This window comes from Triticum aestivum, chromosome 3B, assembly GCF_018294505.1.
Source record: "Triticum aestivum cultivar Chinese Spring chromosome 3B, IWGSC CS RefSeq v2.1, whole genome shotgun sequence".
Classification (NCBI taxonomy): domain Eukaryota; kingdom Viridiplantae; phylum Streptophyta; class Magnoliopsida; order Poales; family Poaceae; genus Triticum; species Triticum aestivum.
Window position 1 is genome coordinate 653,994,812 of NC_057801.1, and position 72,089 is coordinate 654,066,900.

Genomic DNA, 72,089 nt, shown 5'->3' on the forward strand with positions numbered 1-72,089 from the left:
GCTTACCATCATTTGCCAATTGCTTACAACAACCTAATTGGCAAGTAACACCCCGTTGTCGTATTTTTTTACAGCTGGTGGAGAAGATGATTGAACAGTACGTCCAAGGAGAACGTCAACGCCAAGAAGGATGGCGCCCTGTCGTGGCGCTGCGACAACTGCATCTGGTGAATGGTGACCTGCGATTCAGCTTCCATAGTCATGTTGGTAGGAGGATGAGCAAGACTTGCATTCTGGCCTTTTTGTGTGTTTGATGCAGCTACAACGACATTTGCGGTGTCGATAGTATAGTTATTTATTCTTTTCGGAGCGGGGTGGTATAGTAATTTACTATAGTAGTATCTAAAACCCATAAGGACCCAAATGTCAGAAAGTGAACTTGTGTTGTTGTTACATTTTATAGGTGATGATGGGTTTGTTAAAAACTTCAGTCAAACGAAAAAACAAAATCAGCAATATGTTGATATGTACTAATGCTTTAATATGATGGGATGCTACGTGTGTGTTCCATTTTGGATGTGTGTGTGGGACTCTTCACCTTTACTCTCTTCTGAAGAAGTGGAGATGACACACGAATTGAGTTAGTCACATAGGCGCACTGATACGTCTCTGTCGTATCTATAATTTTTGATTGTTCCATGCCAATATTCTTCAATTTTCATATACTTTTGGCAAATTTTTGTACTATTTTGGGAACTAACATATTGATCCAGTGCCCAGTGCCAGTTCCTGTTTGTTGCATGTTTTATGTTTCGCAGAAATCCAATATTGAACGGAGTCCAAAGGGGATAAAAACGGACGGAGAATTATTTTGGAATATTTGTGATTTTTGGGAAGTAAAATCAACGCGAGACGGTGCCCGAGGGGGCCAGGAGATAGGGGGGCGCCCTAGGGAGGCAGGCGCGCCCTGGAATCTACTGGGCCCCCTGTAAGGCGGTTGACGCTCTTCTTTTGCCGCAAGAAAGCTAATTTTATGAGAAAAATCTGGGCGAAAGATTCACCCCCATCGGAGTTACGGATCTCCGGATATAAAAGAAACGGTGAAGGGGAAGGATCTGGGAACGCAGAAACAAAGAGAGACAGAGAGATAGATCCAATCTCGGAGGGGCTCTCGCCCCTCCCAAGCCATGGGAGCCAAGGACCAGAGGGGAAACCCTTCTCCCATCGAGGGAGAAGGTCAAGGAAGAAGAAGAAGAAGGTGGGGGGGGGGGTCTCTCTCCCCCTTGCTTCCGGTGGCGCCGAAACACTCCCGGAGGCCATCATCATCACCGCGATCTACACCAACACCGTCATCATCTTCACCAACGTCTCCATCACCTTCCCCCATCTATATTCAGCGGTCCACTCTCCCCAACCCGCTGTACCCTCTACTTGAACATGGTGCTTTATGCTTCATATTATTATCCAATTATGTGTTGCCATCCTATGATGTCTGAGTAGATTTTCGTTGTCCTACCGGTGATGGATGAATTGCTATTATTGGTTTGAATTGCATGTTTTATTATTGGTGCTGTCCTATTGTGCCCTCCGTGTCGCGCAAGCGTGAGGGATTCCCGCTATAGGGTTTGCAATATGTTCATGATTTGCTTATGGTGGGTGGCGTGAGTGACAGAAGCACAGACCCGAGTAAGTAGGTTGTTTGCGTATGGGATAAAGGGGACTTGATACTTTAATGCTATGGTTGGGTTTTACCTTAATGATCTTTAGTAGTTGCGGATGCTTGCTAGAGTTCCAACCATAAGTGCATATGATCCAAGAAGAGAAAGTATGTTAGCTTATGCCTCTCCCTCAAATAGAATTGCAATAGTGATTACCGGTCTAGTAATGTACTCAATTGCTCAGGGACAATTTCACAACTCCTACCATCACTTTTCCACACTCACTATATTTAATTTATTGCATCTTTATCTAAACAACCCCTACTTTTTATTTACGTGCTCTTTATTATCTTGCAAACCTATCCTATCACACTTACAAAGTACTTCTAGTTTCATACTTGTTCTAGGTAAAGTGAACACTAAGCATGCGTAGAGTCGTATCAGTGGCAGATAGGGCTTGAGAGAATATTTGTTCTACCTTTAGCTCCTCGTTGGGTTCGACACTCTTACTTATCGAAAGAGGCTACAACTATCCCGTATACTTGCGGGTTATCAAGACCATTTTCTGGCGCCATTGCCGGGGGGTCATAGCGTGGGGTGAATATTCTCGTGTGTGCTTGTTTGCTTTATCACTAAGTAATTTTTATTTGTTGTTCTTAGTTGTTCTCTATCTTTAGTTATGGGTAGGAAACGCAAAATACCAAAAAAATTAGTTGTACCTACTGAACCAATGGTTGAAGAACCACTCAAAATCTATCACACTCCTGAAGCTTTTTACTTGGATCATCTTCGATCCCTTTCTGCTCGTGCTGAAACCCCAACTAGCTTAGTTGAGGGCAAATCTTTAGATGAGCACGCTTGTTATGCGTGACACCGTATATCTGAAAAAGGGAAACTTTTACTGGATCAAATTCATCATTTGCAATGCTATGCTTGGACTTTATGTGAATTATATGATGTTACTTGTTGTGCTTAAAACCCTAAGAAACACCTTCCCTACCAATGTGAGGTTACTGATAATGGAATCGTATCTTCGTATGCTAAGGGTGTTTATAATTGCTGTGATGTTCAACAAATTGAAGAATTTGTTGCTTTTAAGGGTGCTTATGAAATTGCTTCTTTGATTGAAAAGTATGATGCTACTCTCTACAAATCTGAAAATTTTGCCATACTTGAATATTGTTATGATAATTATGCTTCTAATGCCTATGTTAAACCATATATTGAGAAATTCTCTGTTGTCCAAGAAGAGACTAATATTTTGCAGGAAGCTATGGAAGAAGAAATTGATGAAACTGTGAGCTCATTGGATGAAAAATATGATGAGGAGAGCAAAGAAGAAAAGGAGGAAGAGCAGATTAGCTACCCATGCCCACCTTCTAATGAGAGTAACTCTTCAACTCATACCTTGTTTAATTCCCCTTCATGCTTACCGAAGGATGATTGCTATGATGATTGTTATGATCCCGTGGGTTCTCTTGAAATACCCCTTTTTGATGATGCTTGGTATGCTTGTGGCCAAGATGCCAATATGAATGATGCTTATGGAGATGAACTTGCTATAGTTCCTTATGTTAAACATTAAATTTTTTCTATTGCACCCACGTATGATAGTCCTATTATCTTTGTGAATCCTCCAAACTACACTATATCAGAGAAGTTTGTGCTTATTAAGGATTATATTGATGGGTTGCCTTTTACCATTGCACATGATGATTTTGATGAATGTAATATGCATGTTCTTGCTGCTCCTACTTGCAACTATTATTAGAGAGGGATTATATCTCCACTCTCTATGTTTTCAATATATTAAATTGCAAGAAACTGTTTATACTATGCATTGGCCTTTACTATGTGTGCATGAATTGTTCTTTTATGACATGCCGATGCATAGGAAGAGAGTTACACTTTGTTGTTGCATGATATATGTTACTTTGTGCTCACTACTAAATTACAAATCATTGTTAATTAAAATTGGCTTTGATATACCTTGGGATCCGGGTGGATTCATTACCTGAGCACTATATGCCTAGCTTAATGGCTATAAAGAAAGCGCTGCCAGGGAGATAACCCCGAAGTTTTAGAGAGTCATTTATTTATATTGAGTGCTTTTAAATAGTTTAAAAACACAAAAATAAAGAGGGGAACCCAAAACTTTTCAAAAAGGAAAGTGAAAGTGAGAAAGACAAGCATTGTCGAAGTGGGAGCTAGCCTTGAACTTTGTTCATGCTCACGGAAACTTTGTGAATCCTGATTACAGAAAATTTTCATCAAAAATAATTATCCCCTTGTACAATTCCATTGTATTATAAAAATAATGTGCCAAGGTTTGCCTTTAGGATGTTTACAATGCTTGTTGGTTCGCATGGTGCAGTACAGAAACTTTGGCTGTAGTGCGTGATTTTACATTTTTTACTGGAACGCCAAATGGTTCTGATTCTTTTTGCACAGTCTTTCTCTACAACCTGTTTATTTGTCCTAATTTTGGTAGAATTTGTGGGGTACCATAAGTTTGGGGAATGTTCAGATTGCTACAGACTGTTCTGTTTTTGACAGATTCTGTTTTTGATGCATAGTTTGCTTGTTTTGATGAATCTATCAATTTATACAAGTGGATTAGGCCATGAAAAAGTTATGTTACAGTAGAAAAAAATGCAAAAACAAAATATGAATTGGTTTGCTACAGTACTTAGAGTGGTGATTTGCTCTATTATACTAACGGATCTTACCAAGTTTTCTGTTGAAATTTTGTGTGGATGAAGTGTTTGATTGAGGAGGTCTCGATATGAGGAAAAGGAAGAGAGGCAAGAGCTCATGTTTGGGGATGCCCGAGGCACCCCAAGTAAATATTCAAGGAGACTCAAGCGTCTAAGCTTGGGGATGCCCCGGAAGGCAACCCCTCTTTCTTCAACAAGTATCGGTATTTTTTCGTATTCGTTTCGTTTATGCGATATGTGCAAGTCTTGGAGCGTAATTTCCATTTAGTTTTCACTTTTATTTTATGCACCATGCTGGTATCAGATAGTCCTTGGTTGATTTATAGAATACTCATTGCACTTCACTTAAATCTTTTGAGTATGGCTTTATAGAATGCTTCATGTGTTTCACTTATATCATTTGAAGTTTGGATTGCCTGTTTCTCTTCACATAGAAACCCGCCATTTGTAGAATACTCTTTTGCTTCACTTATATTTGTTAGAGCGTGGGAATATCTTTTGTAGAAAGAATTAAATTCTCTTGCTTCACTTATATCTATTTAGAGAGATGACATGAATTGGTCATTCACATGGTTAGTCATAAAATCCCACATAAAACTTGTAGATCACTGAATATGATATGTTTGATTCCTTGTAATAGTTTTGCGATATAAAGGTAGTGATATTAGAGTCGTGCTAGTTGAGTAATTGTGAAATTGAGAAATACTTTTGTTGAGGTTTGCAAGTCCCGTAGCATGCACGTATGGTGAATCGTTATGTAACGAAGTTGGAGCATGAGGTGTTCTTTGATTGCTTTCCTTAGGAGTGGAGGTCGGGATCGCGCGATGGTTAACTCCTACCAACCCTTCCCCTAGGAGCATGCGTAGTAGTACTTTGCTTCAAGGGCAAGTAGACTTTTGCAATAAGTATATGAGTTCTTTATGACTAATGTGAGTCCATGGATATACGCACACTCACCCTTCCACTGTGCTAGCCTCTATTGTGCCGCGCAACTTTCGCCGGTTTCATGAACCCATTATTTACCTTCCTCAAAAAGCCACCATACCTACCTATTATGGCATTTCCAAAGCCATTCTGAGATATATTGCCATGCAACTTTCCACTGTTCCATTATTATGACACGCTCCATCATTGTCATATTGCTCTTTGCATGATCATGTAGTTGACTTTATATTTGTGGCAAGGCCACCCTCATAATTTTCGTACATGTCACTCTTGATTCATTGCATATCCCGTACACTGCCGGAGGCATTCATATAAAGTCATATCTTTGTTCTAGATATCGAGTTGTAATATTGAGTTGTAAGTAAATAAAAGTGTGATGATCATCATTATTAGAGCATTGCCCCAGTGAGGAAAGGATGATGGAGACTATGATTCCCCCACAAGTCGGGATGAGACTCCGGACTTAATGAAAAAAAAGAAAGGCCAAAGAAGCCAAATAAAAAAAGGGGAGCCAAAGAAGCCCAAACAAAAAAAAAAGAGAAAATAAAAAAAATGAGAGAAAAAGAGAGAAGGGGCAATGTTACTATCCTTTTAACACACTTGTGCTTCAGAGTAGCACCATGTTCTTCATAGAGAGAGTCTCCTATGCTTTCACTTTCATATACTAGTGGGAATTTTCATTATAGAACTTCGCTTGTATATTCCGATGATGGGCTTCCTGAAATGCCCTAGGTCTTCGTGAGCAAGCAAGTTGGATGCAGACCCACTTAGTTTCTTTTGTTGAGCTTTCATATATTTATAGCTCTAGTGCATATGTTGCATGGCAATCCCTACTCACTCACATTGATATCTATTGATGGGCATCTCCATAGCCCGTTGATACGCCTAGTTGATGTGAGACTATCTTCTCCCTTTTTGTCCTCACAACCACCACCATATACCACCATAGTTCTATGTCCATGGCTTGCACTCATGTATTGCGTAAGAGTTGAAAAAGTTGAAGCACGTTAAAAAGTATGAACCAATTGCTTGGATGAAACCGGGGTTGTGCATGATGGGAGTATTTTGTGTAATGAAGATGGAGCATAGCCAGACTATATGATTTTGTAGGGATGAGCTTTCTTTGGCTATGTTATTTTGATAAGACATAATTGCTTGGTTGGTATGCTTGAAGTATTATTGTTTTTATGTCAAATGATAGACCATTACCTTGAATCACTCGTGTCTTAATATTCATGCCATGATTAGATACATGATCAAGATTATGCTAGGTAGCATTCCACATCAAAAATTATCTTTTTATCATTTACCTACTTGAGGACGATCAGGAATTAAGCTTGGGGATGCTGATACGTCTCCATCATATCTATAATTTTTGATTGTTCCATGCCAATATTCTTCAACTTTCATATACTTTTGGCAACTTTTTATACTATTTTTGGGACTAACATATTGATCCAGTGCTGTGACAGTCTGGTTTTTGCCCTCTCTTCTTTTGCCTGGTTTTCAACTGATTTGGATTTGAGTTTGGAGTTTTTGAATCTTTTCATTTGGACTTAACCACTTGGGTACCCCTTGACTTTCACCCAAGTGCTTCTACTCCTTCTCAAACCACCACTTCACCTCCGGAACATCTCAAAATATCACTTGGAATTTTTTCTTAAATGAAAAATATTCATTTTTGCCCTCCAAAACCCTAGCTAGCCCTTCATGCTCCAAAGCAACCCTAATTTTTCTTGCCCCTAAAATCCTGAGAAAAATCCCAATTATTCTTTGAACCCTAGGGCACCTTTCTAAGAAAAAATATTTCATCACTCTTTGGAATATTTTGGCTATAGAAAATAATTTCATTTCTGGACAGAAATGGTAGTTTCTACACCAACTACCATTTTACTAGCACCATTGTAGCTGGTTTTTCTTGTGCCTATTTACCTTAGTAAGTGTTGGCTGGCCTCCAAAGCCCAGCCCTCAACTCCCAGTGGTTTGACCATAGTAAACCTCCAAAGTTACTGTCCAGAAACTTACTTGGAGTCCAAATCCATTTATACCGCACTTGGAACCAAGCCCAACCGTGGTAACACTCCAAACTACCAAGGACTACACGCCAGACATCAAGTTAGCGCTTAGAGTGGCCTGATGTCACAGTTCACGCGGTGACCGCGTTCGTCCGGGCGTGCTGGCATGCAAAACACGCGCTCTGAGTGCCGCTTAGCGCTCTGTTGCGTGCGTGCTCGCTGCCCGGCCTGCCCGAGCATGCCAAACCGCGCCACCATCCCCGTTTCCACTCCCTTAACTCCTCCCTGTCACTCGCCAACGTCGGAGCTCGCCGCAGTGGGCACAGGCACGGTCATTCCAATGACATAGTGCATGGCGCACTGTGCTCGTCGTCTTCCCCCTCGCCCTTGTGCTCGTCCGCGCTCGCCAATAGTTTCCGCATGATCTCCGTCCTCTTCCCCCTCGCTCACTGGCACCATGGACAGGTGTCCTCTGGCGGAGCCCGAACTCCCCTCGTTGCTCGCCTATAAATGCCGCCACCCCCAGCTTCCTCGAGCACCCGCAGCCACTCCCACACTCACCACAAGCTAGTAGAAGCTGCAGTCCGGCCGGGCAGGCCGCGGGCTGTCGTCCCCGAGCCCGAGCTCGCCGGCGATCCCCTTCGGATCGCCCCCGAAGCTCCAACCCCTCCCAGGCCAGGGCAACCCTGCTAGAGCCTCCGCCACTCTTTGGTGAAGCCGTTCCACCCTGTTGGAGCCCCTGGAGTCGCCCCTAGCTGCCATCGTCTTCGTCTCCGGCGACCGCTGCCCTCTGCCTCCGCTGGAGAGGTCGTTTCTAACGCCGTCCGACCACCTCTAGCCATGCTACGGGTATGGGCAGGTGCGCCATCTTCTTCTCCTTTGATTCCCCCTTCTCGTTTGGTCCCAAGAGCCCTCGCCGCCGGCGTGCGCTCCGGCGAAGTTCCACCACTCTTTGTTTCCCTCTCCCCCCTCCTTCTCACCTGACTAGCGGGGCCCGCTAGTCAGCCACTCTGTACGCGCGCGAAGCGGTACGAGTGGTGGCGCCCTGGGCTTTTACGCCTTCGACGTCACCCCCCAGTCTGTTTTAATTTTAATTCAAATTCATTTAAATCCAGAAAACTTCAAACAACCATAACTTTTTATCAGTAAGTCCAAATGCATTAATTCTTTTTTGCATTGTGTTCTTTGTCCAAAAATCTAGCAGCACCCAAAAGATGGGATTTTTCTTTGCTGTATAGATTTTCTGGTAATTTTCAGAAGGTTTCTTGATGTTTTCTTTTTATGATTTTATTTATTTTCAGAAGAGCAGGCTTGTCTTGAGGATCACCAGGAGGCTTGTGAACCTCATCTGCACTAAGGCAAGCCACATCAACATTTTCGTAGTGCCACTCCAATATTTGTGATTTTCCTACCTGAACTTATGATTATTCATGCATTTAAATTATTATTATTATGATAATTATATTCTGTTAGATGCTTGTCATGTTAAATATGCTTGATTTACATAAAGTTTGAAGTGAATCTTGTTGATAAGCCAACAAGAATTTAGTTATGAGTAATGATAAAATGATATGGTCATGGAGATAAATAATCAGTAAAATCATTTTTGGCATGATGAATGATGATAAGATTGTTAGAAAGGATTCTGGTTTAAGTGAGGTTTGATCTTAACCAAAGGGGTATCATGAGTTGTTGATGGCTCCGTGGGAGCCTAGTTGACTTAGTTATTTTTCATTGATATGTGATGCATATGTTGGTGATGCATGTCATGGCATTATGACACCGGTTACTTCCACTTTATGTTGAACCTGATAAATAACTCAACTTGAATATGTTGTTGACCGGGTCATGGTGCCGCTGAAACGAGTTTTTCCTAGTGCAACCACATTTGCCAGTATGGGACGGCCTTAATGCGTTTCATTGCCGTGCCTCTGGTCGGTATCTCCATCTAGGGAAGGTTATGGGCGTGTTGTACCCTGTCCCGGTAAGCAGGCATAACCTTGTGAGCCCGTTGTTAAAGTTTTTGGTACCGGGTCCCAGAGTGGATCGTGGCCACGACGGTGGCCGATGTGTCTTGAGGTAGACACGGGGCCACCCAGGACTAGCCCGATGGGGATTGAGTCGGAGTGGCCGGGAGAGTGTCATGACAATGAAGTGGTTTCATCGGAATGTCATTGGTCCACCCGAATGGGAGTGCGAGGCCATGGGTTCCGTAGTGTGGGTCCAGTGCGCTACCTCTGCAGAGTGTATTAATCTATCGATAGCCGAGTCCACAGTTACAGACACGCTCGAAAGTAGGGTACACCATGGGTCAACACTTAATAAATTTGCACACTAAGTTTGCACTGAGGTGATGGCAGTAAGGCCATCGTGTTGAGTTGGACCAGGTGTGGTCGGGTTGTGATCGTCGTAAGGATCATGGGCCATTTATTGGTCCGATTGTGATCGCCGTAAGGATCACGGGCCATTTATTGGTCGGGTTGTGATCGCCGTAAGGGTCACGAGCCATTTATTGGTTGGGTTGTGATCGCCGTAAGGATAACGAGTTTGTCTCTGTGTTTCATCACGTTTGTGGTCTGATCACGTCCGGTAAGCCAGTCCATGGGACGATACCATTTGAGCATAGTCACAGCATGTTGGATATATTGTTGCATTGTTATTAATTGGTTAAATATCATGATATTGTTTGTCATTATGTTTATGCTGGTTGTGAGCTTGCAAGTACATTCAATGTACTGACCTAGTGTGTCATGCCAGATTTCAGGAAAAGTCTCGTTGGAAAGAAGAGCTGTCCGAGTCTAGATCGTGTCCACATCGGTGTCCCAGTGCTATGGAGTCCCGCTACGACGTTGTTCCGCTGCCGCGTAGTTGTCATGATCGAGGCCCTTTATGTTCACTAAATAATGTACATATTGTTCAGCCGCACCGTGTGCGCCGCTTGGCCTCGCTAACTATTGTAATATAAACTCTTATCCGCTTGCATCAATAAAGTGGTTGTCTTTATGTACCAAGTTGCTGTGTGGTGCCAGAAGATAAGGTCTCTGGGCTGGCAATCCATGGTAATCCAGTCGCTCTGAGCCGGGGTGCCACAACGCTTGGTATCAGAGTCGCGCTAACTGTAGGCCACGCTAGACTACGCTGAGTTAACTGAATGTTAGATACGAGTTGTAGTTGAGTGCCGGTAGCTTTTGTAGCTGGTTGTTGCATTGCATGCACTGATTCTTATTTTTATGCTAACATGCTAATGGTTGTGAGTGTAGATGGCTCCGGTGCTGTATCCGTGCCTGTTGCAGCTGATGCCGTACACGTCGCCGCATCTCCTTCGTAACGTGTGCCGTCGGCTGTACCCCCACGGTGACGTTCCAGTCTATCATGTGTACCGGGAGCGTCTAGCTGACTCAGTGTATGAGTATCACGCCGTGGTTACTCTATGCACCAGTTCCAATTCCAGCACTTACACTCGTACCTCTCGAAGCGGCTATGCTTCTACCGCTTCTCAGGCTATCCAGTTTGCTGCATTCGAGGTACTTGTTGAGCTCCGCTACAACGATGTTCGGATGCAGAACCACCCAGGTTTCCACTACTATCCTTCTCTCCACAATAATGGTCGTGTCCGTTTCCCTGTCATTGATCCGGAGTTTGATAGCGTAGCTAGCCACCTTTCTCTCTATATCACTGCTAGCTATCTTCTGATCTATGAGCTGGCTCGCGAGCTGAGTCGTGCACGTAATACTTTAGCCTCTGCTAGCTCAGTCACTACTCCAGCATCGGTAGGATTTACTCCCTATATTCCTGCCAGTTCTAGATCCCATGTTTCCTCGGTTACTCCTCCGAGTAGCTCAGGCACCGTGACAGTGAGTCTAGTTAGTGCTCCTGCTGAGTGGGTGTCACTTCTCGCCACTCCTGTAGCCCCTATGATTCACCCTCCACCTGCCCCATAGGGAGAGCCCTCGAGGCAGCATCGTCGTGTCACCCTTAACCCGGAGGTCTCAGTTAACCTCGTTAGTTGAGGATCCGAGTCCGCTTCAGGAGAGGACCCCGCAGCACCTGCAGAGCAGTAGAGTTTCCGAGTATTCACAGTCGTCAGGATGGAGTACGGATGTAGACGTACGAGTCATGATGTTTCGTTTCATGTATGAGGGTAGTTGGACCTGGCATGTTGTTATCTTTCATGTATGAGTCTATGTATAATTATGTTGGAACTTTATTTTATTCGCCGTATTTTGTTGCCATTTCGGTTTTTCTCGGGCTTTTGTTGCTGGCTTATCCCCAGTTTATTTTGAATGCTTCTCATCTCGGTTGCATTGCGTTGGGAAAATCATATTAGGATGACGCGGGGAGGCTGCAGTAGCAACGTTCGCGAGGGTTCTCCTGTTCGTCGTTCTGCACGACAGGCAGGACAATCACCCGGGCCGTACGTTCCACCACCGCCTCCACCGCCAAATCCGCCCTCTACCGAGCAAATTCTGCGTATGTTTGAGGAAAGACGAAATAATGATCTGATGGAAATACTAAGAACTATTCAAGCTGTGGTTGGACATAATGGAAATCATCCCGGTCATCACTCCAAGCTATCAGATTTTCAAAGGACTAAGCCTCCCAGTTTCAGTCAGGCCATTGATCCCTTGGATGCAGATGATTGGTTGAGAACTATGGAAAAGAAGCTTGAGGTTGCTCAAACTTATGAAGGGGATAAGGTTCCATTTGTAACAAATTATCTTGAAGTCGCTGCTACCATATGGTGGGAAAATGAAAAAGCCATGTGGTTTGCTGATGAAGAAATTACCTGGTTAAGATTCAAGGAACGATTCCGGAAATATCACATCCTTGAGGGAATTATGAAGACTAAGCAGCATGAATTTCTCGCGCTCCTCCAAGGAAGTCAGTGTGTGGGAGAATATTTGCAGAAATTCAATCATCTGTCACGTTACTCTCAATATGACGTGGCTACTGAGGAAAGAAAGATTGGCAGGTTTCTTGGTGGATTAAACCCGCAACTCCTGTGTACTCTCAGTATGTTCGATTTCCCAGACTTCCAAACCCTGGTGAACAAGGCTTTCATTGCTAAGAGGGAACACAAGCTTGTATCGGATAATAAATCTGCCAACAACGATCACAAGCGCAAGTTTGAGCCAAGAAAGAAAATGCAACCAGTGTAGAAGGCTCGTACCTGGCAGCTGACTTAGGTAGCATACAAGCCCAATTGGCAACAAAATTTTAACAAGGCCACCACACAAGTCAAGAATGACGTGCTCAACCCAATTCTAGAGAATCATCTGCGCAGCAATTCTTGTTACAGTTGTGGGCAAACCGGACATTATGCCAAACAGTGTCCCAAGAACAACCGGACAGATGCTACATTCAAGCCATAAGTCCATTATATGGAAGCATGCCTGAATCAACACGACATCACGGGATACGTTCATCACATATCCGCCGATGAAGCCCAAGAGAACCCCGAAGTCGTCATTGGTATGTTCTCTGTTAATAACATACCTGCAGTAATTTTATTTGACTCTGGGGCTTCCCACTCTTTTATTTCTCGGAGTTTTGTTGCCGAAAAAAAATTTCCTTGTTTGCTTTTGGGCAAGAATATGCTGGTACAAACCCCGGGGTCTCTAATCAGAAGCAATCTAGTCCGCCGCAATAAGGAAGTCAATATCAACGGAGTCTGTTCTCCAACTTCTTTGATACTTATTGAGTCTGATAAGTTGGATGTCATCTTGGGTATGAATTGGCTTACCCAGTATCAAGTGTGCATAAATTGTGCGACCCGATAAGTCAACTTGACCAGCCAAAAGGGACAGACTACAAATTTTTATGCTCATAGAAGCATACCCTCAAAGGAAATGGTCTTCACAACAATGGCTGAATTGGAATTAATTCCGGTGGTCAGCGAGTTTCCTGATGTATTTCCAGAAGAACTACCAGGCATGCCGCCTGATCGAGAGCTTGAGTTTGCAATAGATCTTGTGCCCGGAACCACACCAATACACAAGAAGTACTACCGAATGCCGTCATCAGAATTAGTGGAGCTAAAGAAACAACTTGATGAAATGCTCCAGAAAGGATATATCCGTCCCAGCTCTTCACCATGGGGATCACCTGCTATATTCATGGACAAGAAAGATGGCAGTCTCCGCATGTGTGTGGATTACCATTAGCTGAATGATGTCACAATCAAAAACAAGTACCCTCTTCCAAGAATTGATGATTTGTTTGATTAGCTCAGTGGGGCCAAGGTATTTTCCAAGATTGATTTACGGACTGGATACTATCAGCTCAAAATTAAAAAGGAGGATATTCCCAAGACCGCATTGACCACTCGCTATGGTCCTTATGAATATATAGTTATGTCTTTTGGGCTCACCAACGCCCCTTCTTTCTTCATGCACATGATGAATAAAGTATTCATGGACTTCCTCGATAACTTCGTGGTAGTCTTCATCGATAATATACTCATTTACTCAAGAAATGAAGAAGAGCATAAGGAAAACCTCCGAGCAGTGTTACAACGACTCCGTGAGCATCAGTTATACGTAAATCTGAGAATGGTTTCATACCTAAACCATACTTGAACCATACCCGTGCATGTATCTCTTAAAACCATACTTGAACCATACCCGTTCAATGCCATTTTCAGCCCAACCAAAACTAAACCCTCTATTTTTTCCACCCAAACTAATTTAAACCCAATACATAACCGTGGGTTTGAACCCAATACGTAACTATGGGTTTGCTTCAATGTATATATGATTGCACAAATCGACATGTCAAGAAGCAAATGGCATAGAAAAGACATAAGTGCATCTACAATAGTTTGGGAACAAAGTTATCGTTGAGATATGATCAACACACAACAAGTGTCAAAAAGACAACGCCCACGACTGAAAAGCTCACTAACAAGTGCATTAAAACCAATTGCTTAGCTAAAGCACAAGCAGACACATTCAATTTGCATGTGTTGTTTCCCCATAATACAGAATTACAATAGTGCATCGCATCATGTACGCGGATCAAAGATACTTGTTGACGATGCGTCGTTGCTTATTGCACATAACCAATGCCCTAAAACCGGTTTGGACCCATAGTTTCATCCGTTAATAACCAAACTGTTTAAGCCCATAACCAACTATACCCAAATTGGTTTCTTCACATACCCAAACCAAAACCAAACTAGAAAAGATTCAGCCCAATAAAACCTGAACCAATCAAACCCAAAGTAAGAACCGAACCGTTTCACCCAGTTTTTTAATAACCATTCCCAGGTTTAGTCTTATACGCCAAATTCAGTAAATGTGAGTTCTGGCTCTAGCAAGTTGGATTCCTTGGTCATGTGCTATCCACCGAAGGTATAGCCGTGGACCCGAGCAAAGTAAAGGATGTACTCGATTGGTTGCCACCCGCAACCGTATCTCAGATCCAGAGTTTTCTTGGATTAGCTGGCTATTACCACCGTTTCATTGAAGGGTTTTCCAAGATTGCTAAACCCATGACAGAGCTGCTCAAAAAGGATAAGAAGTTTGAATGGACTGAGGACTATGAGAAAATTTTCACTGAGTTAAAGAAATGACTGACAACTGCACCGGTATTAACACTTCCAGATATCTACCGCAGCTTTGATGTGTATTGCGACGCTTCCAGGCAAGGACTGGGATGCGTACTTATGCAAGATGGCAAGGTAGTGGCTTACGCCTCATGATAGCTACGACCCCACAAAGGGAATTACCCCACTCATGATTTGGAATTGTCCGCGGTAGTTCATGCTTTAAAATTTTGGAGACACTACCTCATCGGAAAAAGGTGCCAAATTTTTATCGATCACAGAAGCCTCAAATATATATTTACTCAGCCAGATTTAAATATTCGTCAACGAAGATGGCTTGAGTTGGTCAAGGATTATGACCTTGGAATAAATTACCATCCGGGTAAGGCCAACATGGTTTCCGATGCGCTCAGTCAAAATCCCGTCAGTTTAAATGTCATATTGGAATCCTTGCCACATGAACTTAAAGAAGAGATTGCTCAGCTCAACCTGGTCATAGTTGAGGCTGGCCTTGCTAATATTCTGGAAGTTACCCCTACTCTTGAGGAAGAAATCGGCAAGGCCTAGCTAGGCGACGCCAATCTGCAGAAACGTGTCAGGCACTCCGATTTCTCGAAGGATCAGTTCGGTATCCTCCGATTCAGGGGAAGGATTTGTGTGCCTAATCAAGCAGATTTAAAGCAGAAGATCCCGTCAGAAGCCCATGAATCCTTGTATTCAATTCACCCTGGAGGTACAAAAATTTACGAAGACCTTCGACAAATATTTTGGTGGGATGGAATGAAGAAAGACATTGCTTATTTCATGGCCTATTGCGATATATGCAACAAAGTAAAGGCAGAACATCAGAAGCTAGCCGAACTTCTCCAACCACTGCTGGTGTCACAGGGGAAATGGGATGATGTCTGTATGGATTTCATCACAGGACTACCTAAGGCCCGATGGGGCAATGATGCAATCTGGGTCATAGTGGATACATTAACCAAGGTAGCCCACTTCCTCCCGATCAGAACCTCATATCGAGCAGATGAGCTTGCACAACTGTATGTATCCAGAATAGTCAGTCTACATGGAGTTCCCCGAACCATCACTTCTGACCGAGGTTCACTTTTTACCTCCGCTTTTTGGTCCCGTCTCCATCAAGCCTTAGGGACGGAATTAAAATACAGTACCGCTTATCATCCTCAGACTGATGGACAGACATAACGGGTAAACCAAATACTCGAAGATATGCTGCGAGTCTGTGCTTTGGCCCAAGGCCCAAAATGGGAAGATTGTTTTCCGTACGCCGAGTTCTCGTATAACAATAGCTTCCAAACTAGTCTAAAGATGTCACCGTATGAGGCGTTGTATGGCTGTAAGTGCCGCACTCTACTGAATTGGTCTCAAACCAGAGATAGCCATATTTTTGGAACGGATCTCATGATGGAAGCCGAGAAGCAAGTCAAGGAAATCAGATACAGATTGCAGTTGGCCAAATCGCGACAGAAAATTTATTATGATGCAAAGCACCGACAGATCAACTTTGAACCCGGAGAACATGTCTACCTTCGACTCACTCCTATGAAAGTATCAAGAGATTCCAGACTCATGGAAAATTGGCACCCAGGTTTATTGGTCCATTTCCCGTTATGACACGAGTGGGTGCTATGGCATATCAGTTGGAGTTACCCCCTAAATTGTCAGACGTGCACAACGTTTTCCATGTTTCACAATTACGACGGTGCATATCGCTGCCTGAGAAAAAGACGGATTTGACAGAAATAGAGATGGCAAAGAACTTAACATATGAAGAAAGGCCAGTAAATTTTTTGGATCAAATGGAAAGAGTCACTCGCAGTAAAGCAAGGAAGTTTTACAAAGTCCATTGGAAGAATCACACAGAGTCAGAATCAACATGGGAATCAGAAGAATTTCTAAGGGCATATTATCCAAAATGGTTTTCCCAAGCAACCGAATCTCGAGGACGAGATTCATTCTAAGTGGGGGAGGTTTGTGACAGTCTGGTTTTTGCCCTCTCTTCTTTTGCCTGGTTTTCAACTGATTTGAATTTGAGTTTGGAGTTTTTTAATCTTTTCATTTGGACTTAACCACTTGGGTACCCCTTGACTTTCACCCAAGTGCTTCTAGTCCTTCTCAAACCACCACTTCACCTCTGGAACTTCTCAAAATATCACTTGGAATATTTTTCTTAAATGAAAAATATTCATTTTTCCCTCCAAAACCCTAGCTAGCCCTTTGTGCTCTAAAGCAACCCTAATTTTTCTTGCCCCTAAAATCTTGAGAAAAATCCCAATTATTCTTTGAACCCTAGGGCACCTTTCTGAGCAAAAATATTTCATCACTCTTTGGAATATTTTGGCTACAGAAAATAATTTCATTTCTGGACAGAAATGGTAGTTTCTACAGCAACTACCATTTTACTAGCTCCATTGTAGCTGGTTTTTCTTGTGCCTATTTACCTTAGTAAGTGTTGGGTAGCCTCCAAAGCCCAGCCCTCAACTCCCAGTGGCTTGACCACAGTAAACCTCCAAAGTTATTGTCCAGAAACTTACTTGGAGTCCAAATCCATTTCTACCACACCTGGAACCAAGCCCAACCGTGGTAACACTCCAAACTACCAAGGACTACATGCCAGACATCAAGTTAGCGCTTAGAGTGGCCTGATGTCACAGTTCACGCGGTGACCGCATTTGTCCGGGCGTGCTGGGATGCAAAACACGTGCTCTGAGTGCCACCTAGCGCTCTGTTGCATGCGTGCTCGCTGCCCAGCTTGCCCGAGCATGCCAAACCGCGCCACCATCCCCGTCTCCACTCCCTTAACTCCTCCCTGGCACTTGCCGATGCTGGAGCTCGCTGCAGTGGGAATGGGCACGGTCCGGCCAATGACACAGTGCACAATGCACTATGCTCATCGTCTTCCCCCCCGTCCCTGTGCTCGTCTGCGCTCGCCAATAGTTTCCACATGATCTCCGTCCTCTTCCCCCTCGCTCACTAGCGCCGTTCATCGCCGGGCGCCGTGGATAGGTGTCCTCCGACGGAGCCCGAACCCCCCCTTGCCGCTCTCTTATAAATGCCGCCATCCCCAGCCTCCTCGAGAACCCGCAGCCACTCCCACACTCACCACAAGCTAGTAGAAGCCGCAGCCCGGCCGGGCAGGCCGCGTGTTGCCGTTCCCGAGCCCGAGCTTGCCGGCGATCCCCTTCGGATGGTCCCCTCAGCTCCAACCCCTCCCAGGCCAGGGCGACCCTGCTAGGGCCTCCTCCACTCTTCGGTGAAGCCGTTCCGCCCTGTTGGAGCCCCTGGAGCTGCCCCTAGCCGCCGTCATCTTCGTCTCCGGCGACCGCTGCCCTCTGCCTCTGCTGGAGAGGTTGTTTCCGACGCTGTCCGACCACCTCTAGCCACGCTATGGGTACGAGCAGCTGCACCATCTTCTTCTCCTTCGATTCCCCCCTCTCGTTTGGTCCCAAGAGCGCTTGCTGCCGGCGTGCGCTCCGATGAAGCTCCGCCATTCTCAGTTTCCCTCTCCCCCTCCTTCTCACCTGACTAGCAGGGCCCGCTATTCAGCCACTCTGTATGCATGCGAAGCGGTACGAGTGGTGGCGCCTTGGGCTTTTACGCATTCAACGTCACCCCCAGTCTGTTTTAATTTGAATTCAAGTTCATTTAAATCCACAAAACTTCAAACAACCATAACTTTTAATCTATAAGTCCAAATGCATTGATTCTTTTTGCATTGTGTTCTTTGTCCAAAAATCTAGCAGCACCCAAAAGATGGGATTTTTCCTTGCTGTCTAGATTTTCTGTTAATTTTCAGAAGGTTTCTTGATGTTTTCTTTTTGTGGTTTTATTTATTTTCAGAAGAGCAGGCTTGTCTTGAGGATCACCAGGAGGCTTGTGAAACTCATCTGCACTAAGGCAAGCCACAACAACATTTTCATAGTGCCACTCCAATATTTGTGATTTTCCTACTTGAACTTATGATTATTCATGCATTTAAATTATTATTATTATGATAATTATATTCTGTTAGATGTTTGTCATGTTAAATATGCTTGATTTACAGAAAGTTTGAAGTGAATCTTGTTGATAAGCCAACAAGAATTTAGTTATGAGTAATGATAAAATGATATGGTCATGGAGATAAATAATTAGTAAAATCATTTTTGGCATGATGAATAATGATAAGGTTGTTAGAAAGGATTCTGGTTTAAGTGAGGTTTGATCTTAACCAAAGGGGTATCATGAGTTGATGCTGGCTCCATGGGAGCATAGTTGACTTAGTTATTTTTCATTGATATGTGATGCATATGTTGGTGATGCATGTCATGGCATTATGACACCAGTTACTTTCACTTTAAGTTGAACCTGATAAATAACTCAACTTGAATATGTTGTTGACCGGGTCATGGTGCCGCTGAAACGAGTTTTCCCCAGTGCAACCACATTTGCCGGTATGGGACGGCCTTAATGCATTTCATTGCCGTGCCTCTGGTCGGTGCCTCCATCTAGGGAAGGTTATGGGCGTGTGCTACCTCTTGAGCTAGCGTTGATTTTCCCCGAAGAGGAGAGGGTGATGCAGCAAGTGTAGCGTAAGTATTTCCCTCAGTTTTGAGAACCAAGGTATCAATCCAGTAGGAGGCTCCTCAAAAGTCCCACGCACCTACACAAACAAACTGAGAACTCACAACCAACGCAATAAAGGGGTTGTCAATCCCTTCACGGCCACTTGCGAAAGTGAGATCTGATAGAGATAGTATGATAAGATAAATATATTTTTGGTATTTTATAATATAGATGCAAAAAGTAAAGATGCAAATAAAGTAGATTGAAAGCAAATATGATAAGGGATAGACCCGGGGGCCATAGTTTTCACTAGAGGCTTCTCTCAAGATAGCATAAGTATTACGGTGGGTGAACAAATTACTGTCGAGCAATTGATAGAAAAGCGCATAGTTATGAGATTATCTAGGCATGATCATGTATATAGGCATCACGTCCATAACAAGTAGACCGACTCCTACCTGCATCTACTACTATTACTCCACACATCGACCGACTCCTGCCTGCATCTAGAGTATTAAGTTCATAAGAACAGAGTAACGCATTAAGCAAGATGACATGATGTAGACGGATAAACTCATGCAATATGATATAAACCCCATCTTGTTATCCTCGATGGCAACAATACAATACGTGTCTTGCAACCCTTTCTGTCACTGGGTAAGAACACCGCAAGATTGAACCCAAAGCTAAGCACTTCTCCCATGGCAAGAAAGATCAATCTAGTAGGCCAAACCAAACTGATAATTCGAAGAGACTTGCAAAGATAACTCAATCATACATAAAAGAATTCAGAGAAGATTCAATTATTATCCATAGATAAATCTGATCATAAACCCACAATTCATCGGATCTCGACAAACACACCGCAAAAAGAGATTACATCGAATAGATCTCCACAAGAGAGGGGGAGAACATTGTATTGAGATCCAAAAAGAGAGAAGAAGCCATCTAGCTAATAACTATGGACCCATAGGTCTGTGATAAACTACTCACAACTCATCGGAGGGGCAAGGATGTTGATGTAGAAGCCCTCCATGGTCGATTTCCCCTCCAGCAGAGTGCCGGCGAAGGCTCCAAGATGGGATCTCGCGGATACAGAAGGTTACGGCGGTGGAAATTGTGTTTCGTGGTGCTCCTGGATGTTTTCGGGGTACGTAGGTATATATAGGAGGAAGAAGTACGTCAGTGGCTGCCCGAGGGGCCCACGAGATAGGGGGCACGCCATATAGGGGGGGGGGGCGCCCCCCCTATCTCATGGGGTCCTCGGGAGCTTCTTGACTTGCACTCCAAGCTCTTCGGATCTCGTTCGTTCCAAAAATCACGCTCCCGAAGGTTTCATTCCGTTTGGACTCCGTTTGATATTCCTTTTCTTTGAAATACTGAAATAGGCAAAAAGGAACAGCAATATGGGCTGGGCCTCCGGTTAGTAGGTTAGTCCCACATAAATGTGTAAAATAAAGCCCATAAACATCCAAAATTATATATACATTGGAGACGTATCAAGCATCCCCAAGCTTAATTCCTACTCGTCCTCGAGTAGGTAAATGATAAAAAGAGAATTTTTGATGTGGAATGCTACCTAGCATAATTCATAATGTAATTTTCTTTAATGTGGCATGAATGTTCAGATCCAAATGATTCAAGATAAAAGCTTATAAAACATAAAATAATAATGCTTCAAAGCATACGAACAAATAATCATGTCCTATCAAAATAACATAGCCAAAGAAAGCTTATCCCTACAAAATCATATAGTTAGGCCATGCTTCATTTTCATTACACAAAATACTCCCATCATGCACAACCCCGATGACGAGCCGAGCAATTGTTTCATACTTTTTAACGCGCTTCAGCTTTTTCAGCTCTTACGCAATACATGAGCGCAAGCCATGGACATATCACTATGGTGGTATATGGTGGTTGTGAGGACAAAAAGGGAGAAGATAGTCTCACATCAACTAGGCGTATTAACGGGCTGTATGGAGATTCCCATTAATAGATATCAATGTGAGTGAGTAGGGATTGCCATGCAACGGATGCACTAGAGCTATAAATATATGAAAGCTCAACAAAAGAAAGTAAGTGGGTGTGCATCCAACTTGCTTGCTCACGAAGACCTAGGGCACTTTGAGGAAGCCCATCATTGGAATATACAAGCCAAGTTCTATAATGAAAAATTCCCACTAGTATATGAAAGTGACAACATATGCGACTCTCTATGATGAAGATCATGGTGCTATTTTGAAGCACAAGTGTGGGAAAAAGAGATAGTAGCAATTGTCCCTTCTCTCTTTTTCTCTCTTTTTTTCTTCTTTTTTTCTTTTTCTCTCTTTTTTTTATTTTTCCCTTTTTTTTCTTTTTGGTGGGCATCTTTGGCCTCTTTATTTTTATAAAGTCCGAAGCCTCATCCCGACTTGTGGGGGAATCATAGTCTTCATCATCCTTTCCTCACTAGGACAATGCTCTAATAATGAAGATCATCACACTTTTATGGATTTACAACTCAAAAACTACAACTCAAAGCTAGAACAAGATATGACTCTATGTGAATGCCTCCGGCGGTGTACCGGGATATGCAATGAATCAAGAGCGACATGTATGAATATTATGAAGGTGGCTTTGCCACAAATACGATGTCAACTACATGATCATGCAAAGAGCAATATGACAATGATGAAACGTGTCATAATAAACGGAACGGTGGAAAGTTGCACGGAAATATATCTCGGAATGGCTATGGAAATGCCATAATAGGTATGTATAGTGGTTGTTTTGAGGAAGGTAAATAAAGGGTTCAATACCGGCGAGAGTTGCGCGGTAATAATAAAGGCTAGCAAAGTAAAAGGATAGGTGTGCATATCTCCATGGACTCGCATTAGTCAAAAAAGAACTCATATACTTATTACAAAAGTCTACTTCACCCTCGAAGCAAAGTACTACTACACATGCCCCAGGAGGGATAGATTGGTAGGAAAAATTCCATCGCTCGTCCCCGACTGCCACTCATAAGGAAGACACTCAAAAGAGCACCTCTTGCAACAAATTTGTCACACAACTTTTACCATACGTGCATGCTATGGGACTTGCCAACTTCAACAAAAGTATTTCTCAATTTCATAATTACCCACTAGCATGACCCTAACATTACTACCTTTATATCTCAAATCAATTATCAAGCATCAAGTTGATCATAGCATCCAATTCTTTTCCTATGATAGTTTTTATTATACCCAACTTGGATGCTCATCATTCTAGGACCAACTTTGTAACCATAGCAAATACCATGCTTTTCTAAGAGACTCTCAAAATAATATAAGTGAATCATGAGAGACTAGCAATTTCTATAAAATTAAGACACCACCGTGCTCTAAAAGATATAAGTGAAGCACTAGAGCAAAAACTATCAAGCTCAAAAGATATAAGTGAAGCACATAGAGTATTCTAGCAAATTCTAATCAAATAGGCTTCTCCAAAAAGGTGTGTACAGCAAGGATGACTGTGGTAAACTAAAAATCAAGGACTAATATAATACACGACGCTCCAAGCAAAACACATATCATGTGGCGAATAAAAATATAGCTCCAAGTAAAGTTACCAATGAACAAAGACGAAAGAGGGGATGCCTTCCCGGGGCATCCCCAAGCTTAGGCTTTTGGCTATTCTTGAATATGTTGGGGTGCCTTGGGCATCCCCAAAGCTTAGGCTCTTGCCACCCTTTATTCCATAGTCCATAAAAGCTTTACCCAAAACTTGAAAACTTCACAACACAAAACTCAACAGGAAATCTTATAAGCTCCGTTAGTGAAAGAAAAGAAAACCACCACATAGGGTACTGCAATTAACTCATTATTTATTTATTCTGGTGTTAAACCTGCTGTATTCCAACTTCCTTATGGTTTATAAACTAATTTACTAGCCATAGATGCATTGAAATAAGCAAACAACACACGAAAAACAGAATCTGTCAAAAACAGAACAGTCTGTAGCAATCTGTAACTAACGCAAACTTATTAAACTCTAAAAATCCTACCAAAATAGGACGTACTGGAAAATTTGTTTATCGATCAGCAGCAAAAAGAATCAACGCAAAATCACGTTTCTGTGATTTATTGATTTTTTTCTCGTGAGCGCAAAGTTTCTGTTTTTCAGCAGAATCAAATCAACTATCATCATAGTTTATCCTATAGGTTCTACTTGGCACAAACACTAAATAAAAGATAAAAAAACATCTAAACAGAGAGTATATGCAATATTTATTCCTAAACAGGAGCAAAAACAAAGAACATAAAGAAAATTGGGTTGCCTCCCAACTAGCGCTATCGTTTAACGCCCCTAGCTAGGCATAAAAGCGAAGATAGATCTAACGAGTGTCATCTTTGGCACTAAATTCATAAGTAGAACGCATGATATATTCATAAGGTAATTTGACTTTATTTCTTGGAAAGTGCACCATGCCTTTATTTAAGGGAAATTGGAATCTAATGTTCCCTTCCTTCATATCTATAATCGCACCAATCGTTCTAAGGAAAGGTCTACCAAGAATAATAGGGCAAGAAAGATTACAATATATATCAAGAACAATAAAATCTACGGGCACTAAATTTCTATTTGCAACAATAAGAACATCATTGATCCTTCCCATAGGCTTTTTAATGGTGGAATCCGCAAGGTGCAAATTTAAAGAGCAATCTTCAAGATCATGGAAACCTAGAATATCACATACAGTTTTCGAAATTGTGGAAACACTAGCACCCAAATCGCACAAAGCAAAACACTCATAATATTTAATTCTAATCTTTATAGTAGGTTCCCACTCATCATTAAGTTTTCTAGGTATAGAAACTTCCAAATTAAGTTTTTCATCATAAGATTGCATCGAGGCATCAACAATATGTTTGGTAAAAGCTTTGTTTTGACTATAAGCATGAGGAGAATTAACAACGGATTGCAACAAGGAAATACAACCTTTTAAAGAGCAATTATCATAGTCAAATTCCTTGAAATCCGAGATAGTGGGTTCAACATTATTAGAAGTTGAGGATTCTCTAATCTCACTTTTACCAAATTTAGCGTTAAGATCTAAAGACTCCGAATTCTTGGGATGCCTTTTAGGCAAAGTTGATTCATCATCAGTCCCGTAATCATCAAAATTCATATTGTAAAACATAGATCTAATAGGATACACATCAGTAACTTTAAGATCCTCATCATTATTTTCATGGAAACTAGAAGAACACGCTTTTATAAAGCTTTCTTTTTTAGCACGCAATCTAGCGGTTCTTTCCTTGCACTCGTCAATGGAAATTCTCATTACTTTGAGAGACTCATTGATATCATGCTTAGGAGGGAAGATCTACTTTTAAGAGAATCAACGTCAAGCGAAAGTCTATCAATGTTCCTAGCCAAATCATCAACTTTGAGCAATTTTTCTTCAAGCAAAGCATTAAAATTCTTTTGAGAAATCATAAATTCTTTCACACTATTCTAAAAATCAGAGGGCATCTTATTAAAATTACCATAAGAATTATTGTAGGAATTTCCATAATTATTAGAGGAATTACTAGGGAACGGTCTAGCATTAAAATTTCCTCTATAAGCATAGTTTCCAAAACTATTCCTACCAATAAAATTCACATCCATAGATTCATTATTATTCTCAATCAAGGAAGACAAAGGCATATCATTAGGATCAAGAGGAGTATTTTTAGTAGCAAACATCTTCATAAGTTCATCCATCTTTCCACTCAAAACATTGATTTCTTCTATAGCATGCACTTTTTTACTAGAAGATCTTTCGGTGTGCCATTGAGAATAATTAGCCATAATATTATCAAGAAGTTTTGTAGCATCTCCTAACGTGATTTACATAAAGGTGCCTCCCGCGGCCGAATCTAAGAGATTTCTAGAAGCAAAGTTCAAACCGGCATAAAGTTTTTGTATGATCATCCATAAATTCAAACCATGAGTAGGGCAATTGCGAAGCATCAATTTCATTCTTTCCCAAGATTGGGCAACATGCTCATGATCAAGCTGTTTAAAATTCATAATATCGTTCCTAAGAGTGATGATCTTAGCGGGAGGAAAATACTTAGAGATAAAAGCATCTTTGCACTTGTTCCAAGAATCAATACTATTTTTAGGCAAAGACAAAAACCAAATTTTAGCACGATCTCTAAGTGAAAACGGAAATAAATTCAATTTGACAATATTGTTATCCGTATCTTTCTTCTTTTGCATATCACACAAATCAACAAAATTGTTTAGATGAGTAGCGGCATCTTCACTAGGAAGGCTGGCGAATTGATCTTTCATAACAAGATTCAACAAAGCAGCATTGATTTCACAAGACTCAACATCATTAAGAGGAGCAATCGGAGTACTAAGAAAATCATTATTATTGGTATTCGAGAAATCACACAATTTGGTATTATCTTGCGCCATGGAAACAAGTAATCCAACACACAAGTAAACAGAAAAACCGCAAGCAAAAAAAGAGAGGAGGAGGTTGGGAGAGAGAGGGCGAATAAAACGACAAGGGTGAACTGGGGGAGAGGAAAACGAGAGGCAAATGGCAAATAATGTAAATGCGAGGGAGATGGGTTTGTGATGGGTACTTGGTATGTCTTGACTTGAGCAAAGACCTCCCCGGCAATGGCGCCAGAAAACCTTCTTGCTACATCTTGAGCTAGCGTTGGTTTTCCCCGAAGAGGAGAGGGTGATGCAGCAAGTGTAGCGTAAGTATTTCCCTCAGTTTTGAGAACCAAGGTATCAATCTAGTAGGAGGCTCCTCAAAAGTCCCACGCACCCACACAAACAAACTGAGAACTCGCAACCAACACAATAAAGGGGTTGTCAATCCCTTCATGGCCACTTGCGAAAGTGAGATCTGATAGAGATATTATGATAAGATAAATATATTTTTGGTATTTTATAATATAGATGCAAATAAAGTAGATTGAAAGCAAATATGATAAGGGATAGACCCGGGGGCCATAGGTTTCACTAGAGGCTTCTCTCAAGATAGCATAAGTATTACGGTGGGTGAACAAATTACTGTCGAGCAATTGATAGAAAAGCTCATAGTTATGAGATTATCTAGGCATGATCATGTATATAGGCATCACGTCCATAACAAGTAGACCAACTCCTGCCTGCATCTACTACTATTACTCCACACATCGACCGACTCCTGCCTGCATCTAGAGTATTAAGTTCATAAGAACAGAGTAACACATTAAGCAAGATGACATGATCTAGAGGGATAAACTCATGCAATATGATATAAACCCCATCTTGTTATCCTCGATGGCAACAATACAATACGTGTCTTGCAACCCTTTCTGTCACTGGGTAAGAACACCACAAGATTGAACCCAAAGCTAAACACTTCTCCCATGGCAAGAAAGATCAATCTCGTAGGCCAAACCAAACTGATAATTCGAAGAGACTTGCAAAGATAACTCAATCATACATAAAAGAATTCAGAGAAGATTCAATTATAATCCATAGATAAATCTGATCATAAACCCACAATTCATCGGATCTCGACAAACACACCGCAAAAAGAGATTACATCGAATAGATCTCCACAAGAGAGGGGGAGAACATTGTATTGAGATCCAAAAAGAGAGAAGAAGCCATCTAGCTAATAAATATGGACCCATAGGTCTGTGATAAACTACTCACAACTCATCGGAGGGGCAAGAATGTTGATGTAGAAGCCCTCCATGGTCGATTCCCTCTCCGGCAGAGTGTTAGCGAAGGCTCCAAGATGGGATCTCGCGGATACAGAAGGTTACGGAGGTGGAAATTATGTTTCGTCGTGGTCCTAGATGTTTTCGGGGTACGTAGGTATATATAGGAGAAAGAAGTATGTCAGTGGCCGCCCGAGGGGCCCACGAGACAGGGGGCGCGGACCCCTATCTCATGGGGTCCTCGGGAGCTTCTTGACTTGCACTCCAAGCTCTCCGGATCTCGTTCGTTCCAAAAATCACGCTCCCGAAGGTTTCATTCCGTTTGGACTCCGTTTGATATTCCTTTTCTTCGAAATACTGAAATAGGCAAAAAAACAGCAACATGGGCTGGGCCTCCGGTTAGTAGGTTAGTCCCAAAAATGATATAAATGTGTAAAATAAATCCCATAAACATCCAAAAGAGGTAATATAATAGCATGGAACAATCAAAAATTATAGATACGTTGGAGACGTATCATCGTGTTGTACCCTGGCCTGGTAAGCAGGCATAACCTTGTGAGCCCGTTGTTAAAGTTTTTGGTACCGGGTCCCAGAATGGATCGTGGCCACGATGGTGGTCGATGTATCTTGAGGTAGACACGGGGCCACCCAGGACTAGCCCGATGGGGATTGAGTCAGAGTGGCTGGGAGAGTGTCATGACAATGAAGTGGTTTCGTCGGAATGCCGTTGGTCCACCCGAATGGGAGTGCGATGCCATGGGTTCTGTAGTGTGGGTCCAGTGCGCTACCTCTGCAGAGTGTATTAATCTATCAATAGCTGAGTCCATGGTTACGGACACGCTCGAAAGTAGGGTACACCATGGGTCAACACTTAATAAATTTGCACACTAAGTTTGCACTGAGGTGATGGCAGTAAGGCCATCGTGTTGAGTTGGACCAGGTGTGGTCGGGTTGTGATCGCCGTAAGGATCACGGGCCATTTATTGGTCGGGTTGTGATCACCGTAACGATCACGGGGCATTTATTGGTCGGGTTGTGATCGCCGTAAGGGTCACGAGCCATTTATTGGTCGGTTTGCGATCGCCGTAAGGATCACGAGTTTGTCTCTATGTTTCATCACGTTTGTGGACTGGAAATGATCACGTCCGGTAAGCTAGTCCATGGGATGAGTAACATTTTAGCATAGTCACAGCATGTTGGATATATTGTTGCATTGTTATTAATTGGTTAAATATCATGATATTGCTTGTCATTATGTTTATGCTTGTTGTGAGCTTGCAAGTACATTAAATGTACTGACCTGGCGTGTCATGCCAGATTTCAGGAAAAGTCTCGTCGGAAAGGAGAGCTGTCCGAGTCTAGATCGTGTCCACATTGGTGTCCCTGTGCTATGGAGTCCCGCTATGACGTTGTTCCGCTGCCGCGTAGTTGTCATGATCGAGGCCCTTTATGTTCACTAAATAATGTACATATTGTTCAGCCGCACCGTGTGTGCCGCTTGGCCTCGCTAACTGTTGTAATATAAACTCTTATCCGCTAGCATCAATAAAGTGGTTGCCTTTCTGTACCAAGTTGTTGTGTGTTGCCAGAAGACAAGGTCTCTGGGCTGGCAATGCATGGTAAACCGGTCGCTCTGAGCCGGGGTGCCACAAGTGCCCAGTGCCAGTTCCTGTTTGTTGCTTGCTTTATGTTTCACAGAAATCCAATATCAAACGGAGTCCAAACGGGATAAAACGGACGGAAAATTATTTTGGAATATTTGTGATTTTTGGGAAGTAAATTCATGCGAGACGGTGCCCGAGAGGGAAAGGAGATAGGGGGGCGCGCCCTAGGGAGGCAGGCGTGCCCTAGACTCTCCTGGGCCCCCCGTAAGGTGGTTGACACTCTTCTTTTGCCGCAAGAAAGCTAATTTTATGAGAAAAATCTGGGCGAATGATTCACCCCAATCGGAGTTACGGATCTCCGGATATAAAAGAAACGGTGAAGGGGAAGGATCTATGAACGTAGAAACAGAGAGAGACAGAGAGATAGATCCAATCTCGGAGGGGCTCTCGCCCCTCCCAAGCCATGGGAGCCAAGGACTAGAAGGTAAACCCTTCTCCCATCTAGGGAGAAGGTCAAGGAAGAAGAAGAAGAAGCGGGGGCTCTCTCCCCCTTGCTTCCGGTGGCGCCGGAACCCTGCCGAAGGCCATCGTCATCACCGCGATCTACAGCAACACCTCCATCATCTTCACCATCGTCTCCATCACCTTCCCCATCTATATTCAGCGGTCCACTCTCCCGCAACCCGATGTACCCTCTACTTGAATATGGTGCTTTATGCTTCATATTATTATCCAATGATGTGTTGCCATCCTATGATGTCTGAGTAGATTATCGTTGTCCTACCAGTGATTGATGAATTGCTATGATTGGTTTGAATTGCATGTTTTATTATTGGTGCTGTCCTATTGTGCCCTCCGTGTCGCGCAAGCATGAGGGATTCCCGTTGTAGGGTTTGCAATATGTTCATGATTTGCTTATGGTGGGTGGCGTGAGTGACAGAAGCACAGACCCGAGTAAGTAGGTTGTTTGCGTATGGGATAAAGGGGACTTGATACTTTAATGCTATGGTTGGGTTTTACCTTAATGATCTTTAGTAGTTGCGGATGCTTGCTAGAGTTCCCATCATAAGTGCATATGATCCAAGAAGATAAAGTATGTTAGCTTATGCCTCTCCCTCAAATAGAATTGCAATAGTAATTACCGGTCTAGTAACGTAGTCAATTGCTTAGGGACAATTTCACAACTCCTACGAGCACTTTTCCACACTCACTATATTTACTTTATTGCATCTTTATCTAAACATCCCCTACTTTTTATTTACGTGCTCTTTATTATCTTGCAAACCTATCCTATCACACTTACAAAGTACTTCTAGTTTCATACTTGTTCTAGGTAAAGCGAACCCTAAGCGTGCGTAGAGTCGTATGAGTGGCAGATAGGGCTTGAGAGAATATTTGTTCTACCTTTAGCTCCTCATTGAGTTCGACACTCTTACTTATCGAAAGAGGCTACAACTATCCCGTATACTTGCGGGTTATCACGCACTTTGCCGCGTGTTTGAAATTTGAGTTATTCAAATAGTTTTTAAATACAATGAACTTTGAGCTATCAAATTAGCGGTCATGCGGGATCCTGTGATACTTTACGGTGATCGCCCATTGTAACGCTTGGGTAGTCGATACCCTTTCCCCTCCGTCGTGGCTCGCAGATCAAGGGTTTGACTAGCCTTCACATGCTCCTTGGTTGGCCAACCATGACAGCGATCATCAACCTGCACACTCATATAGTTTTGTGCATCAGAGGCCAGGGGTGATCACACTTTTCTAAGAAAAAAACCCCCTACACTTACCATCATTTTCCAATTGCTTGCAAAAACCTAGTTGCCAAGTCTAAAACCAATTAACGTGTGCGTGCTGGTGGTAACACCCTGTGGTCGTGATATTTTTTACAGCTCTTGGAGAAGATGATCTAACGGTCCAACGAGAACGTCAGCGCCAAGAAGGGTGGCATCATGTCGCGGCATTGGGGCAACTACATCTAGTGAACAACGACCCACCTTTGAGCTTCCATAGCTGTGCTGGCAGGAGGATGAGGAGGACTTGCATTCTGGCCATTTTGTGTGTTTTATGCAACCGCAACAACAATTGTGGTGTTGATAGTAGTGACCATTTATTTTCGGAGCGGGATGGTATAGTAATTTTGTAGTAGTACCTAAAACCAGTAAGGACCCGAATTTCAGTGTTTATCTGGTCAAGCAAGTGAACTTGAGTTGTTATTGTTTATAGGTGATGATGGGTTTGTTAGAAACTTCAGATATAGGAAGAAAAGAAAATTATTAATATGTTGATGTTACTCACGCTTTAGTATGATATGATGTTATGTATGTGATCCATTTCAGATGCATGTGTGGGATTCTTCACCTTTGCTCTCTTATTAAGAAGTGGAGATGACACACGAGTTGAGTTTAGTCACGTAGGCGCACTTTGTCGCATCGATGAAATTTGAGCAATCAATTTTTTTTAAATCTGGTGAAATTTGAGGTTTTCAAATCAATGGTTATGTGGGATCCCATGAGACTTTACGGTGGTCACGCATTGCAATGCTTGGGTGGTCAATACCCTTTGTCCTTCATCGTGGCTCACTGCATGAGGGTCCGGCTAGCCTTCAATTCGGCTCCTTTGTTTGCCAACCATGACTCTGATCATCAACCCTCATATTTTTATGGCTGTGTGCATCGGAGTCCCCCTTTTCTCAGAAAAACCCTCCCACACTTACAATTATTTGCCAATCGCTTGCTACAAACAAATTGCCAAGTCTTAAAAAAATTAATGTGAGTGTGCTGATGGTAACACTCTGTGGTCGTGATTTTTTTACAGCTAGGGGTGAAGATGGTGGAATATTCCTTGGTGAAAGTAAATGCCAAGAACGGGTGGTGCCCTGTCGCTCCACTATGGTAGCTGCATGTGGTGAACGCTGAACCGTCGTTAAGCTTCCTTAGCTGATCTGGTAGGAGGATGATGAGGACTTGCATTCTGGCCGTTTTGTGTGTTTGATGCATCTACAACGACAATTGTGGTGTTGATTGTAGTTACCTCTTCTCTTCGGAGCGGGATGGTATAATAATTTACTAGTAGTGCCTAAAACCCATAAGAAGCCAAATCTCGGTGTTTATCTCGTCAAGCAAGTGAAGTTGTGCTGTTGTTACTGTTAATAGGTGATGATGGGTTTGTCAGAAACTTCAGAGGAAAGGAGCAAATAGAAATTAGCAATATGTTGATGTGTACTGGCACTTTAATACGTGATGTTATGTGTGTGGTCCATTTCAAATGTGTGTGTGTGTGGGAGTCTTCTCCTTTGCTCCCTTCTGAAGAAGTGGAATGACACACAAGTTAAGTTTAGTCACGTAGTCGCACTTTGCCGCATTGGTGAAATTTGAGCGATTCAAATATTTTTTAAATCAAGTGACATTTGAGTTATTGCAATCAACGGTCACGCAAGATCCCGTTAGAATTGATGGTGGTCACCAATTGCAATGCTTGGTAGTCGATCCCCTTTCCCCTCCGTTGCGGCTCATTGCTTGAGAGTCGGGATAGCTTTCAGTTGCGCACCCTGGTTGGCAAACCATGACGGCGGTCATCGACCCTCATAATATTATGGATGTGTGCATCGAAGGCCAGGGGTGATCCTCCTTTTCTAAGAAAGAAAATACACTCCTACACCAATCACAATTTGCCAATTCCTTCCAACAACCTAATTGCTATGCTTGCCAAAGTTAATACATGCATGCTGAAGAAAACACCTTCTGGTCATGTTTTTTCACAACTTGTGGAGAAGATGATGGAATAGTCCAAGGAGAACATCAACACCAAGAAGGGCGGCGATCTCTTGCGGAACTGCGGTAGCTGCATTCGGTGAACAGTGATCTGGCATTCAGCTTCTACAGCCGTGCCAGCAGGAGGACCGACAGGACTTGCATTCTAGCTGTTTTGTGTTTTTGATGCAGCCGCAACAATAATTGTGGTGTTGATAGTAGTTACCTTTTTTTGGAGCGTGATGGTATAGTAATTTACTAGTAGTACCTAAAACCCATAAGGAACAAAATGTCAATATTTATGTGGTCAAGCAAGTGAACTTGTGTTTTAGTTACTGTTAATAGATGATGATGGGTTTGTTAGAAACTTCGAACAAATGGAACAAAAGGAAATTAGCAATATGTTGATGTGTACTTGAGTTTTAATATGACGTGATGCTATGTGTGTGGTCCATTTCAGATATGTGTGCGGGAGGCTTCACCTTTCCTCTCTTGTGAAGAAGTGGAGATGACACACGTGTTGAGTTTAGTCAAGTAGGGATACTTTGTCGCGGCGGTGAAATTTTAGTCATTCAAATAGTTCTTAAATCTAGTACAATTTAAGCTATTCAAATCAGTGGTCACGTGGGATCGCATGAGATTAGTCGGTGGTCACCCATCGTAATGCTTGGGTAGTCGATCCACTTTCCCCCTCCGTCGTGACTTGCAGCTTGATGGTCCGACTAGCCATCAGTTGCGCTCCCTCGTTGGCCAACCATGATAGCGATCATCAACCCTCATACTCTTATGGCTGTGTGCATCGGAGGCTACGGGTGATCCTTATTTTCCAAGAAAAGAACCCTCCCACACTTACCATAACTTGCCAATTGCTTGCAACAACATAATTGCCTAGTCTTAAAACAGTTAATGTGAGTGTGCTGATGGTAACACCTTTTGGTCTTGATTATTTCTATAGCTGGTGGAGAAGATGATGGAATAGTCCAAGGAGAACGTCAACACCAAGAAGGGTGGCACCTTGTCGCGGCGCTGCAGTAGCTGCATCTTGTGAATGTTTGGCGCTTTGGCAGCACCCTATCTATCCAGTACGAGACGAACTATATCAACTCTGTATCTATCTATCTATAGCTCACCTTTTTCATCAATCACATTAATTTAATAGCTATCTAATGCTTTAACTAATGCTTATCTCTTCCTGCGGTAGACTATAAATAGGGTGGCACGGCGCACAAGACTGAAGCACACACCACAAGCAAGAGGGTACGTAAAGACCATAGTGGAGAGATAGGATGACGTCAGAGACATGAAAGGGCGTGAAGTTCTCCAAGGAAGAAGTCACCTCACACCCGCGCATTCTCGAAGGTGAGGAGCAGACAGTTGCGCCGACGCTACAGTCTTCGATCTTCGCGCTGACGCTGGATGAGCTGCAATTGTTGGGGAACGTAGTAATTTCAAAAAAATTCCTACGCACACGCAAGATCATGGTGATGCATAGCAACGAGAGGGGAGAGTGTGTCCAGGTAGCCTCGTAGACCGAAAGCGGAAGCGTTAGAACAACGCGGTTGATGTAGTCGTACGTCTTCACGGCCCGACCGATCAAGCACCGAAACTACGGCACCTCCGAGTTCTGGCACACGTTCAGCTTGATGACGTCCCTCGAACTCCGATCCAGCCGAGTGTGGAGGGAGAGTTCCGTCAGCACGACGGCATGGTGACGATCTTGATGTTCTACCGTCGCAGGGCTTCGCCTAAGCACCGCTACAATATTATCGAGATGGACTATGCTGGAGGGGGGCACCGCACACGGTTAAGAGATCAATTGTTGTTGTTAGAGGTGCCCCCCTGCCCTCGTATATAAAGGATCAAGGGGGAGGGGGTGGCCGGCCAGGAGGAGGCGCGCCAAGGAGGAGTCCTACTCCCACTGGGAGTAGGATTCCCCCCCTTCCAAGTAGTAGGAGTAGGAGTCAAGGAAAGGGGGAAGAGAAGAGAAGGAAGGAGGGGGCGCAGCTCCTCCCCCTAGTCCAATTCGGACTAGGCCTTGGGGGGCGCCCAGCCTCTCCTCTCTCTTTCCCCTAAAGCCCAATAAGGCTCATATACTCCCCGGCGAATTCCCGTAACTCTCCGGTACTCCGAAAAATACCCGAATCACTCGGAACCTTTCCGAACTCCGAATATAGTCGTCCAATATATCGATCTTTACGTCTCAACCATTCCGAGACTCCTCGTCATGTCCCCGATCTCATCCGGGACTCCAAACTCCTTCGGTACATCAAAACTCATAATATAACTGTCATCAAAACCTTAAGCGTGCGGACCCTATGGGTTTGAGAACAATGTAGACATGACCGAGACACGTCTCCGGTCAATAACCAATAGCAGAACCTGGATGCTCATATTGGCTCCCACATATTCTACGAAGATCTTTATCGGTCAAACGGCATAACAACATACGTTGTTCCCTTTGTCATCGGTATGTTACTTGCTCGAGATTCGATCGTCGGTATCTCAATACCTAGTTCATTCTCGTTACCGGCAAGTCTCTTTACTTGTTCTGTAATACATCATCCCGCAACTAACTCATTAGTTGCAATGCTTGCAAGGCTTATAGTGATGTGCATTACCGAGTGGGCCCAGAGATACCTCTCCGACAATCGGAGTGACAAATCCAAATCTCGAAATACGCCAACCCAACATGTACCTTCGGAGACACTTGTAGAGCTCCTTTATAATCACCCAGTTACGTTGTGACGTTTGGTAGCACACAAAGTGTTCCTCCGGTAAACGGGAGTTGCATAATCTCATAGTCATAGGAACATGTATAAGTCATGAAGAAAGCAGTAGCAACATACTAAACGATCAAGTGCTAAGGCTAACGGAATGGGTCAAGTCAATCACATCATTCTCCTAATGATGTGATCCCGTTAATCAAATGACAACTCTTTTGTCCATGGCTAGGAAACATAACCATCTTTGATAAACGAGCTAGTCAAGTAGAGGCATACTAGTGACACTATGTTTGTCTATGTATTCACACATGTATTATATTTCTGGTTAATACAATTCTAGCATGAATAATAAACATTTATCATGATATAAGGAAATAAATAATAACTTTATTATTGCCTCTAGGGCATATTTCCTTCAGCAATACTCGGTATGTGAGGCGGGGCACAATTTTGGGTCCATGAACATTGACGAGTTCATGAGCAACATAAGGAATGTCGAGGAGTTCCAAGTGGCTACCGGCAGTGGCTTGGTGGGCATGGCTGAGGCTCCTTTTGTTGGTGCTAGTGGAAGCGCAGGTGGTGAGGATGCAGGAGGAATTGGCCTATGCTGGCAGGGGTCCTTCTCCCTGCCTTCCCCGCTGTGTTGGAAGACGATGGAGGAGGTGTGGGCTAAGATCAACAGGAAGCCCCAACCGGTGCATGCCCAGCCTTAGGTCGCGCGTCCCTCGTCGTAGCTTCCTATACAGCCAATGGTGGGGAATGTTAGAAAGCCTTTTTGCGCTGTGATGCTACCTAGCGGAAACAAATCCGCCATTGACTGCTCACTAGAATACACCATCAAAATATACAGGTGGGACTACTTTATTCTCATTTTCTGCTATACACTAGAATACACCATCAAAATATAGCTAGTGGTCCCCATTATTTATGTTTGGCATGGATACATGGCAGAAATATGACAATGCTCTCTCTCTCTCTCTCTAAATCCAACATTTTATTTCACCTTTACTAAATTAAATCGTCCCTATCTTTTAAACCAAAAAGACCTATTTGATTTTTTTATATATTTGAACTCCTGGCGCCAAGGCCTTTTAAACAAGACCGATCTTAAATACGTTCGAACACATTTAAATTTCAACATTTCACATTCCATATGTGCACCAAACCTATATAACTAGAAATTTTTTAATACACTATTTCCATAGAAATATGTAAAAACCATCATATTTTACTAGAAACCAATGACTTTTTGAATTGAGTTAACATTTTATTTGAAAAAACATGCAGTTGAAATATATGTGATTTTCTTGAAACAGGCCTGTGAAATGTAACATGTAAGTTCTAAATTTTGAAATAATCCCTGCGTCCCAAAATAAGTGACTCAACTTTACAGTAACTTAGTACTAAATTCAGTACAAAGTTGTGTCACTTATTTTGCGACCAAGGGAGTAGTAACCACAAAATGTGAAATTGATTTTTCGAAAGAGTGTAATATTTTTTTTTCAAAAATGTGTAACTAAAATATATGTGATTTTTGTGAAACATGACAGTGAAATGTAAAAAAATGTAGGTTCTGAATTGTGAAATACTAACAACAAAATGTGAAATTGTAATGTATACATGTGAAACTAATTATTTCAAAAGAGTGAAATATGTTTTTAAAAATGTGTAACTAAAATATATGTGATTTTTGTGAAACATGTTAGTGAAATTAAAAAAGCAGGTTCTGAATTGTGAAAATGTTAACCACAAATGTGAAATTAGAATGTATAAATATGAAACTGATTATTTCAAAAGAGTGAAATAAGTTTTTTCAAACATATGTAATTGAAATATATGTGATTTTCCTAAACCAAGCCAGTCTGAAGTGAAATGTAGGTTCTGAAATATGAAAGAGTAACTATAGAAAGTGAAATTCTATTGTGTCGTTTGTCAAACTGATTGTTTAAACATGTGTAATAGTTTATTTCAAAAGAGTGAAATATGTTATTTGAAAAATGAGCAATTTAATTAGGTGTTTTTTGTGACGCAAGCCCGTAAATATTGAAATGTTGGTTCTGACTTGTGCAATAGCCACTACAGAAAGTGAAATTGTAGTGTATCATTGTGAAATAGATTATTTTGACATGTGAAATATATGTTCAAATTTAAATATGTTTAAAATATATTCAAGTTTTATTTCATTTTAAAGTTTTTGGCTCACGGAGTTCAAATATAAAAAAAGTTTCACAAATGAATATATGGTTTAAAAGATATGAATGTTTTAAATTAGCTAAGGAGGAATAAATGGTTGGATTTATTGTGTGGGAGAAGAAAAAATGATTCTGCCACAGTTTCATGCATGCATGTGAAGTACATTAGTGGGGGCCAATTGTTGAAGCGTGAGAGTGGAAATACGAAGATGGGAAATCCAGAAAAGAAATGTAATACAAAGATACTTGGCCCACATAGTGTTAGATGGCGGCTACCTATTGGACACCACCTTGCTAGTAGGTAGTGCAACCCCATAATTTTGCATTTCGTGGGGAATGGCGGTTCTGTTGCTGCCAATGACCGACATCAGACGCTCGGAGAGACAATGCTGTAGCAGTGTGGTCCGTGGATCTTGCTCCGGTGGACAAGCGCCTGTGCCGGCCAGCATGGTCCATGGACATATGAACCCAACACAGCAGGGGTAGCAACCTGGCCCAATGATGTACCCGATGGCACTGGCCAACGACATGTTCTCGGTGATGGGCGACGATATGGGGTTCGGCCCCAACGGGTACGCAAGGATGGCTGTGGTGCCTCCGCCACCACCTCCTCAAGGTGGGGTGGGTATTGTGAGCCCCGGGTCATCGGACGGGCGGAGCGCCATGACGCAGGCTGACATGACGAACTACATGGGCGACGGAGCGATGATGGAGAACGTCAACGCCCGGAGGATCAGTCCTCCAAGAGGAGCATCGAGCATTGCCACCGCCGCGTGATCAAGAGTCGCGAGTCAGCCGCACGATCGCGTGCTAGGAACAAGTACTTACATTGCTACCAAAATTGTTGTTTTTATGCAATGCCATTTCTGCAATAGTGGTAACAAGGTTGGTGACACTTATACACTCCCTCTTTGATAATCCTACAGGCTTATACTGTGGAGCTTGAAGCTGAACTGGACTACCTCAAGGAGGAGAAGGCTCGTCTGAAAGCTGAGGAGGTAGGAAGCTGTTGACTAGTGAAAACCATGAGAAAATTTAGTTTTCTTATTCTTTTCAGTTCTTACCATTACTAAACTCAATAATTGTTTCGTTGCAGAAGACGATTTTGTTGACAAAGAAAAAATGTTACGTACATTTTCCCACCATCGCGTGGCAATCCTCCTACACTTGCCAACTGCTTGTAACAATCTAATTGCTATGTGTTTAACACTGTTAATGTGTGCGTGCTGATAAAGCTACCTTGTGCTCTTGATCTTTTTTTCTTACAGCTGGTGGAGAAGATGATGGAACAGTCCAAGGAGCAAGTGAACGTCAAGAAAGGTGGAGCCCTATCGCGGTGGAACAGAAGCTGCATCTTGTGAACGGTGACCCACCATTCATCTTCCATAGCCATGCTAGCATGAGGATGAGAATGAATTGTGGTGTTGATAACAGTTACCTTTCCTTTTCGGAACGGGGTGGTATAGTAATATACTAGTAGTACCTAAAACCCATAAGGACCCAAATGTGAGTGTTTATCTAGTCAAGCAAGTGAACTTGTGTTGTTGTTACTGTTTATAGGTATATGTTTTTGTCACAAGCTTCAAACAAATGAAAGTTAGGAATATGTTGACATGTACTTGCGCTTTAATATGATGCGATGCAATGTGTGTGGTCCATGTGTGTGTGTATGGAAGTCTTCGCCTTTCCTCTCTTGTGAAGAAGTGGATTTGACACACGGTTGAGTTTAGTCACGTATGCACACTTTTCCTCATCGGTGAAATTTTAGTCATTGAAATAGTTCTTAAATCTAGTGAAATTTGAGCTATTCAAATGAGTGGTCACGCAAGATCCCTTGAGATTTGTGGGCGGTCACCCATCATAATGCTTGGGTAGTCGATCCACTTTCCTCCTCTGTCGTGCTTTCTGCTTAATGGTCTGACCAGCCTTCAGTTGCGCTCCCTCGTTGGACAACCATGATAGCCATCATCATCCCTCATACTCTTATGGCTATGTGCATCGGAGGCCAGGGGTGATCCTTCTTTTCTAAGAAAAAAACTCTCCCACACTTACCATAATTTGCTAGTTGCTTGCAACAAGGTAAATGCCAAGTCTTAAATTAGTTAATGTGAGCGTGCTGATGGTAACACCTTTTGGTCTTGATTTTTTTATAGCTGGTGGAGAAGATGATGGAATAGTCCAAGGAGAACATCAACACCAAGAAGGGTGGCACCCTGTCGTGGCACTGTGGTAGCTGCATGTTGTGAACGTTTGGCGCTTTGGCAACACCCTACCTATCCAGTATGAGAGAAACTGTCTACTGTGTATCTATCTATCTATAGCTCACCTTTTTCATAGATCACGTGAATTTAATAGCTATCTAATGCTTTAATTTATGCTTATCTCTTGCATGCAGTAGGCTATAAATAGGGTGCCGCGGCGCACAAGACTGAACCCCACACCACAACCAAGAGCGTACGTTGAGACCATAGTGGAGAGAAAGAATGGCATCAGAGATGATCAAGGACGTGAAGGTGAGGAGCAGATGGTTGCGCCGATGCCGTAGTCTTCAATCTTCGCGCTGACGCTAGATGAGCTGCATTACTCGGTGTGCGAGGCGGGGCACAATTTTGGGTCCATGAACATGGACGAGTTCATGAGCAACATATGGAATGTCGAGGAGCTCCAAGCGGCTACCAGTTGTGGCTTGGTGGGCATGGAGGAGGATCCTGGTGGGTGCTGGTGGAAGCAGAGGTGCCGGGGATGCATGAGGAAGTGGCCTATGCCGGCAGGGGTCCTTCTCCTTTCCTCCCCCGCTGTGCTGGGAGACAGTGGAGGGGGTGTGGGCTGACATCAACAGCGAGCCCCAACCGGTGCATGCCTAGACTGATGTCGCGCGTCTCTCACCGCAGCTTCTTGTCCATCCAACCATGGGGAATGACATAAAGTCTTTTTGCGCGGTGATGCTACCTAGCGGCAAGAAATCCGCCATTGATTGCTCGCGTCAAGATGTGTGGAGGTGGGACCACTTTATTCTCCTTTTCTTCTATACACTAGTACACATCATCAAAATATAGCTAGTGGTCCCTATTATTTGTCTTTGGCATGGATGCATGGCAGAAATATGACAGTGCTCTCTCTCTCCGGTTAAATTCAACCTTTTATTTCACCTTTACTAAATTAAATTTTCCCTATCTTTTAAACCATAAGTTCCTATTTGAATTTTTATATATATTTGAACTCCTGGTGCCAAGGCCTTTTAAACAAGACCGATCATGAATACATTCGAACATATTTAAATTTCAACATTTCACATTCCATATGTGAACCAAACCTATATAACTAGAAAATTTTTTAAACACTATTTCCACAGAAATATGTAAAACCATCATATTTTACTAGGAACCTACGACTTCTTGAAATGTGTAACAGTTTATTTCGAAAGAGTGAAAATGATTTTTTTAAAACATGCAATTGAAACATATGTGATTTATGTGAAACAGACCTGTGAAATGTAACATGTAGGTTCTGAATTGTGAAATAATCCCTCCGTCCCAAATAAGTAACTCAACTTTACACTAACTTAGTACTAAAGTCAGTACAAAGTTGCGTCACTTATTTTGGTACGAAGGAAGTAGTAACCATAAAAGGTGAAATTGATTTTTTGAAAGAGTGGAATATTTTTTTTCAAAAATGTGTAACTAACATAGATGTGATTTTTGTGAAACATAACAATGAAAAGTAAAAATGTAGGTTCTGTATTGTGAAATACTAACCACAAAATGTTAAATTATGATGTATAAATGTGAAACTCATTATTTCAAAAGAGTTAAATATGTTTAAAAAAATGTGTAACTAAAATATATGTGATTTTTGTGAAACATGTTAGTCTAATGTAAAAACTAGCTTCTGATTTGTGAAAATATTAACCACAAATGTGAAATTACAACGTATAAATGTGAGACTGATTATTTCAAAGGAGTGAAATAAGTTTTTCCAAACATATGCAATTGAAATATATGTGATTTTCCTGAACCAAGCCAGTCTGAAGTGAAATGTAGGTTGTGAATTATGAAAGAGTAACTACAAAAAGTGAATTCTATTGTGTCGTTTGTGAAACTGATTGTTTGAACATGTGTAATAGTTTATTTCAAAAGAGTGAAATATGTTATTTGAAAAATGTGCAATTTAATTAGGTGTTTTTTTGTGAAGCAAGCCCGTGAAAAGTGAAATGTAGGTTCTGAATTGTGCAATAGCCACTATGGAAAGTGAAATTGTAGTGTATCATTGTGAAATAGATTATTCTGACATGTGAAATATATGTTCAAATTTAAATATGATTAAAAAATATTCAAGTTTGATCTCATTTTAAAGGTTTTGGCGCACATAGTTCATTTTTTTTTCACAAATGAATATATGGTTAAAAGATATGGATGTTTTAAATTAGCTAAGGAGGAAGAAATGGTTGGATTTATTGTGTGGGAGAAGAAAAAGTGATTGTGCCACACTGTCATGCATGCATGTGAAGTACATTAGTGGGTTGTTGAAGAGTGAGAGTGGAAATACGAAGATGGGAAATCCAGAAAAGAAATGTAATACAAAGATACTTGGCCCACATAGTGTTAGATGGCGGCTCCCTATTGGACACCACCTTGCTAGTAGGTAGCGCAACCGCGCAATCTTACATTTCATGGGGAATGGCGGTTCGGTTGCAGCCAACGACCGACAGGGGACGGTCAGAGAGACGATGCTGTAGCAGTTCCTTGTCAAGGCCAGCATGGTCCGGGGATCTTCCGTCGGTGGCTAAGCGCCTGTGCCGGTCGGCATGGTCCATGGACAGATGAACCCCGCACAGTAGGGGCAGTAGCATGGCCCAATGATGTACCCAATGGCACCGGTCAACGACATGTTCTCGGTGATGGGCAAGAACATGGGGTTCATCTCCAATGGGTACGCAGGGATGGCTGTGGTGCCTCTGCCACCACCTCCTCAAGATGGGGTGGGTATCGTGAGCCCCGGGTCATCGGATGGGAGGAGCGCCATGACGCAGGTTGACATGACGAACTACATGGGCGACGAAGCGATGGTGGAGAACAGCGACGCCTCGGAGGATCAGTCCTCCAAGAGGAGCATCAAGCATCGCTACCGCTGCATGAATAAGAATCTTGAGTCAGCCGGACGATCGCGTGCTAGGAACAGGTACTTACTTGCTGCGAAAATTGTTGATTTTTATGCAATACCATTTCTTCAATAGTGGTAACAAGGTCGGTGACACGTACACACTCCATCTTTGATAATCCTACAGGCTTATACTGTGGAGCTTGAAGCTGAACTGAACTACCTCAAGGAGGAGAAAGCTCATTTGAAAGCTGAGGAGGTAGGGAGGTGTTGCCTAGTGAAAACCATGAGAAAATTCAGTTTTCTTATTCTTTTAAGATCTTACCGTTACTAAACTCTATCATTGTTTTGTTGAAGATGATGATTTTGTTGACCAAGAAAAAAAATGTTACATACATTTTCCCACCATCGCGTGGCAATCCTCCTACACTTGCCATATTCTTTTAACAATCTATTTGCTAAGTTTAACACAGTTAATGTGTGTGTGCTGATAAAACCACCTTGTGTTCTTGATCTTTTTTCTTACAACTGGTGGAGAAGATGATGGAATAGTCCAAGGAGAAAGTGAACGTCAAGACAGGTGGAGCCCTACCACGGTGCAACAGAAGCTGCATCTTATGAACAATGACCCGCCATTCAGCTTCCATAGCCGTGCTAGCATGAGGATGAGAATGAATTGTGGTGTTGATAACAGTTACCCTTCGTTTTCGGAGCGGGGTGGTATAGTAATATACTAGTACTAGCTAAAACCCATAAGGACCCAAATGTGAGTGTTTATCTAGTCAAGCAAGTAAACTTGTGTTGTTGTTACTATTTATAGGTATATGTGTTTGTGAGAAGCTTCAAACAAATGGAACAAAAGAAAGTTAGCAATATGTTGATGTGTACTCGCGCTTTAATATGACGTGATTGAGTGTGTGTGGTCCATGTATGTGTGGGAGTATTTGCCATTCCTCTCTTCTGAAGAAGTGGAGATGACACACGAGTTGAGTTTAGTCATGTAGGCACACTTTTCCATGTCGGTGAAATCTTAGTCATTCAAATAGTTCTTAAATCTAGTGAAATTTGAGCTATTCAAATCAGTGGTCACGCGGGATCCCTTGAGACTTGTCAGCGGTCACCCATCGTAATGATTGGGTAGTCGATCCACTTTCCCCCTCCGCCGTGACTTCCGACTTGATGGTCTGACTAGCCTTCAGTTGTGCTCCCTCGTTGGCCAACCATGATAGCCATCATCAACCCTCATACTCTTATGGATGTGTGCATCCGAGGCCGGGGGTGATCCTTCTTTTCTAAGAAAAAACCTCCCACACTTACCATAATTTGCCAATTGCTGGCAACAACATAAACATAATTGCCAAGTCTTAAAACAGTTAATGTGAGCGTGCTGATGGTAACACCTTTTGGTCTCAATTTTTTTATAGCTGGTGGAGAAGATGATGGAACAGTCCAAGGAGAATGTCAACACGAAGAAGGGTGGCGCCCTGTCGCGGCTCTGCGGTAGCTGCATCTTGTGTGAATGTTTGGCACTTTGGCAGCACCCTATCTATGCAGTACGAGATGAACTATACAACAACTCTGTATATATCTATCTATAGCTCACCTTTTTCATCAATCACATGAATTTAATAGCTATGTAATGCATTAATTGATGCTTACCTCTTGCATGCGACAGGCTATAAATAGGGTGGTGCGGCGCACAAGACTTAACCACACATCACAAGCAAGAGCGTACTTAGAGACCTTAGTGGAGAGATAGGATGGCATCAGAGCTGAGCAAGGACATGAAGTTCTCCGAGGGAGACGTCACCTCACACCCACGCATTCTCAAAGGTGAGGAGCAGATGGTTGTGCCGATGCTGCAGTCTTTGATCTTCACGTTGATGCTGAACCAGTTGCAATACTCTATTTGCAAGGTGGGGCGCTATTTTTGATCCATGAACATGGATGAGTTCATGAGCAACATATGGAATGTCAAGGAGTTCCAATCAGCTACCGGCGGTTGCTTGGTGGGCATGGAGGAGGCTCCTGTGGTGGGTGCTGGTGGAAGCGGAGGTGGCGGGGATGAAGGAGGAAGTGGCCAATGCCGGCAAGGGTCCTTCTCCTTGCCTCCCCCGCTGTGCCGGAAGACGATGGAGGAGGTGTGGGCTGAGATCAACTGGGAGCCCCGACCGGTGCATGCCTAGCCTCAGGTCGCGCGTGCCTCACCACAACTTCCTGTCTAGCCAATGGTGGGGAATGGCATAAAGTCTTTTTGCGCGGTGATGCTACCTAGTGGCAACAAATCCGCCATTGATTGCTCTCATTAAGATGTGTGCAGGTGGGGCCACTTTATTCTCATTTTCTTCTATCCACTAGTATACATCATGAAAATATAGCTAGTGGTCTCCAATATTTGTCTTTGGCATGGATGCATGGCAGAAATATGACAGTGTGCTCTCTCTCTCTCCCTCTCTCTCTTGTTAAATCCAACCTTTTATTTCACCTCTACTAAATTCAAGCCCCTATCTTTTAAACCATAAGTTCCCATTATATATATATATATATATATATATATATATATATATATATATATATATATATATATATATGAACTCCTGGCGCTATGGCCTTTTAAGCAAGACCGATCATGAATACATTCGAAAACGTTTAAATTTCAACATTTCACATTCCATATGTGAACCAAACCTATATAACTAGAAATTTTTTAAATAACTATTTCCACAAAAATATGTAAAACCATCATATTTTACTAGAAACCGCTTTTTGAAATGTGTAACAATTTAGTTCAAAATAGTGAAAATGTTTTTTCAAACATGCAATTGAAATATATGTGATTTTTGTGACACACACGTGTGAAATGTAACATGTAGGTTTTGAATTGTGAAATAGTTCCTCCGTCCCAAAATAAGCGACTCAACTTTACACTATCTTAGTATTAAAGTCAGTACAAAGTTGAGTTAGTTATTTTGGGATGAAGGGAGTAGTAACCACGAAATGTGAAATTGATTTTTTGAAAGAGCGCCATATGTTATTCTAAATGTGTAACTAAAACAGATGTGATTTTTGTGAAACATGACATTGAAATGTAAAAATGTAGGTTCTGAATTATGAAATACTAACCACAAAATGTGTAATTATAATGTATAAATGTGCAAATGATTATTTCAAAAGAGTTAAATATGTTTTTATAAAATGTGTAACTAAAATATATGCGATTTTTGTGAAACATGTTAGTGAAATGTAAAAAGTAGGTTTTGAATTGTGAAAAATATTAACCACAAATGTGAAATTGCAATATACAAATGTGAAACTGCTTATTTCAAAAGTGTGAATAAGTTTTTCAAAATTTTTAATTTAAATATATGTGATTTTCCTGAACCAAGCCAGTCTGAAGTGACATGTAGGTTCTGAATTATGAAAGAGTAACTACAGAAAGTAAAATTCTATTGTGTCGTTTGTGAAACTGATTGGTTGAACATGTGTAATAGTTTATTTCAAAAGAGTGAAATATGTTATTCGAAAAATGTGCAATTTAATTAGGTGTTTTTCACGAAGGAAGCCCATGAAAAGTGAAATGTAGGTTCTGAATTGTGCAATAGCCACTACAAGAAGTGAAATTGTAGTGTATCATTGTGAAACAGATTATTTTGACATGTGAAATATTTGTTCAAATTTAAATATGGTTAAAAAATATTCAAGTTTGATCTCATTTTAATGATTTTGGCGTATGGAGTTCAAATATGAAAGAAAATTCACAAATGAATATATGGTTTAGAAGATATGGATGTTTTAAATTAGCTAAGGAGGAAGAAATTGTTGGAATTATTATGTGGGAGAAGAAAAAGTGATTCTGCCACACTGTCATGCATGCATGTGAAGTACACTAGTGGGGGCCAACTGTTGAAGAGTGAGAGTGGAAATACGAAGATGGGAAATCCAGAAAAGAAATGTTATACAAAGATACTTGGCCCACATAGTGTTAGATGACAACTCCCTATTGGAAACCACCTTGCTGGTAGGTATAGCAACTGCGCAATTCTACAATTCATCGGGAATGGTGGTTCAGTTGCGGCCAACGACCGGTAGGGGACGCTCGGAGAGAGACGCTGTAGCAGTTCCTTGTCAAGGCCAGCATCGTCTGAGGATTTGGCGCCGGTGGCCACACGCCTATGACGGCCGGCATTTTCCATGGATAGATGAACCCTGTGCAGCAGGGGCATCTACTTGGCCCAATGATGTACCTGATGGCACCGGCCAACGACATGTTCTTAGTGGTGGGCAACGACATGGGTTCGTCCCCAACGGGTACGCAGAGATGGCTATGGTGCCTCCACCACCAACACCTCCTCAAGGTGCGGTGGGTATCATGAGCCCTGGGTCATCGGACGGGAGGAGCTCCATGACACAGGTTGACATGACGAACTACATAGGCGACGGAGCGATGATGGAGAACGGCGACGCCCTGGGGGATCAGCCCTCCAAGAGGAGCATCGAGCATCACCACCGTCACATCATCAAGAATCGTGAGTCAGCCGAACCATAGTACCGAATTGAAAGCTTTGCTTCAGGAGGAAACTTTCAAGGGGTCGATTTATTCACACTAATCTTCTCGACTCTATTACTTCAACAACTATAGCTCGTTCTTCTCTGCAACGAAGATGTACTTCTATGAAGTTCCTCGAACTCATCACTAGAGACAACATTCTCTTCGGTTGTGTATGGACCCTTTTTTTGTTATGCACTAGCAAACAAATCAGTCAATACCTGTTGAGGTAGTCCTGGATTAGGGGGTATCCGGACAGCCGGACTGTATACATCGTCTGGACTATTGAAGCTTGAAGATACAAGACTCAAGACTTCGGCCCGTGTCTGGATGGGACTCTCCTTTGCGTGGAAGGCAAGCTTGGCAATCCAGATATTGTGTTTCCTTCCTGGTAACCGACTCCATGTAAACCCTAGCCCTCTCCGGTGTCTATATAAACCGAAGAGGTTGGTCCTTAGAAGGACGATCACAATTACAATCATACCATCATAGGCTAGCTCTTAGGGTTTAGCCTCTACGATCTCGTGGTAGATCTAATCTTGTACTACCCATATATTCAATATTAATCAAGCATGAAGTAGGGTTTTACCTCCATCGAGAGGGCCCGAACCTGGGTAAACATTGTGTCCCTTGCTTCCTGTTACCATCAGCCTAGACACACAGATCGGGACCCCCTACCCGAGATCTGCCGGTTTCGACACCGACATTGGTGCTTTCATTGAGAGTTCCTCTGTGTCGTCGCTGCAGGGTCTGATGGCACCTTCAATCGTCAACAACACGGTCCAGGGGGAGACTTTTCTCCCCGGACAGATCTTCGTGTTCGGCGTCTTCGCACTGCGGGCCAATTCGCTTGGCCATCTCGAGCAAATCGACAGCTACGCCCCTAGCCACCAGGTCAGGTTTGGAAACTTGAACTACACGGTAGATATTCGCGGAGACTTGATCTTTGATGGATTTGGGCCTGCGCCAGGAGCACCGAATAGTCACGATGAGCACGGCTTCGACCTGCCGTCGGACGATGCTCGGGATATCGGCCCTTCAGTAAGAGCCTCGGATCTAAATCCGGAGTAGGTTGCGTTGCCTAAGGACGAAGGGGTGGACCCCGCCCCACAGGCCGCACACTCATCTGCGATGGAGCCGAGCACAGGTCTCACCTCTGTGGAAGCCTGTAACCCCGGGCCCCTGGACTCGTATCTGGTTGTTGGTTCCAGTCCGCACACCCTCGAGCCAGCCGAGCTAGGCTGGGCTCCGGTAATGGAGTTTATCGCTGCGGATATCTTCCAGCACTTGCCCTTTGGCGACATGCTGAACTCATTAAAGTCTCTCTTGTTGTCAGGAGGCTGTGGGCCAAACTCTGTCCGGCTTGAGTGGGAACCAGGCGACGAAGGAATTCGCTGCCCACCCACCACCCACTTCATTGCCACGGTCGATGATGTAACTGACGTGCTTGACTTCGACTCCGAAGACATCGACGGTATGGACGACGATGTAGGAGAAGTACAGGAGCCACCGCTCACAGGGCGATGGACGGCCACCTCCTCATACGATATATACATGGTGGACACTCCGAAGGAAACCAATGGCGATGAGGCAACTGAGAATAACCCCTCAGGGAGAAAAGCAAAGCATGGGCGTCGTCGGCGCCGCTCCAAGCCCCGCCACAGCAATACCGGCCCCAGAGATGAAAGCAATCCGGATGGTGCCGAAGAGGAATACAACCCTGACCAGCCCTCCTTCGAGCATGCCGAACAGGAAGATGAGCAGATCAGCCCAGACGAACAGGCAACTGACGGATATCCGGAGGAGGACAACTATATTCCCCCCTCCGAAGACGAGATTAGCCTCGGCGACGACGAGTTCGGCGTGCCCGAGGATCCCGTGGAGCAGGAGCGCTTCAAGCGCCGTCTTATTGCCACTACGAGGAGCCTGAAGAAGAAGCATCAGCAACTCCAGACTGATCAAGACCTGCTCACAGATAGATGGACTGAAGTCCTGGCAGCCGAGGAATATGGACTCGAGCGCCAAACGGCCGACCGGCCACCCCGTGGCCGGGATAAAACGGGATACCAGCCTGAATACCAGCCCGCACCCCCACGCCAATACACTACGGCCCGGGGCAACAGGCAAGACCTGCAAGATATACTGGAAAACAAAGCAGGACAGGCAAGATCGATCTACGGATCACAGGGGCGCGCCCCAGCACGCGACGATGACCGTCACGCCGGATACACTATCAACAAGTCTGGTCGGGCCGAACACAGCAACCGAGACCAATTCGAACTGCGTAGCCACATAGCCTAGCACAGAGGCGCCGCACACCCCCTCTGCTTCACTGAGGAAGTGATGGATAATGAATTCCCAGAAGGGTTCAAACCTGTAAACATCGAATCATATGATGGCACAACAGACCCCGTAGTGTGGATCAAAGATTTCCTTCTCCACATTCGCATGGCCCGCGGAGATGATCTACACGCCATCAAGTATCTTCCCCTTAAGCTCAAATGACCAGCCCGGCACTGGCTAAACAGCCTGCCAGCAAATTCCATTGGCAGTTGGGAAAACCTGGAAGACGCATTCCTCGACAACTTCCAGGACACATATGTGCGACCACCGAATGCCGATGATTTGAGCCACATTACTCAACAGCCCGGAGAGTCAGCCAAGAAATTATGTACCCGGTTCCTAACTAAAAAGAACCAAATAGTCGACTGTCCGGACGCCGAAGCCCTGGCAGCTTTTAAACATAATATCCGTGACGAGTGGCTCGCTCGACACCTCGGCCAGGAAAAACCCAAGTCCATGGCAGCTCTCACAACATTAATGACCCGCTTTTGTGCGGGCGAGGACAGCTGGTTGGCTCGCAGCGGCACCACGCCACAATCCGGCACTTCGGATGACCGTGATAGTAACGGCAAGCCACGACTCAACAGACATAAGCGACAGAACAATGGTGACAACACTGAAGATACGACAGTAAACGTCGGATTTAGCGGATCCAAATCCGGTCAGCGGAAGAAGCCGTTCAAAAGAAACAATCAGGGACCGTCCAGTCTGGACTGTATACTGGAGCGCTTGTGCCAAATTCATGGCACCCCGGACAAGCCAGCTAACCACACCAACATAGATTGCTGGGTATTCAAACATGCCAGCAAAATAAATGCCGAAAACAAGGACAAGGTGCTGCACAACAACGATGACAAGGAGCCCCGACATCCGAACATGGGGGGACGGAAGAAATTCCCCCCAGGTGAAAACGGTCAACATGATCTACGCCACTCACATCCCCAAGCAGGAACGGAAGCGAGCACTACAGGATGTCTACGCGATGGAGCCAGTCGCCCCCAAGTTCAACCGATGGTCAGCTTGTCCGATCACCTTTGATCGTAGGGATCATCCTACTAGCATCCGTCACGGCGGCTCAGCCGCATTGGTCTTAGACCCAATCATCGACGGATTCCACCTCACACGAGTCCTTATGGACAGCAGCAGCAGCCTGAACCTGCTTTACCAGGACACAGTGCGCAAAATGGGCATCGACCCCTCAAGGATCAAGCCCACCAAAACCACCTTTAAAGGTGTAATTCCTGGAGTAGAGGCCCGTTGTATGGGCTCTATAACATTGGAAGTGGTCTTCGGATCTCCGGACAACTTCCAAAGTGAAGAGTTAATCTTCGATATCGTCCCTTTCCGTAGTGGTTACCACGCACTGCTCGGACGAACTGCATTCGCTAGATTCAATGCGGTACCACACTATGCATACCTCAAGCTCAAGATGCCAGGCCCGCGCGGGGTCATAATAGTCAACGGAAACATGGACCGCTCTCTCCGTATAGAAGAGCATACTGCAGCCCTCGCGGCAGAGGTACAATGCGGCCTCCTCCGGCAAACCACCAATCCGGCGACGAGAACCTCAAGCACCGTCAAGCGAGTCCGGAGCACCCCGCAACAGGATCATCAGGCACGCCAAGAGCGCGATTAGCAGTCCGGCCTCCGCTTACACCCCATTAAAGCAGCATTCGTGCCACGCGTACACAATTACGCACTCAAAATACCATGGGCACAGGCGGAGGCGCAGCAGTGACTCAGTCAACAGTGCGGTATCACCGCAACATACCTTCATAATCTTTCCCTTTTACCTTTCAGGACATTGCTTTAGTGCAGCCTCTTCAGAAGAGCCGGATTGCCGGACTTACATAGGAGAGAAAACCAAGGAGGCAACAGGCTTTGCGCACAGAAGGAAACACCCAGGTGGAATCTATTTACGATCGTTATACCTGTTTTATCTATCTGTACGTGACCTGCCCCTGGATAGGACATGTCAAATAGTCCTATTTATCTCCGCTTAATGCATTCATTGTAAACATACGCTTAAACGTATTATTCATCAATGGGAGATCACATATAGCGTCAGCTTATCAGTCTTATTTGAGCATTTTTTCTCGCAAAATGTTTATTTGATATTGCATCCGTACACCTTGGTACGTCAGTTTGCCAGGGGCTTCTGATGGCGCCCCATAATATGGCAAGTCAAGTCCGAACACTTTCAACAGTGCGGCACCCCGAACTTATAGCACTATATGCATCAGCTCCGAATCATGTCTTGGGTCTACAGTTGGGATAGCCCGGCTCCCTTGTTTTGGTACCTTACGTTCCGTTATATCGGCTAAGGTAGCGCAGGGAGAACTACTGCGATTGTGTCCCGGTTCTTCCGGACAAGCACCTCAGTAGAGAAAACCGAAAACTGACCGGCATCATCTGGCGAGAGCTGGTCGCTGTTCGAGAGGTCTTAAAATCCTTAAAGATTTTTCCGCTTTAGGCGATAAATCGGCTTCGTCCGATCTAGGCGTATATAGCGCCCCAATTTGGCCTTCCGGATTCTAGGGGCTTCGCCAAAATTTAAAATTGTAGACTTCTATGGCTAAGTGAAAGTTATAAAGCCGCATAGTCCGATTGCCTTGTTCGCTGCCGGACACCTCCTTAAGGGACCAAACATTTGGATAAAGAGTGTCCGGGTTTCCATGAACACCCCAGTACTAGTTACGTGGGGGCGGAAGCTGACGACTGGCCTACTTTCAGAATTTTATAAACAGCCGCACAGAAGGTAATATTTTAAATAACAAAAGCACTACATAGCGCAAGTAACTTTGTCCTTAAATTACAAACATGATGGAAGTGAATTCATTCTAAAATTGTGTCCTTGGTACGTTCATCGGCCACGAGACAAGCGCCCTTCATAACACCATCGTAATACTTCTTCGGATTGCGATGCGCCTTGCCCTCCAGCGGCCCGTCCTTCACCAGCTTCTCCGCATCCAGCTTGCCCCAATGCACCTTTGCGTGGGCAAAGGCCCAGCGGGCACCCTCAATGCAAACGGATCGCTTGATGTCTTCGAGCCACGGACAGGCATTCACCATCCGCTTGATTAGGCCGAAGTAGCTAGCCGGCAGGGGCTCACCAGGCCACATCCGGACTATGAAATCTTTCATAGCCATTTTGGCCGCCCTATGGAGTTCAACAAACTGCTTCAGTCGGTCACTCAGAGGCATTGGATGTTCGGCCCCAGCATACTGGGACCAGAATAGCTTCTCTGTTGAGCTCCCCTCCTGGGCACGGTAGAACTCCGTGGCAGCTGATACGCTGCGTGGCAGATCTGCGAATGCCCCTGGAGAGCTCCGAACTCGAGTAAGTAAAAGAAATGCCTCCTCCACATGTTTGCTTTCCATAAAGAATTTCTTACCCGCCGCTATCTTTTTGGCCTCCTGGACTTCCTGCTGTGCCTTCTCAGCTTCGGCCTTGGCGTCTTTTATACCAGCAAGGGCCTCCGCAAGCTCGGCCTCTTTCGCCTTAAGCTCATGCTCCATGGACTCGAATTTTTTGCCGAGCTCCTGGAGCTCTTGTTGTACCTCGCCCACTCTGGCATCTTGCTTCTCGCGCTCTATGCGTTCCAAGGCCGCCTTGTCTTCGGCCTCGGACAACGCTTTCTTCAGAGAGGCCACTTCGGTGGTGGCCACTGTTACAAAATCACGATGCTTCGTTGTTAGAATAACTAATTTTATATACCGTTCATTATGTGAGACCGGGGAATTACTCACCTTTGCTCTCTTCGAGATGCCTCTTCGTGTGGTCGAGCTCTCCCTGCGCCTACTCCAGATCCCGTTTTAGTACGGCGATCTCGGCTGTGCGGATAGCAGCGGCATGCAACACAGCCTGCTTATTCACATTAACACTTATTATTAGACTCCCGCGGATTATAATTGACCCTCCATTTGGTTTTTCTTTCCGACCACCAAACAGAGTACCAGGGGCTACTATCTATTGGGTGGTAATTTCACATATTTTTTACTTACCTCAATGCTTGTCAGGAGGCTGGTGCAAGCTTCAGTTAGCCCGCTCTTGGTAGACGAAACCTTCTGAATCACCGCACTCATAAGAGTATGATGCTCTTCATCCATGGAAGCGCTGTGAAGCTCTTCCAACAGACAATCCGGCGCCTCGGGCGCAACGGAAGTCCTCGACACAGACGGCTCTCCCTCCCTAACGAGGGGCTGCCCGCCTGAGTCTGGAACCACTAAAGGCCCCGGAACAGTGTTCGGCTGAGAGCCTGGCCTACTGTGGCTCTCACCGACACGATCCTCGCGGATCTTGAACCCCGCGTGTCCGACATCTAGAATTCTGCCTCGGGGCGTCTCCAGAATCACCTCCCCCCGCTCTGGGAGCCTTCGGGACAACACCTTCGTGTCGTCCGCGCGTTGAGGAGTGGTGGCCGTCGGGAGCGAGTTCATCTCCGAATCGCTCAGGGATCCATCCGAAGAAGATACCTCGGGATGAACCCTTGTCGGAGTGGATATACGTTCGGCATTATAAAAAGACTATGAAGTAAAGTCATTACAGGGTGCGGATACTTACGATCGCGCTAGGGGCTTCCCCCTGGGCAGCCACCCCTCCTTGCTATGGGCGGCCGTGGCGGGGTAGTCCGGAAGGGACACCTTTCCCTTCTTGGACGACCCAGCCTCCCCCTCCTGGGCGGCTTTCCTCTTTTTCTCCTCCCTAGTGCGGGGAGGTAGAGTTTCTTCTTGCTTCGCCCCGCCTCCGCGGGAGGAATCTGTCTCGTCGTCATCAGACGACGTGGGTATGACGGCCTTGCGCCGAGGGCCTTTTCCGGCCCCCTGGTCCGCCTTCTTGGGCCCCTCACCCTCTCCGGGTGGGGCGGTCCCTTCTTCTTCTTCCTCCCCTTCGGGGGAGGAGTGTGCCTTGTCGTCTTCGAATGAGGCTTCTGGTGCAACCTTACGTCGGAGACCCTTTCGGATCCCCGGGGCTTTCTTATCGGCCTTCTTCTCCGGCACCTTGTAGGGCGCCGGGACCAGCATCTCTGTCAGGAGAGCATTAGCTGGGCTTTCTGGCAGCAGAGCCGGACAGTCAATCTGCTCCACTGTCTCCACATAATCCTGAACAAATATGCACAATTACTGAAGGCTCCCCCATGAATATATTGGGGAGAACCGAATCTGGTGGTAGCCTGAGAACTCACCTGACTAGGAGGCCGCGTGGCGTGGAGCCCACGGTCCTCGGATGTGGGAGGAGGTACTTTGGAGGCCTTAAACAACGCCTTCCACGCATTTTTGTGCTTCATGCCGTAGAGCCTCTGAAGCGTCTGGTGTTCGGCCGGGACGAACTCCCACAGATTGAATGCCCACCTTTGGCACGACAGAATCCGGCGAACGAGCAAGACCTGGATCACGTCGACAAGCTTGATGTTCTTGTCTTTCATGCTCTTGATGCAGTTTTGGAGTCCGGTCAACTCTTTAGATTCTCCCCAGGACAAGCCCCTCTTTTCCCAGGAGGTGAGCCGCATGGGGGTTCCGGATCGGAACTTGGGGGCCACCGCCCAGTTTGTGTCGCGCGGCTCGGTGATGTAGAACCACCCCGACAGCCACCCCTTCACGGTTTCCGCAAAGGAGCCGTCAAGCCAGGTGACGTAAGGCATCTTGCCCACCATGGCTCCTCCGCACTCTGCTTGCCGGCTGCTCACAATCTTCGGCTTCACGCAGAAGATTTGCAGCCACAAGCCGAAATGAGGCTTGATGCGGAGGAAGGCCTTGCATACGACGATGAACGCCAAGATGTTGAGGACGAAGTTCGGGGCTAGATCATGGAAATATAGCCTGTAGTAGAACATGAGCCCGCGGACGAAGGGGTGAAGTGGAAACCCCAGTCCACGGACGAAGTGGGCGAGAAACACGACCCTCTCGTGGAGTCCTGGGGTTGGAATGACCTGCCCGTCGTCTGGTAGCCGGTGCGCTATGTCTGCGGCCAAGTATCCGGCCGCCCGAAGATTCGCGATATTCTTCTCCTTCACGGTGGAAGCCACCCACTTGCCTCCTGCTCCGGACATGTTTAGCTGTGCGGAGAAAACTTGGACTAGGGCGCTGGGGCTCGAGGGGGCAAGAGTGGGAATAAGGCGTGGGTAAAAATGGGGAACTCTTATCCCCTTATAGAGGCGACGGAAGCGGTGCGCCTCCCCACTTGCCCGTTGGGTATCGCTCACCTCCCAAGCGCCATGATTGATGGCATGGTGGGATTACCCATACCCGTATTGATGAGAATCCTGTGATAAGGGGACACGACCTTTGCTTTGACAAGATGTGTCAAGGAAAGCGCCTCACAATATGCGCTGTGGCTGGTTGTAGAAAAATGGTTTGAATAATGACCCGACCTTGATGACATGTCACGCTGTCTAGAAAGTTGCTAGCAGATTGCATTTGTGAAATATCATTCTCTCTACGCTGATATGTGAGGATCATTTTGCGGATCCGGACACGGTTGAAGTGTTCGATAATTACCTTGGAGTATTCGGAGAAGGAACTCGCCTTGCAATGCCGAAGACAAGACTGCGCGTTGGACTCATCGTCATTGAAGCCTGGTTCAGGGGCTACTAATGGAGTCCTGGATTAGGGGGTATCCAGACAGTCGGACTGTATACATCGTCCGGAATATTGAAGCGTGAAGATACAAGACTCAAGACTTCGGCCCGTGTCCGGATGGGGCTCTCCTTTGCGTGGAAGGGAACCTTGGCGATCCAGATATTGTGTTTCCTTCCTTGTAACTGACTCCATGTAAACCCTAGCCCTCTCTGATGTCTATATAAACCGGAGAGGTAGGTCCTTAGAAGGACGATCATAATTACAATCATACCATCATAGGCTAGCTCTTAGGGTTTATCCTCTACGATCTCGTGGTAGATCTACTCCTGTACTACCCATATCTTCAATATTAATCAAGCAGGAATTAGGGTTTTACCTCCATCGAGAGGGCCCGAACCTGGGTAAACATTGTGTCCCTTGCTTCCTGTCACCATCAGCCTAGACGCACAGACCGGGACCCCCTACCCGAGATCCGCCGGTTTTGACACCAACACCTGTTTCCGTCCACAATCTCCAAACACAAGTTAGGCAGATATTGCACCAACAAATTCAATTATGTTAGCACTGTTGAGAGATTGCACTAGTGAAAGTATGAACCCTATGCCTTGTTTTTAAGTGTTGCAATACCTTTTGTGCCCACTTTTATCATTTTGCTACCTTGTTGTTTTTATTTATTCAGATTATAAAAATATATTTCTACTATCCATACTACACTTGTATCATCATCTCTTTGTCGAACTAGTGCACCTATACAATTTGCCATTGTATTGGGTGTGTTGGGGACACAAGAAATTTCTTGTATTTGCTTGCAGGATTGTTTGAGAGAGACTATCTTCATCGAACACCTCCCACGGATTGATAAACCTTAGGTCATCCACTTGAGGGAAATTTGCTACCATTCTGCAAAACTCTGCGCTTGGAGGCCCAACGCGAGTCTACAAGAATAAAGTTGCATAGTAGACATCCCACAACCATGGGTGTTACCACTGTGAACAATGTTGCCATATGAATAATATCTTTTTGTAATAAAAAATATTGTTTCCATTTTTCAAGTGCCAGAAATGAATTTTCCGTGAAGGAAGTTCGTGGATCAACTTTTAAAATTAGGTCTTTTCATTTTTCATCCAAAGTAGACCACATTGTAAGACCAATGACCAATTTTCTTGAATTTCAGAGGATTATTGCTATATTTCATTGATTTACTAGATTTCTAGTGAATTTCCTAACTTTCTCATATTTGAACTACAAGTGTGATGTAGTTTGCTCCTGAAAATTGGCTAGGATCATTTTAAGCTTTTAGATTGGTGGTGTATGCACTGGGCACAACCAAAGTTGAAATTCCAAACCATTTTGTAGGAATGGTCAACATTGCAAGTTTGACCCAGAGTTGGAAAATCAAAGAAAATGAAAAAGTCTCAAAAATTAAAATCCTTGTGCATGGGGCCCTTTGGTGTCAACTAGTTTGTGATAAAAATCATAAACTTGCCATACCACAAGTTTAAAAAAACTTCACAAAAATGGCCTATCTAGTATGAACTTGCATGGATTTCAAGGCATATGCACATGGACCTAGCCACTACATAGTCAATGCTAACATGTCCAAATTTGGCACAACCATGGGTGTTACCATTGTGTAAAATATTGCCATAGGAATATTATAATTTTTGTAATAAAAAATATTATTTCTATTTTTCAAGTGCGAGAAATGAATTTTTTGTGAAGGAAGTGCTAAATAAGTTGTAAAACCGGGTCTTTTCATTTTTCATCCAAAGTAGACCACATTGGTAACCCAGTAACCAAATTTCTTGAATTTCATAGTAGTATTACTATATTTCATTTATTTACTAGATTTCTAGTGAATTATTTGAACTTGCTCAAATATGAACTACAAGTGTGATGTAGTTTGGTCCCAAAAGTTAGCTAAAATCATTTTATGCTTTTGCATTGGTGGTGTATGAATTGGGCACAACCAAAGTTGAAATTCCAAACCATTTTGCATGAATGGTCAGCATTGCTAGTTTGACCCCAGATTGGAAAAAATCAATGAAAATGAAAAAACCTCAAAAATTAAAATCCTTGTGCATGGGGCCCTTTGTGTCAACTAGTTTGCGGGAAACATCATAACTTGTAATACCACAAGTTTTGAAAATTCAATATTACACGTTTGACTCCAATTTAAGTAAGTTTTGCATGTTGCTATTTTTGGTAAGTTTTGTGTGTTGCAATTTTTGGCATGTTTTGCATGTTGCACTCTATTTGAACATGCAAAACTCACTCAACGTAGGAAATCCAGAACATAACATACAACTAGTGATTAGAAACATTCAAAAAACATATTGTTTTCAATTAAAAGGGAATCCAAAATGTCGGATCCTCAACGGTAGCTATAAGAAACAGAACAAACTACTTGATACGCTTAAGATGGCGAGCCAGGCGGCAGTGGGAGCATTGAGCATCCTACTCAAACTGAGTCGAGCACTCATACTACTCCACCAGTATTGGGGCATTCTTGCAGCTAGCCTCCAAGTGCTCCTTGCCAACCATCTGCTCATCCTTGTGGTCCTCATTAATCGCTAGATTCATGTCTGCCTGAGCAGGATGAGCGATGATCTCCAACCTCCCGATAGCCCTTCTCTCGTGCATCCTCCTGCTGTGCAATGATCTCCAACCCCCGTGATAGCCCTCCTCTTTGATAACCCACAAGTATAGGCGATAGTTTGTAGCCCTTTTCGATAAATAAGAGTGTCAAACCCAACGAGGAGCTAAAGGTAGAACAAATATTCCCTCAAGTTCTATTAAGCACCGATACAACTCTATGCACACTAAACGTTTGCTTTACCTAGAACAACTATGAAACTACTTTGCAAGAATAAAACTATGAGTACTTTGCGAGAGTATGCAAGGTAATAAAAGTAGATAGCTTTTGTCAAGAAGAAAGTCATTTTTCCCTAGGCAATCAATAACTAGGCCGGCAATCATTCTTGCGATTTTATATGAGGGAGAGGCATGAGCTAACATACTTTCTCTAGTTTGATCGTATGCACTTATGGTAGGAACTCGAGCAAGCATCCGCAACTACTAAAGATCATTAAGGTCATAAAACCCAACCATAACATTAAGTATCAAGTCCTCTTTACTCCCATACGCAATAACCCACTTATCCATGTTCAGGCTTCAACCACTCCGACAACCGATAATAAGCAAATTATGAATGTATTGCAACACCCTACAGCAGGGACCCCTCATGTTTGCGCGAGACGGAGGGAACCATCGGACAGCACCATAATAAATATACACTCAAACCAACCACGATCATCAATTAACCCATACGACAAAATAGATCTACTCAAACATCATAGTGTAACCACATATCATTGGGAAATAATATATAGTGTTGAGCACCATGTTTAAGTAGAGATTACAATGGGAAAAAGAGAGGTTACACCGCTGCATAGAGGGGGAGAAAGTTGGTGTTGATGGTAGCAAGGTTGTTGATGTAGATCGCCATCATGATCCTTGTCCCGACGCCACTCCGGCGCCACCATGAGAGGGGGGGGGGAAGAGAGCCGATACGTCTCCAACGTATCTATAATTTATGAAGTATTCATGCCATGTTTATAATATTTTTACATGTTTTGGTATTATTTGATTAGAACTAACCCGGACTGACGCTGTTTTCAGCAGAACTACCATGGTGTTGTTTTTGTGCAGAAATAAAAGTTCTTGGAATGCGCTGAAAAACAACGGAGAATATTTTTGGAAAATATAAAAAATACCAGAACGAAAAGCTACCAGAGGGGATTCCCGAGGCCACCACGAGGGTGCAGGTGCCCCCCTAGGGTGCGCCCCCAACCTCGTGGACTCCTCGTGGGCCCCCTTGCGTGAAACCGACGCCTACCCCTCCTATAAATCAAAAAAAACCCAGAACAGAAGGGAGATCGGTAGTTCCGTTGCTGCAAGCCTCCAGAACCATGAGGAATCAAGCTAGGCCCTCTCCGGCACCCTGCTAGAGGAGGCCATCATCACTGGAGGCCATGGGGGAGGATCTTTGAGGGGCCATCATCGCCATGAAGTCTAGGGACAAGAGGGAGAACCTCTCCCCATCCATGGGGAGGCCATGGAGGAGGAAGCACAAGGGGGCGAACCTCTCCTCCTCTCTCTCGGTGGCGCCTGAGTGCCATCGGGAGGGGAATCATCGCCACGGTGATCGTCTTCATCAACATCAACATCGTCATCACCATCCTCATCTCTTTTCAGTGGTCCACTCTCCCCCCTGCTGTAATCACCTACTTGAACATGGTGCTTTATGCCACATATTATGATCCAATGATGTGTTGCCATCCTATGATGTTTTGAGTAGATTTCCTCTGTCTTTGGGTTTTTTGATGATCTAGATTGGTTTGAGTTGTATGTTTTATTTTGGTGCTATCCTATGGTGCCTTCCGTGCCGTGAACACATGAGGGATTCCTGCTGTAGGGTGTTGCAATACGTTCATGATTTGCTTATAGTGGGTTGCTAGAGTGACAGAAGCTTAAAATCGAGTAAGGGGGTTATTGCGTATGGGATAAAGGGGACTTGATATGTTAATGCTATGGTTGGGTTTTACCTTAATGATCTTTAGTAGTTGCGGATGCTTGCTAGAGTTCCAATCATAAGTGCATATGATCCAAGAAGAGAAAGTATGATAGCTTATGCCTATCCCTCATATGAAATTGCAATAATGATTACCTGTCTTGTTAACAATTGCCTAGGACAATTCTGCACACCAACCCATGATGATCCACAAGTATATGGGGTCAATTGTAGCCTTTTCGATAAGTAAGAGTGTCGAACCCAATGAGGAGCAAAAGGAAATGACAAGTGGTTTTCAGCAAGGTATTGTCTCCAAGTGCCAAGTTTGTAAGTAGCGGAGTAGTTTGACAGCAAGATAATTCATAACGAACAAGTAACAATAGTAGTAACAAAATTGCAGCAAGGTAGCCCAATCCTTTTGAGGAAAAGGACATGCCAAAACGGTTTCTTATGATAAGCAAGTGTTCTTGAGGGTACACGGGAATTTCACCTACTCACTTTCATCATGTTGGCTTAATCCGTGTTCGGTACTTTGATAATTTGATATGTGGGTGGACCGGTGCTTAGGTGCTGTTCTTACTTGAACAAACCTCCTACATATGATTAACCCTCTCACAAGCATCCGCAACTACGAGATACGTATTAAGAATAAATTCTAACCATAGCATTAAACTTTTGGTTCCAATCGGTCCCTTACGGAATAACGCATAAACTGGGGTTTAAGCTTCTGTCACTCTCGCAACCCACCATCTAATAACTTCTCCACAATGCATTCCCTTACGCCCAAATATGGTGAAGTGTCATGTAGTCGACGTTCACATGACACCACTAAGAGAATGGCAACATACATACCATCAAAATATCGAACATATATCAAGTTCACATGATTACTTGCAACATGATTTCTCTCGTGACCTCAAGAACGAAAGTAACTAATCACAAATGACAAACATGCTCAAGATCAGAGGGGTATTAAATAGCATAATGGATCTGAACATATAATCTTCCACCAAATAAGCCATATAGTAATCAACTACAAGATGTAATCAACACTACTAGTCACTCACAAGCACCAATCTATAGTTTTGATACAAAGATTGAACACAAGAGATGAACTAGGGTTTGGGAGGAGTTGGTGCTGTGAATATGTTGATGAATATAGCCCTCCCCAAGATGGGAGAGTTGTTGGTGATGATGATGACTATGATTTCCCCCTCCGGGAGGGAAGTTCCCCGGGCGGAATAGCTCTGCCATGGGACAAAAGTGCTCCTGCCCAAGTTCCACCTCGAGGCGGTGGCGCTTCATCCCGAATGTCCTCTCCTAATTTTTTATAGGTCAAAATGACTTATATACCAGAAGATGGGCACCGAAGGTGGGCCGAGGAGGGCAGCACCCACCAGGGCGCACCTGGGCCTCCTGGCGCGCCCAGGTGGGTTGTGCCCACGTGGTGGCTCTCCTCTGGTACTTATTTGCTCCAATATTTATGAAATATTCCATAAAAAATCCTTGGGGAGTTTCAGCTCATTTGGAGTTGTGCAGAATAGGTAGCTTGACGTAGTTTTTTCTGGTCCAGATTTCCAGCTGCCAGAATTCTCCCCCATGATGCATACCTTGCATATTATGAGAGAAAAGGCACTAGAATTACTCTAAAAGGCATTATTATACAATAAAACAACATAAATAACAGTAGGAAAACACGATGCAAAATGGACGTATCAACTCCCCCAAGCTTAGACCTCGCTTGTCCTCAAGAGAAAACCGAAATCCGAAAACATGTCGACATGCTTAGAGAGAGAAGTGTCGATAAAAACAAAAATACGGACATAGAAGAATCATGTGACTTATTATAACAACAACAAACTTTAATATAAAACTTTTATCATAGACTTCTCATGAATAAGTGACAATTCATCACAACATCAAAGTATAAAGCATAAACTCTATTGGAAACCGACAAACTATGTTCTTAGTCAACTTTGCAACTACAATTCATTATCTTTTCAGGAAGTGTCACGTATTGGAGCCTTTAGGCAAGTCCACATACTCAACCATCATTTAGTCTTATAATTGCTAACATTCACCCCGTACACATGAGCAAAACGTTTCAATCGGACACATAAAAAGATAGGGGCTTATAGTTTCGCCTCCCAACACACTCACCTCAAGGGTGATGTCAACAATAATAAATTATGCCACCCATATTCAACTGAACATATGTGCCTAGATCTTTTCTCACCACATGATGCTTGCCAAAGAAGAAGAATAAAAGGAATAGAGACAAAAACTTTGACTCTTGCATAAAAGTAAATACATGAAAGTAAAAGATGGGCCCTTCATAGAGGGAAGCAGAGGTTGCCATGCACTTTTTGTTTGTATTATCAACCCCTTAGTGCATGAGAACGTCATGTTTTATTGCCCCTTGTGATGGAAACCTTTATTATGCAGTCTGTCGCTTTTATTCTTCACCATCACAAGTTCATACAACGCTCAATTTTACCTTACACTAAATGATCTCACATTTTTATAAGCAATTTTTATTGCCCTTTTTGCACAGATGACAACTTACTTGAAGGATCTTACTCAATCCATAGGTAGGTATGGTGGACTCTCAAACAAGATAGGGTTCAAAGGTTTTGGATGCACAAGTAGTATCTCTACTTAGTGCGGAATTTTTGGCTAGCAAAGATAGGGGCAAGCACCACATGTTGAAGGATCTATGACAATATGACTTCTATGTGAATATGAACAAACATAAATCATTCAGTTGTCTTCCTTGTCCAACGTCAACAAATTTTGGCATATAATATTTTGATGGGTGCTCACAATCACAAAAGATTTCCATGATAGTGTATTTATATGTGAATCTTCTCTTCCCTTATTAATTCTTTCATGTGTTGCATCATTGACCAATGCTATGTTTGTCAATCTACAATAAAATTTTCTACTTATACTTTCCCTTGTGTAATGTCATCACTTACCATAAGATTAGCATATGATCTTTTTATTTTATTTCCTTTCTTTTTATTGCAGCAAGAAAGTAAAGAAGGCATAACTCAGACAAACTTTATTATATCTCGCACACGATTACAAGGATTGATCACTAAGGAAACTCATAAAAAGAAAGGCTCGAACTAAACTTTTATTCATCTAATAGAAAAAGATAGCCATTGATCGAACTAAGAAAGTAAAGGCAAAAGATAGTGGAGATTGATACGATACTGGGGCACCTCCCCCAAGCTTGGCGAAAGCCAATGGGAGTGCCCATACCCAATACTCAGTTTTGTTATGATGGTGATGAAGAAGATGGTGGTGATGAAGTAGATGGTGGTGGTGCAAAAGTAGAGGGTTTGCCCTTTGCTTCCTCCAGCTTCTAGCGGAGAATAAAATTATCTATCCTCAACTCATCGTTATCTATCTCGAATTTTATTATCCTCTTGCATAACACCTCCATGCTTTCGTTTTTGAACCAGGGAGGAACCGAGTCATCTTCATCTTCTTCGGAGGTCCAGTTATAGTGCCTCTCATCCTCTGAATCTTGGTACGACATAATTTCAGACCTGACAGAAAACAACGAGGAAAGAAAACAGGAGATTTCTCCGCGATACGGAGGTTAACAGGTTTGGGAGGTATATATAGGTTTTTTTTATCTTGGGGAACAACCAGAACGGAAGAAAAATAGAGACCGAAAAGTACCCGAGGTGGGCACAAACCACCTAGGCGCGCCAGGCATGCCTGGCGCACCCTGGTGTATCGTGCCCGCCGGGTTCACTTTCCTAGAAATTTCTTATCTTCCTAGTTTTCTAAATATTCCAAAACTGACAAAAAATATTTTTGCAGATTTTTCGGAGTTCGTTTACTTACCGTATCACATACCTCCTTATTTTCACGATTCCGGAGTGTTCCGAAAGGACTCTTTTATGTGTTCTTCTGGTGTCAAAGTTTGGATAACATTGCTTTCAACATTAATGAGCGTACCTGAGATATAGTGTTCTATTCGTTGCCCATTGACAACCTTTGGGTTAGTCCCTTCGGTATTATTTATTTTCATGGCTCCGGATCGATAGACATAGGGTCCTTCCCATTTGGAGAGGAGCTTTCCTGCAAAGAATCTAAAATGAGAGTTGTACAAAAGAACATATTCTCCTACTTTGAACTCACGCTTTTGGATTCTTTTGTCATGCCATCTTTTAACTTTTTCTTTGAATAACTCAGCATTTCCTTAAGCCTGGGTTCTCCATTCATCTAATGAGCTAATATCAAATAACCCCTTTTCTCCAGCAAGTTTGAAATCATAATTGAGTTCTTTTATTTCCCAAAATGCTTTGTGTTCTAACTCAAGAAGTAAATGACAAGCTTTTCCGTAAACAATTTTATATGGAGACATACCCATAGGATTTTTGTAAGCTGTTCTAAAGCCCAAAGTGCATAATCTAATTTCTTAGACCAATTCTTCCGGGACCTATTGACAGTATTTTTTAAGATTAGTTTTATTTCTCTATTGCTAAGTTCAACTTGACCACTAGACTAAGGATGATAAGGTGACACAATTCTATGGTTAACATCATACTTAACAAGCATTTTATGGAAAGCATCATGAATAAAGTGTGAACCACCATCAGTCATTAAATATGTAGGAACTCCAAACCTTGGTAAAATAACTTCCTTAAGCATTTTAATAGAGGTGTTGTGATCAGCACTACTGGTTGGAATAGCTTCTACCCACTTAGTAACATAATCAACAGCAACCAAAATATGTGTATACCCATTATATTAGAGGAAGGAAAAGGTCCCATAAAGTCAAATCCCCAGACATCAAATGGTTCAATAGCAAGTGAATTCATAGGCATTTCTTGACGCTTACCGATATTACCTATTCTTTGGCATTCATCACATGATGAGACAAACTTACAGGCATCCTTGAAGAGAGTAGGCCAATAAAAACCAGATTGCAATACCTTATGAGCGGTTCTGTCTCCCGCGTGATGTCCTCCATAAGCTTCAGAGTGACATTTCCGTAGGATTTGTTCCTGTTCATGCTCAGGTACACAACGTCTAATAATACCATATGCTCCTTCTTTATAAAGATGTTGGTCATCCCAAAAGTAATGTCTTAAATCATAGAAGAATTTTTTTCTTCTGTTGGTATGTGAAGCTAGGTGGTATGTATTTAGCAACAATATAATTAGCATAGTCAGCATACTAAGGTGTACTATGAGAAATATTTATTGCAGCTAGTTGCTCATCAGGGAAGCTATCATTAATAGGTTGTGGGTCACCAAGAATATTTTCAAGTCTAGCCAAGTTATCAGCTATGGGGTTCTCTGCTCCTTTCCTATCAGTGATATGAAAATCAAATTCTTGTAGTAGTTGAAACCACCTAACGAGTGTAAGTTTAGTATCTTTATTTTCCATAAGATATTTTATAGCAGCATGATCGGTGTGAATAGTTACTTTAGAATCAACAATGCAAGATCTGAATTTATCGCAAGCAAACACCACTGCTAAGAATTCTTTTTCAGTAGTAGTATATTTCGTTGAGCACTGTCTAGTGTTTTACTAGCATAATGAATAACATTTAATTTATTATCAACTCTTTGTCCTAGAACTACACCAGCAGCATAATCACTAGCATCACACATAATATCAAAAGGCAAGTTCCAATCAGGTGGTTGAACAACAGGTGCAGTAATTAAGGCTTTCTTTAGTGTTTCAAAAGCTTCCATGAAATCATCATCAAACATAAAGGGAATATCGTTTTGCAAAAGATTAGTAAGAGGCCTAGAAGTTTTAGAAAAGTCTTTCGTAAACCTCCTATAGAAACTAGCATGACCAAGGAAACTACGAATACCTTTGATATCTTTAGGAGATGGCATTTTCTCAATTGCATCAACCTTGGCTTTGTCCATTGCTACCTCTTGAGCTTGCGTTGGTTTTCCCTTGAAGAGGAAAGAGTGATGCAGCAAAGTAGTGTAAGTATTTCCCTCAGTTTTGAGAACCAAGGTATCAATCCAGTAGGAGACGACGCACAAGTCACCGAATACCTGCACAAACAATCAAGAACTTGCAACCAACGCGATAAAGGGGTTGTCAATCCCTTCACGGTCACTCGCAAAAGTGAGATCTGCTAGAGATGATAAAGTAAATATTTTTGGTATTTTTTATGTATAGATTGGAAAGTAAAGATTGCAAAATAATAGATTGGAAACTAGCAAGATGTAAATGAGATTTAATAATATGGAAAAGAGACCCGGGGGCCATAGGTTTCACTGGCTTCTCTCGAGATAGCATATATTACGGTGGGTGAACAAATTACTGCCGAGCAATTGATAGAAAAGCGCATAATTATGATGACATCTAAGGCAATGATCATGAACATATGCATCACATCTGTGTCAAGTAGACCGACTCCTACCTGCATCTACTACTATTACTCCACATATCCACCGCTATCCAGCATGCATCTAGAGTATTAAGTTCATAAAGAACGGAGTAACGCATTAAGCAAGATGACATGATGTTGAGGAATTAACTGAAGCAATATGATGAAAACCCCATCTTTATATCCTCGATGACAACAATACAATACGTGCCTTGCTGCGGTGGTGGAAAAGTGTTTTCGTGGATCCCCCTGATGTCTTTAGGGTATAATAGTATATATAAGCGAAAGAACTAGGTCGGTGGAGCTACAAGGGGCCCACGAGGGTGGGGGCACGCCTACCCCCATGGGCGTGCCCTCTTGCCTCGTGGACGCCTCGTTGCGTCTCCGACTTCATATCTAAGCCTTCTGGTTTGCTTTCGGTCCAAGAAGGATCATCGCGAAAGTTTCATTCCATTTGGACTCCGTTTGGTATTCCTTTTCTGTGAAACTCTAAAATAGAAAAAAAACTGGAACTGGGCCCTCGGTGTCGGCTTCCTGGATATGGGGGTATCCAGACTTGCCTGTCTGCAGCCCACCGCGTGGCACCATCAAAGGCCTGGTACAACCCACCTTCGACATCAACAACTCAAGACCCTCGCGAGGGGCCAAGCCACGCGAGGCGGACAATGCCAAGACCCCCAAGGGGATCGGCCCCTTCAGGCTAGCTCCCAAGGGGTGGAGAGTTCTATGCAGGTTGCTCCTCATGAGCCATGACGATCAAGGTCAGGAGGGCGCCAGCGGGCGCAGAGCGCCAATTTCCTCTTCGGTGCAAGGGAGGCAAGCCGCAGGCACGGAGTCCCGAGTTATCAGCCAAATGTTTCCATTCTGGTGCAACAAGACCAAGACTGCCAGGACGGCAGGACGGAGGTCATCACCGAGCCCACCACAGCGTCACGACCAGGGGCTTTTCGCAAGCGAAGACTACTTTTTAAGGATAAGTTGTACTTGTCAGCGTTCTGGGAACGGGGGTCCCCAGACTTGCCTGCCTGCGGCCTGCAGTGTGGCTCAGCAGTGGCCCAGTACGACCCATCTTCATCAACAAACACTCAAGACCCTCGCGAAGGGCCAAGCCTCGCGGGGCGGACGACACAAGGCCTCCTCAGGGGAGGCCTCACCAGGCATGCTCGCGAGGAGGCGGAGATATCAAGGCGAGGGGTACCTTGCGAGGTGCTCGTGACGCAAGCCATGACGATCAAGACCAGGAGGGCGCCAGGCGGTGTAGTGTCCTCGTTTCCTCTTTCGTGCAAAGGGGGCAAGCGCAGGTGCAGAGTACCGAGGCATCAAACAAAGGTTTCCATATCAGTGCAACAAGACCAAGACCGGCAGGACGGCAGGACGGAGGTCACCTGGAGCCCAAGACAACGTCATCACCAGAGCCTTTGGCAGTCGAAGGCCACCTTTAGTCAGGATAGCTTGTATTAGCTGTCCCCTTTCGAAATGGCCGTTCTTGGCTCCCTTCCCGCTCAATATTTGGGAAGAGGACCAGGGCCTCTATATATAGAGATAGCCACCACAGTAGAGAGGTATCTCATCTAGATCTCACCGAAACTAGAACAAGTAGGACACCACACCAGCTCAAGAACACCTCTCGCGAGGCTGTTCTTCCTCTGTATTGTTCATCATCAGCCCAAGAGGCAATCCACCACACCACACACATGAGTAGGGTATTACACCACAATGGTGGCCCGGACCTGTATAAATCTTGTGTCTCTTGTGTTGTGCATCGCGTTAGCTTAGATTCATGGCGAGGTTTTGGGGTGTGGATCGGTAGGGAGAAGATCTTCGTGCGCACCAGGTAGGGGTGCGCCGGAGCTCTCCGAGAGTTCGAGCCTTAAGGGTTTTGCCGGAACTCGATATCCGACATTTGGCGCGCCAGGTAGGGGTGCGCCGGAGCTCTCCCTTCTGTCGGCTCGCTCCCCACCAACATAGCGCTTCGCCCTCATGGCGGACAACGCGCCACTGGCTCCAGCGACCGACGCAAATGCTATGGCTAGGGGGCTCCGAGCCTTGGCCCCCGCCTTGCAGCAGGTGCAGTGGCCACACAAGTTCAAGCCAGAAATGCCGCCGCGCTACAACAGTGCGGCGGACCCACTGGCTTTCCTGCTGGCATACGAGGAGGCCGTCCTCAAGGCCGGGGGCGACGATAAGGTCATGGCCAACTGGTTTCCCATGGCCCTCACCGGCGTCCCGCGTATTTGGCTGCTCCACCTGCCAACATCTTTTGTGGCCTCCTCGGAGGAGCTGTGCAACCTCTTCCTCACCCACTATGCTGCGCCGGCACCCCCGGTCATCGCAGCTCTCCTGGGAGGCTCGCAGGTGCCACCTTTGGGCCGCCACGTCAAGCCGTTCGTCCACCAGATCGGCGCCGCCCTCACGCGGCATGGAGCTCCTCCGGGCTGGGCGGCTCCCAAGGCCGACCTGACCTTCAACTCGGACGATCACCCCGTCCACAACGCCTGCTCGGGTGCGCTCCCAATGCTTTGCACGCCCACCATCTACTAGGTGGCTGTCACTAGGACCCTCATCGACGACAGTGCCAGCCTCAACGTGCTCTCGGTGGAGGCCTTCAGCCTCTTCCATGTGCCGCTGGAATGACTCCAACCCAGCAAGCCCTTCTCGGGCGTCGGAGGCGGTTCCTCCAGTTCCCTGGGGCAGATCTACCTCCCCGTGACCTTCGGCACCCACGACAACTTCCGCACGGAACTGGTCAACTTTGACATCGCCCACATAGCCCTCCCATACAAAGCCATCCTCGGGTACTGCTACGTCTTGAGCTAGCATTGGTTTTCCCCGAAGAGGAGAGGGTGATGCAGCAAGTGTAGCGTAAGTATTTCCCTCAGTTTTTGAGAACCAAGGTATCAATCCAGTAGGAGGCTCCTCAAAAGTCCCACGCACCTACACAAACAAACTGAGAACTCGAAACCAATGCAATAAAGGGGTTGTCAATCCCTTCACGGCCACTTGCGAAAGTGAGATCTGATAGAGATAGTATGATAAGATAAATATATTTTTGGTATTTTATAATATAGATGCAAGAAAGTAAAGATGCAAATAAAAGTAGATTGAAAGCAAATATGACAAGAGATAGACCCGGGGGCCATAGGTTTCACTAGAGGCTTCTCTTGAGAGCATAAGTATTACGGTGGGTGAACAAATTACTGTCGAGCAATTGATAGAAAAGCGAATAATTATGACGTTATCTAGGCATGATCATGTATATAGGCATCACGTCCATAACAAGTAGACCGACTCCTGCCTGCATCTACTACTATTACTCCACACATTGACCGCTATCCAGCATGCATCTAGAGTATTAAGTTCATAAGAACAGAGTAACGCATTAAGCAAGATGACATGATGTAGAGGGATAAACTCATGCAATATGATATAAACCCCATCTTGTTATCCTCGATGGCAACAATACAATACGTGTCTTGCAACCCTTTCTGTCACTGGGTAAGAACACCGCAAGATTGAACCCAAAGCTAAGCACTTCTCCCATGACAAGAAAGATCAATCTAGTAGGCTAAACCAAACCGATAATTCGAAGAGACTTGCAAAGATAACTCAATCATACATAAAAGAATTCAGATAAGATTCAATTAATATCCATAGATAAATCTGATAATAAACCCACAATTCATCGGATCTCGACAAACACACTGCAAAAAGAGATTACATCAAATAGATATCCACAAGAGAGGGGGAGAACATTGTATTGAGATCCAAAAAGAGAGAAGAAGCCATCTAGCTAATAATAATGGACCTGTAGATCTGTGGTAAACTACTCACAACTCATAGGAGGGGCAAGGATGTTGATGTAGAGGCCCTCCATGGTCGATTCCCCCTCCCGCAGAGTGCTGGCGAAGGCTCCAAGATGGGATCTCGCGGATACAGAAGGTTACAGTGGTGGAAATTGTGTTTCGTGGTGCCCCTGGATGTTTTCGGGGTCCGTGGATATATATAGGAAGAAGAAGTACGTCAGTGGACGCCCGAGGGGCCCACGAGACAGGGGGCGCCCTACACGAGGGGGGGGGAGGGGGGCGCCTCCTATCTTGTGGGGCCCTCGGAGCTTTCTTGACTTGCACTCCAGGCACTCCGGATCAGATCTGTTCCAAAAATAACGCTCCCGAAGGTTTCATTCCGTTTGGACTCCGTTTGATATTCCTTTTCTTCGAAATACTGAAATAGGCAAAAAAAACAGCAATATGGGCTGGGCCTCCAGTTAGTAGGTTAGTCCCAAAAATGATATAAATGTGTAGAATAAAGCCCATAAACATCCAAAACAGGTAATATAATAGCATGGAACAATCAAAAATTATAGATACGTTGGAGACGTATCAAGCATCCCCAAGCTTAATTCATGCTCGTCCTCGAGTAGGTAAATGATAAAAAGAGAATTTTTGATGTGGAGTGCTACCTAGCATAATTCATAATGAAATTTTGTTTCATTGTGGCACGAATGTTCAGATCCAAATAATACAAAATAAAAGTTCATATTGACATAAGAAATAGTAATACTTCAAGCATACTAAGCAAGTAATCATGTCTTCTCAAAATACCATGGCCAAAAGAAAGTGATCCCTACAAAATCATGTAGTCTAGCTATGCTTCATCTTCAGCACACAAAGTATTTAATCATGCACAACCCCGATGACGAGCCAAGAAATTGTTTCATACTTTAATAATCTCAAACTCTTTCAACTTTCATGCAATACATGAGCGTGAGCCATGGACATAACACTATATGTGGAATATAATGGTGGTTGCGGAGAAGACAAAAAAAGGGGGAAGATAGTCTCACATCAACTAGGCGTATCAACGGGATATGGAGATGCCCATTAATAGATATCAATGTGAGTGAGTAGGGATTGCCATGCAACGGATGCACTAGAGCTATAAATATATGAAAGCTCAACAAAAGAAAACTAGTGGGGGTGCATCCAACTTGCTTGCTCACGAAGACCTAGGGCATTTTGAGGAAGCCCATCATTGGAATATACAAGCCAAGTTCTACAATGAAAAATTCCCACTAGTATATGAAAGTGACAACATATGAGACTCTCTATCATGAAGATCATTGTGCTATTTTGAAGCACAATTGTGGAAAAAGAGATAGTAGCATTGTCCCTTCTCTCTTTTTCTCTCATTCTTTTTTTCTTTTCTTTTTTTTCTTTTCTT

At 43.8% G+C, this 72,089-nt stretch overlaps 3 pseudogenes; all 3 read left to right on the forward strand.

Moving 5' to 3' along the window:
* Positions 1-33,723: 33,723 nt before the first annotated feature.
* On the forward strand, positions 33,724-38,713 carry LOC123067650 (bZIP transcription factor ABI5 homolog; annotated as a pseudogene).
* A 722-nt stretch (positions 38,714-39,435) lies between these two features.
* LOC123067651 (bZIP transcription factor ABI5 homolog) lies at positions 39,436-44,208 on the forward strand (annotated as a pseudogene).
* Position 44,209: 1 nt separating this feature from the next.
* Positions 44,210-46,995, forward strand: LOC123067652 (bZIP transcription factor ABI5 homolog; annotated as a pseudogene).
* Positions 46,996-72,089: the final 25,094 nt, after the last annotated feature.